This window comes from Netta rufina (assembly GCF_964035555.1).
Source record: "Netta rufina genome assembly, chromosome: W".
In the NCBI taxonomy this organism is placed as follows: domain Eukaryota; kingdom Metazoa; phylum Chordata; class Aves; order Anseriformes; family Anatidae; genus Netta; species Netta rufina.
Window position 1 is genome coordinate 7,773,806 of NC_140139.1, and position 72,089 is coordinate 7,845,894.

A 72,089-nucleotide genomic window follows, 5' to 3' on the forward strand; every position below is an offset into this window, starting at 1 on the left:
TCAAATCCAGCTTTGATTACATGCTTACTTTTCTGCTCATCCCAATTGTAAAGCTAAGCTGTAATTAATACATTAGAGGCTGGTGATTATACAGTATTAGGCTGAACATAAAGAGTGAACATAGAGCATTAGATTGCATTTTAATAGATCAGACACTGTAAAGAAATAAGATCAACTCACAAGGTCTGGTATTAGCAGACCACTAACTTTGAGAGGTGCCTGAAGACTGGAGGACAGTCAATGTCACTCCGGTCTTCAAGAAGGGCAAGAAGGAGGATCCGGGAAACTACAGGCCAGTCAGTCTCACCTCTGTCCATGGAAAGGTGTTGGAACAGCTTGTTCCAGATGCCATCTCCAAGCAATTGGAAGAGAAGAAGGTTATGAGGAGTAGTCAGCATAGATTCACCAAGGGGAAGTCATGCTCGACCAACCTCGTTGCCTTCTATGATGGCATCACCAGCTGGGTAGATGGGGGGGAGAGCAGTGGATGTCATCTACCTTGACTTTAGCAAGGCTTTTGATACTGCCTCCCACGACATCCTGATAGCAAAGCTGAGAAAGTGTGGGATAGAGGAGTGGACAGTAAGGTGGGTTGAGAACTGGCTGACTGGCTGAGCTCAGAGGGTGGTGATCGGTGACGCAGAGTCCGTCAGGAGACCTGTGACTAGCGGTGTTTCCCAGGAGTCGGTGCTGGGTCCAGTCTTGTTCAACAACTTCATTGACGACCTTGATGAGGGAATAGTGTCTGCCCTCAGCAAGTACACTGATGACACAAAGCTGGGAGGAGTGGCTGAGATGACAGAAGGCTGTGCTGCCTTTCAGCGAGACCTGGACAGGCTGGAGAGCTAGGAAGGAAGAAACCAAATGAGGTTTATTAAGAGCAAGTGTAGAGTCCTGCACCTGGGAAGGAACAACCACATGTATCAGTACAGGCTGGGAGATGACCTGCTGGAGAGGAGCTCTGAGGAGAAGGACCTGGGGGTCCAGGTTGACCATGAGCCAGCAGTGTGCCCTCATGGCCAAGAGGGTCAATGGGATCCTGGCGTGCATTAAAAGGAGTGTGGCCAGCAGGTCAAGGGAGGTGATCCTCCCCCTCTACTCTGCCCTGGTCAGGCCTCACCTGGAGTACTGTGTCCAGTTCTGGGCTCCCCAGTCCCAAAAAGACAGAGATCTCCTGGAAAGAGTCCAGCGGAGGGCCACAAAAATGATACGGGGCCTGGAGCATCTTCCCTATGAGGAAAGGCTGAGAGACCTGGGTCTGTTCAGCCTGGAGAAAAGAAGACTGAGAGGGGATCTCATCAATGTGCATAAATACCTAAGGTGTGGGAGACAGAGGGATTTGGCCAACCTCTTTTCAGAGGTTTGCGGGGACAGGACAAGGAGTAATGGTCACAAGATAGAGCACAGGAAGTTCCGCACCAACATGCGAAAGAATTTCTTCACGGTGAGGGTGACGAAGCACTAGAACTGGCTGCCCAGGGAGGTTGTGGAGTCTCCTTCTCTGGAGATATTCAAGACTCGTCTGGACACCTACCTGGGCAGCCTGCTCTAAGGAGCCTGCTTTGGCAAGGGGGTTGGACCCGATGATCTTTAGAGGTCCCTTCCAACCCCTTCGATTCTGTGATTCTGTGATTATCTTGGTGACAATCTTGATCAAAATTGATCTCCTGCTACCAGTAATGTCTCTTACATGTGAATGATTGGGTGCTTATACCCTTATACCTGCGTATGAGGACTAAATAGGTGATCTTTCCCTTTTAATTTTGTGGAAATTGAATTTTAAGCCATGTCACACAGTAAACTATTATTATTTCTTTGGAAATGGGTCTGATAGGTAACTGCCACGGCAGAGATGGTGTGCCTCCAGGAAGTAGAGCTGCAAGCTCCCCTCCCTCCCTGCTTGCCTGTGCAGGGACACCCCACAAGAAGGACAGACCATATAAAAGAATAAGCGTTGCAGTATTAACTGACACCCTACTGCCAGACACTCCATATAAACTAGAGGAATCCCTTCAGATTCCTTGTCAAGGATATGCTAAGGTCTTTTTTTTATACTCCTGCCAGCAAAGAAAAAAAAAAAAAAAGAAAAAAAAAAGCAAGATTTCCATAATCTGAAATTGAAATACTTTGAACTAGAAATGTGACTCCAAGAAAAGTTCTAGCATTAAGCGTTACAGCATAGGAAATCTCACAAATTATAACAAATAGTGAAAAGCTAAGATGAGGAAAAAGTAGCCGCCTAAGATCCTGAACCTCCTTGTGTTTTTTTTTCTGAAATAAAACTGGAGCTATTGTATTAGAAACAACAACAAGAATAACAACAAAAACAACAGAGGTCCAGACCTTCAAAGTCCACTTGGCACCATAAAAAATTCAGTAGTTAATCCTTTGAAAAGTGCTATACCTCAAAACATTTTTTATTAAAAAAAAAAAAAGACAAGGAAAGGAAACGAAGGTTCAGCTCTAAGGAGTTTTATTTTGCATGCAGGAACCAATTGCATTTCACTGCAGAACCACACAAAAGCAATGCTCTTGTTATACATGGAGTGGTAATTCCTGTCAAGAAAATGGTTGATATTAATAAAGAAGGGGGAGATTTGGGAATGTGACCATGGGGGTTGGAAAGCCCCGTGGTTGAGATAACATTAGACTCTTAACGATGAGGCCATCAGGAATAGAAAAGAGTTTAGAGGGAACAAAGAAGGGTGATTCAGGAGACTCCATGCAGTCTCGGGTTTCTTGTTCTCCAGCCATTAAGGCATGGAAGTTTGGGGGTGTTTGCTGTTGCTGTTATTTTCGAAGTTGTTTGACCAATGAAATGTTGTTTTGAAAAGAACTGCTGTGGGGTGAAGGGTATAAGAGGGGAGCCTTCCCTTGAGATAAAAAAAGGCAAAACGATGTGATGAAGTTATGTCATCAATAAAGAAGCAGAAAGAAGGAATGTAAAGGAACAGGCTAGCAGAACGGAGACCAGGATGGGAACAGGGACGTTGATTGCCTCATGAAGATTGGTTCGGCCAGACTCAGCAAACTGCTCAGAGAAGCTCATACAGAAAGTTGCTGGAAATGGGCACACTGGAGCTGGGAAGAAGCTCAAGCTGAGAGAAGCGGACCTGCGCACACAATTGCCTCTCGCTTTTAAGCAGTTGTGCATTATGGGGAATCATACGTCCTTAGGAACAAAGACTGTCCTGGTAACCCTACAGCTTATTGTCCTTCTTAACAATCAGACAGTTTATGATCCTGAAACATGGGACCAAATTGAGGTCAAGGCGTGGGACTCTGCAACTAAAAATGGCAAGGTTGCGGTGGGATTGCTCGGCACCTGGCGAGCAATCTCTGAGGCTGATCCGACTGCTACGCCATGGGCCCCTCTGCTGCTACAGCCATCGAAGGCTTTTGCTGTTTCGCCCCCTGCTGACCTGAACGTGCCTTTTGACCCAGGCCTCATTGGCCTTGAAAAGGAGATGAATATGTTTTTCTTCAGTCTGGGAAGAACGGGATACATAAGGCCTGAAGACCGAGTTGCTTGACAACTTAAAGCAAGACATATTGTTCAAAAGGAATAGAAAATGGAGACTTGTTTGTAATCAAGAAAAGGAATGGAAAATGGAGACTTTTAAGTCATGGAACTTAAAGGATTGTTTGTTACCTTTTCTGATTGTACGTATGTATAGGCATACTTGTGTTTAGTATGTAAAGCAATGTTCTATATATTTAGAATGTTTGATGTTTGTGTGTGCATGTTGGTGGAGCGTAGACTCCCCACACACCCAGCGCTGTTTACTTGCCTTTTATACCTTTTATAGCTTTTATACCTTTTATACCTTTTAGAAATATTTGTTTTATAAGTATTACAAAATTCAGATTGAGTTGAGACCTCATTTATAACAATAGCTTTTATAGCTTTTATACCTTTTATAGCTTTTATACCTTTTATACCTTTAATAAGTATAAATATTACTAAATTCAGATTGAGTTGAGACTTCATTTATAACACTCTCATGTTGAGCTCAACCGTGCTATAGCTGTGGCATTTCCACAGATCATAACAAGATCATATGTGAAAGCCTAAATTATGCAAATGAAAAGGCTCCACTAATACTGTTGAAATATTCCTGGAGTGTACACTTGACAACCTGAAAGTACATTTCACACCACTAATGACATCATCCCTAACACAACTGTCATTAGTCAAGCAGTTTCCATGGCAATGCCCTAGTACAGCTGTTTATTCATATAAAGTACTGCACCTACTTAGTTACATATACAGACAGTTCACTAGATTCCTAGGTACCGAAATTGAAATAATTCAATTTTTAGTGTCTCTCTTTATGAAGTGATTCTGCCAGCTATAGGAATTACCATATCAATGTGACTTTGACAGGGCCTGCTGCAGAAGACATATTTTACAGGCACTTCATGTCAATTAGAGCCCTAACTGTTTCATGGAATAATCAGTCCTGCCAGATTAAGGTCAGGCAGCAAGGTAATTTAATTGGTGCCATTATATCTAGGTGGAAAAAATGCTCTAATAAAGTGCACACGCTGTAGCTGCCAGTGAGGAAGTGCTATGCAACATAAAAGGGATTGCCTTCCTAAAGTGTATGGGCAAACCATTTGAAGAGAAAGAAATAAAATGGAAGCAACTTCAGATGCTTTGTTTCCAAAAAAAATCCAGTGTGTTAGACCAAGGGGGTAATTTTATTTCACTTGAAGTGGTGTTATTCACAGGGGAGGAGTATTGAAGAAAAATAAATAGGAAATGGGAAAAAAAATCCCCTCACTCTATGTACATCTTCTTATCCCCTGTGGAATGATAAACATCTTAAAAAAAAATCTCTAAAAATCAGAACAAAGTCTCTTGTTCCCAGTGTGAGCAGGAACCTCCCCAGCCTTCCCCTGGGGAGTGGGACTGGGAGGCTTACTCCTTCCTTCTGCCAAAACTATGAAGTTCACCAAGGCCCAGGTTTTGCACCTGGGGCACAACAACCCCAAGCAGAGCTACAGGCTGGGAGATGAGTGGTTAGAAAGCTGCCTGGCAGAGAAGGACCTGGGAGTATTGGTTGATAGCTGAATATGAGCCATCAGTGTGCTCAGGTGGCCAAGAAGGCCAACAGCATCCTGGCTAGTATAAGAAGCAGTGTGGCCAGCAGGGCTAGGGAAGTGATTGTCCCCCTGTACCTGGCTCTGGTGAGGCCACACCTCGAGTACTGTGTTCAGTTTTGGACCCCTCGCTACAAGAAGGACATGGAGGTGCTCGAGAGAGTCCAGAGAAGGGCGACCAAGCTGGTGAGGGGTCTGGAGAACAAGTCTTACGAGGAGTGGCAATGGTTGCTGGTTTACCTGAGTAAAACCACCATAGTTCTGTATAATCCAAAGTGTTTACAGTTAGTTGTAAGGACTCTGTAGATGGTAGCTTTTATGTATCACTAGGGGGTTTTGTTGTTGTGCTTTTTTTGTTTGTTTGTTTTGCATAGGAATAAGTGTATTCCTAAAGTACATAAGACTGGTGAAGTCTGCATCCCTATTTATTATCCCTAATAAACTACTTGTTTTTTTTATGACTTCACCATTAAATAAAAAAAAATGTCTGCTTAGAGTCACACTTACTATGTTGTGATGTGAAAACTAGTCATGAACAAATTGAGCCCAAAAAATCAGAACTGAGAAAATTTTCTTATTTTTTGAGTGAAAAAAATGTAATATAGAACAAAATTTTGTGAAATTGTACCAATTTTGCAAAGTTGAAGCAATGGAAAAAGATCAGACTCTGAGCCCTTTGAATTTCCCTATGAGTATTTCAAAAGACTCTATTAATTACTATTTCCTTTTACTATCCACTCAAGCTTACAGTGGAACTATTTAAAAAAAAATAGGAAAGATTTTTTGCAGCTATGAATACTGCATAAACTAACTGAATTAAGGTCAAGCAAAGGTAGATAATAAATGGAAACGAAAGTTTTTTGTCAGTATTATTTTCTTTTAAATATGTATGCTATAACATTTTGGCTCAACATCCCATCTGAACAGCATTTGATCAGCCGTAAATTATCCATTAAAAACTCCATTAATTCCATTATAAATGTAGTTTATCTTGCAGCATTTGATTCAGCGTTGGTCATGAATGCAGGAACAGGACTGAGAATTCAGCAACTGAAAGCATCTCAAAGCTATTAGCTGTATCCTTCCTTCCTTCCTTCCTTCCTTCCTTCCTTCCTTCCTTCCTTCCTTCCTTCCTTCCTTCCTTCCTTCCTTCCTTCCTTCCTTCCTTCCTTCCTTCCTTCCTTCCTTCCTTCCTTCCTTCCTTCCTTCCTTCCTTCTGTTATATATGTTCATCTGATTCGTGTCAGTATGGAACAGTGCTAGGGCCGCATGGTATGATGAATGTGACCTTCTGTCTTACATACCCTTGTATAACCACAAGTCTAAGAAAAACAGAGTGGTTAATGTATATAGTTCTTGTACCTTGCAAAGGAATTCGTGTCACTAGAGAGCAGTTCTGTCTGTCTCTGGGTCCTGCATTGGCAATTTAATTCTTCCACAGATGTGGTTTCTTCCCTTTCCTCCCAGTGTCCCAGTCTCCCCCTCATTATAGTCAATTTATCAAATCTTCAGAAGTATTCCTCAAATCCATGAGCCTATTTGCTTTTGTTTTTCCAAACTCTTATTTCTAGCAGTTACAGCCTTTTTTGTCTTCTTTGTGGTTGATTTAGCACTGCTATAGGTGTGACTGTCCCTGTGAATGGCCTGTGAGGAATGTTTTAACCACTCGTGAAGTGTCAATAGAGAGCTATTTGTGTTTGTATGTTCTTTCTTTGAAGTCTCTGATGTCTGGGGGTTTCAGAACAACTGCTAACAACTAGTAACTGTTATGGCTTCTGAATGGGACACTATGCAAGCCCCTGATATCTGGCCAGGTGGCCAGGAGATTAAGGAGAAGAAAGAAAGAAGCTGAAGGACGACTAGGAGACAAAACTTGCAGGGGACACTGTGTAAGCTTTTGACATGCTGCCAAGGAGTACAAAGGGGAAGGACAAGAAAAAACCTGAGAGGAAGACTACGAGCCTTCAGCATGAAAGACCCCCAGAGACCCCCAGAGGGACCACCGGAGACTGATGCGCATGCTCCAGTAGGAGGGACTGGATCCCGGAAGCTAATTATAATAACTTATTTTTTTAGAAGTAGTAATGAATATGTATTAGTCTAGGAGCATAAAAATCAGCTGCTTGATGTAACTGGTGTGCGTCCTGGTGGAGCGGAGACTCCCGACGCACCCAGTGCTGTTTGCTTACCTCTATTCCTTTAATAAATTGTAAACTTTGATTATAATCCTATTTTGAAGACTGAGCCATTTATAACACTTCCTTCCTTCCTTCCTTCCTTCCTTCCTTCCTTCCTTCCTTCCTTCCTTCCTTCCTTCCTTCCTTCCTTCCTTCCTTCCTTCCTTCCTTCCTTCCTTCCTTCCTTCCTTCCTTCCTTCCTTCCTTCCTTCCTTCCTTCCTTCCTTCCTTCCTTCCTTCCTTCCTTCCTCTTCTGTTATAAATGAAGATACAACTCAATCTGAATTTAGTAATATTTATAAATGGCAAGTAAACAGCGCTGGGTGCGCGGGGAGTCTACACTCTACCAACACGCACACACAACTGTTGAACTTTCTAAATATATATAGACATATTCGCAATATATAGACAATATATAGACAACTTTGCCCAGCAACCAGCAAATCCCCAGCAACTTCCATGCCTTAACTGGTGGAGAACAAGCAACCTGAGACAGCAAGGAGTCTCTTGAATCACCTTTCTTTGTTCCCTCTAAACTCTTTACATTCCTGATGGCCTCATTGTTAAGAGTCTGATGTTATCACCAGCCATGGGGCTTGTTGACCCCCATGGCCACACTCCCACATCTCTCCCTTCTTTATTAACATCAACCATCTTCTTGACACGAATTATTACTCCATATATCACACTTCCTCCCTCCCTCCCTCCCTCCCTTCCTTCCTTCCTTCCTTCCTTCCTTCCTTCTTCAACAAGCATCTCTGCTTTGAAAAGCCTGGCTTGTCATAGCTTTTCCCTGGTCTGGAAGAACGACCAATTCACTGTTGAAGCAATTCACCATCATTTCAATGCTTGTGAAGCCGTGAGCTGAGATGCCTACTGTGGTCTGGTTGATGAGGTCCTGCTCAACCAGTAAGCAACAAGTCCACGTTTATATCACTACTGTTTTCATGAGTGTCTTTGCAGCCACTACTGATTCATGGAAACTTACTCCACAGTCAGCAAGATTGTAAAGTAGGTATGTTTATTCAGCACTGGGCAGCACGGAGGGTAGTCCCACCAAAGTCGTGCGCACCTAACGTGGCAACTTGCTTTGGTTATATGCAGTAAAGAGTTACATATGCATGAAGTTTCCCAATACGCCTATACATATGCATAACCTGTCCCCACTTAGTATTAAAATTAGCTACAAGAAGTCATTTCCATAAATTCCTCTTGTCTGCGCTTGCTTGGTGCCTTGTGGTGGTGGGCTCTGAGGGTCGTGGGGATGAAGTAAGATGTCTTCATCAGGGTTGAACTTTTCACCTCATCTCTTTGTGCATGCTCTCTGAGGCCTTGGTCACAATCTAGGCCATAAGGTTGTTTTGATCTGGTTCTTGGGGTCCGAGGGGCTCCTATTATCTGGAGGCCTAAGCGCATCACAGGCACAGTACATTGCAAATGTAGCACATACTCATTCTTAATCAATCGCTCTCTAATTTCTAATCCCAATGATTCACTACTAGACTATGCTGAGGCCATCAAACTGGGCAACATCCTTTGAATATGGAAAACATCCTGCCCCTTGCTATGGGATCTTCATAAGGAGTTCGCAAGCAAATAAACTGCAGCTTCACTGTGACTTTAGCTATTTCTAATTTTACACTTGATATGCTAGTTACACCTTCCAGCTAGGCCTACACATCTGACTGGGCTGGAGGAGATAAAAAGGGTTTTGATGAGTTACACCTGGGCACACATGCTCTAGTAAGGCCACTTGCATCTTACAGGAGCCCTAAGTGCCAGGGAAGTGGCTGGCTGAAGATATGGGAGGCAGCAATGAGCAAACAGATTGATTTTCTGCTTGTTTTATGAAGTATTACTACCTCTCTCTCTCTTTCCCCCCTCCCCCTTAAACATGGGATTAAAAATTAGAGAGCGATTCAAGATCTCAATACTACATTCCTTACCTTTAAACAATGTAACTGCAAAAACATTTTTATTCCCAAAATCGCAAATGTAGCACTTACTCATTCTTAATCAACCACTCTCTAATTTCTAATGCCATGTTTCACCCCCTCTTTCTTTTCTCTTTCTCCAATAATTCCTTCCTTTTCAGTTCCTTCTGATAGGAAATAACTTGTTGCCTGAATCCATAGAGAGACAGGAAAATTGTTCAATTAAAGTGATCACAAAATCACGGAATCATCTAGGTTGGAAGAGACCTCAAGATCATCAAGTTCCACCTATGACCTAACACTAACAAGTCCTCCACTAAACCATATCACTAAGCTCTACATCTAAACGTCTTTTAAAGAACTCCAGGGATGGTGACTCCACCACTTCCCTGGGCAGCCTGTTCCAATGTCTAACAACCCTTTCGGTAAAGAAGTTCTTCCTAATATCCAGCCTAAAACTCCCCTGGTCCAACTTGAGCCTGTTCTCCCTCATCCTGTCACCAGACACATGGGAGAACAGACCAACCCCCACCTCGCTACAGCCTCCTTTAAGGTATCTGTAGAGAGCAATAAGGTCGCCCCTGAGCCTCCTCTTCTCCAGGCTGAACAAACCCAGCTCTCTCAGCTGCTCCTCGTAAGACTTGTTCTCCAGACCCCTCACCAGCTTGGTCGCCCTTCTCTGGACTCGTTCAAGCACCTCGATGTCCTTCTTGTAGCGAGGGGCCCAAAACTGAACACAGTACTCGAGGTGTGGCCTTACCAGAGCCGAGTACAGGGGGACAATCACTTCCCTAGCCCTGCTGGCCACACTGCTTCTTATACTAGCCAGGATACTGTTGGCCTTCTTGGCCACCTGAGCACACTGCTGGCTCATATTCAGCTGACTATCAACCAATACTCCCAGGTCCTTCTCTGCCAGGCAGCTTTCCACCCACTCATCTCCCAGCCTGTAGCTCTGCTTGGGGTTGTTGTGCCCCAGGTGCAGGATCTGGCACTTGGCCTTGTTGAACTTCATACAGTTGGCCTCAGCCCATCGGTCCAGACTATCCAGATCCTCCTGCAAAGCCTTCCTACCCTCAAGCAGATCGACACACGCACCTAATTTGGTGTCATCTGCAAACTTACTGAGGGTACACTCGATCCCCTCATTCAGATCATTGATGAAGATATTAAAAAGGACTGGCCCCAGTACTAAGCCCTGGGGGACTCCACTAGTGACCTGCCTCCAACTGGATTTGACTCCATTCACCACGACTCTTTGGGCCTGGCTATCCAGCCAGCTTCTATCCCAATGAAGCGTACGCTAGTCCAAGCCACGAGCAGCTAGTTTCTTGAGGAAAAACTGGCCTTTCTATTTTTGTCCCTGCAAAGCCTCACAACATCGTTATAGTCCTTCTGAGTGGCCCGCCCTCTTTTCCAAAGATTATAAACCCTCTTTTTTTTCCAAAGCTCTGGCCACAAATCTCTGTTCAGCCAGGCCAGTCTTCTTCTATGCCAGCTTGTCTTTGGGCACATGAGGACAGACAGCTCCTGAGCCATTAAGATTTCCTTCTTGAAGAATGCCCAGCCTTCCTGGGCTCCTCTGCCCTTTGGAACTGCCTCCCAAGGGACTCTGCCAACCAGTGTCCTGAACAGCTCAAAGTCAGCCCTCCAGAAGTCCAATACAGCGGTTTTACTGATCCCCCTCCTGACTTTGCTAAGAATAGAGAACCCTACCATTTCGTGGTCACTTTACCCAAGACAGCTCCTGACCACATCTCCCACCAGTCCTTCTCTGTTTGGGAACAGAAGGTCTAGCAGGGCACCTCCCCTGGTAGGCTCACTAACCAGCTGCGTCAGGAAGCTATCTTCCACGCTCTCCAGAAACCTCCTATACTGCTTTCTCTGGGCTGTGTTGTGCTTCCAGGATATATCTGGGAAGTTGAAGTCCCCCACGAGAACAAACACTGACGATTTCGCAACTTCTGCCAGCTGCCTGTAGAGCTCCTCATCTGTCTCCTCATCCTGGTTTGGCAGTCTATAACAGACCCCCACCAGGATGCTTGCCTTGTTGGCCTTCCCGCTGATCCTAACCCATAGAGACTCAATCTTATCATTCCCAGCCTCAAGTTCCACGACATCAGAACACTCTCTGATATAGAGAGCCACAGCACCACCCCTTCTGTGCTGCCTGTCCCTTCTGAAGAGCCTATGGCCAGTCAGTGAAGCACTCCAGTCATGGGAGTGGTCCTACCATGTTTCAGTGGTGGCAACCAAGTCATAGCTTGCCTGCTGCACAATGGCTTCCAGATCCTCCTGTTTGTTACCCATGCTGCGTGAATTAGTGTAGATGCACTTCAGTTGGGTCATTGCCTTCTTCCCCAGGAGGAAAACACCACCTGTAGTCCTGCTCCATCTACTATTTGTCCCAGTCCCCTAAAGTCCTGTTTCATAGCCTTCAGGCTTCTCTCAACAATATCATCACTGCCAGCCTGGACTATCAAAAGAGGATAGTAATCAGAGGGGTGAACCAGGTTTTGGAAGCTTTCTGGCAATGTCCCTGACCCAGGCCCCAGGGAGGCATCAGACTTCCCTACGGGTAGGGTCAGGCCGACATATAAGTCCCTCTGTTCCCCTGAGAAGGGAGTCGCCTACAACGATTACCCTTCTTTCTTTCTTAGTGGAGGCAGTCCTGAGGCGTGGAGTCGACTTCCTTCCCCTAGGCATCCTCTTGGGTAGACTTTCCACCTCATCCTCACCCACCAGTCTCTCAAGCTCCAAGGTCTCAAACCTGTTGTGTAAGGGCACCTGAGAAGTTGAGGCTGGTAGGGAAGGGGTTTGCCTTCGTTGCCAAGCAGGGACCTGTTTCCTCTTCATCTCCTAGGTCCCCTCCCTCTGTCCAACAGCGACAGGGCAGAGGGTCCACCACTGTTTGGGGTGTCTCACCCCTGTGCCTTTCCTTCAGGCCTGATTTAAGGAGCAGGACAGCATCTATATCACAGAAGGAATAGCTCTTTTATTTTCCTTCTGAAAGACAAGGAAAAAGCTGGAAAGTTTTCACACTTGTGAAAACACTTTCTTTCAAAGGTTTTGAGAGAACAAATGAACTATACAGATGACGAAAGCTGATGAAAACTGGGAAAATATTGTCATAAACAGACATTTCCAAAATACATTTCCACCTGGCTGAAAGCCACTTGCATTCTTTTTTTTTTCTTTTTTTTTCCTTCTAATCGTGTTTTGAATGAAATCACTTCTAAGAAGGCTCTCAGCAAATCTGGAGTTGCCCCTCTGATTATTAAGACTGACTGTTTAATTGCCAATAGTTTTATCTTTGTCAGGTGAAGCAAATCTGGTGAGTTTGGCTGGGATCACCCTTATTGCCTTGAGAAGACCCTTTATACAGCAGGCAACATTTTTTGTTATGCAGTATTTAAAGTCCAAAGCATCCTTATTTAGCCAGCAAAGAAACCCATTATCAGAAAAAGATACTTCAAGTTTTGAATGCTGCACACAGCTGCTGAGATGCAGAGGAGAGAAAATAGCTGAGAACACCTGCAAGGGAAGAATATATTAAGCTATATTCAATGTAATAAACCTGACAAAGGATTTTATGCCTGATTTTTTTTATAAAAGGAAGAAAACTTGCGAAAAGGAGGCGATAATAAACTAGGACGGTGCATTTCCCGGTAGGTGATAAGTAAGCTGAGGGATAGCTGCAGGATGCCGTGATGTACTCTGCTGTCACAAAGATTTTATACAAAGGCTGGACAACCTGTTCAATAAATCAACATAGATCTATCATTTTTTTTCCCCGGTTATCTGCTTGGAATCTCACAGCCACATTATAATGCCTGCACAGTGTTTGTTAACTTGGCATACCCTTTCCATCATCTCCAATCCTATGCTATCTCTTGGGGGTGAATCATCTTTCTATAACATAGAGCACATGGTACCATGTGATGGTCCTTGTCCTTGCTGGGGAAAAAAAACAAACAAACAAAAAAAAAACACACAGAGGAGGTTTGCACAAAGGTACACTCATATCCTAACAATCATATACAGGTCACACTGGGTACCCAACATTTTCCTCACCTCTCAAACACTCTTATTGATTTCAGTGGGAAATGTTCTTGACAAACTGATGCAGACTATAGTCTCTGGGAATTAATGGGAAAATTTGTTTTGCTATTTTTGAATTAGATTCTGACCTTTTTTGAAAGGAGGAATTCCAGCTAACTATAGTCATCAGAGTAGACCCCTGCACTTGGATCTTATTCAGTCTTCCCTTCCTTTCCTGTGCACTGCACAAGTCTACCACCAGTAAGGTAGTTACTGAGATCAACTGGCTGATGTAAATCTGGAGAAGAGCCACTTGATGGTCAGAGAAATAAATAGAAAGAGTGCAGCTTTCACATAGGAAGTGGTCAGTTAAAACTGACAAGACTTTGAAATGTGGCTAGTACAAACAGCTTGGGCTATTTGCATCCTAGATCACACACTTCCCTGGGTTGGAAGGTATCAAGGAAATGATGAGTGAATTTAGTTGTCAACCTAAATGTATTGAAAATATTGACTGGAAGAAAAGGGGCAGGGTTAGTCTCAGATGCTCAGCAAGGATTGTGTCTATTTATAAGTGAAAGGTTTGTTCACCTGGAAAGACAGATTGATCCAGGCACCATGGACCTCTTCTTATGAACTATGTGGTGAGTTCTTTTTTCAAGAAAAATCATGCAACCTACAATGGAAGCCATGAGGACTTCTGCTGGCACAGATAGCTGCTGCAAATTTAGAATCCTGCCACAGAGCATAGTCCTGCCTGAGACAGAAGCATCCCTGCAAGATGACAGCATTTGCACCACAGATGTGAAATAGCCCTGCATATCATAAAGCTGGCTCCCAAAAGTTTGGGAGGATAAACAAACAAACAAACAAACAAAACCATCAAGTCTTCCAGCTCTTGAAATTCCATTCTTCCTCAAGAACTTCAGGATTTTAATCTTTTCCATAAGCATTTTAGGATCTTTTCAGAAACAGCAACTTGTCTCAGTCTTTGATGTTTTACATCTTGGGAATATGGTAGAAAAGTTCCTTGTTTCTCTAATCTACTGGGACATCATGGGACTACATAGATAATTAGATCTACACTGAATTAGGAGTTATTTGGGGAACCATAAATCTAATTTTTCAGATCTGTAGCTTATCATTACAAATTCTTTCACACAGACTCTATCTCTAAACATTTATATCAAGACAATGGTGTGTATTAACATAAGCCAGAGTCTGATGGAATTTTTATCCGTCAAGAATTTCATCCTCTGAGTCCATGACTCATTATGTATGCAACAATGAAACGGAGAAAAAGTAACTGCCAAGTATTCAGATAGTAACGGTAACACTTTGGCAGCGTCCCCTGCAAGCTTTGTCTTTTAGTTGTTCTTCAGCTTGTTATAAATGAAGTCTCAACTCAATCTGAATTTAGTAATATTTATACTTATAAAAGGTATAAAAGCTATAAAAGGTATAAAAGGCAAGTAAACAGTGCTGGGTATGCGGGGAGTCTATGCTCCACCAACACGCACACACGAACATCAAACATTCTAAATATACAAAACATTGCTTTTACATACTAAACTTGAGTATGCCTATACATATGCACATTCAGAAAAGGTAACAAACAATCCTTTAGCTTACCTTGTTGTCTTTGCCCACAAACTTAAACATGGGAGCCTGGAAATGCTTGGCGAGATGGTCTTTTGACGTGTACTGTTTCACCGAATCATCAGAAACGCAGCCGTCTTGAATCAGGTAGTACTTGAGGATCTCATCGATTTTGGAGGTGGGAGTGGCAAAGCAGCTCTCTATCAGCGTCTGTCGTGGTTTAACCCGGCCGGCAGCTAAACACCACGCAGCCGTTCGCTCACCCTCCCCCCTCCCTCTCTGGGACGGGGGAGAGAAATGGAAAGTGAAGCCTGTGAGTTGAGATAAAGACAGTTTAATAAGAAAAATAATAATAACAATAATAACAATAATAACAACAATAATAATAATAATAATAATAACAATAATAATACAATGATGATAATAGTACTACTACTAATATGTACAAACAAGTGATGCACAATGCGATTGCTCACCACCCGCTGACCGATGCCCAGCCTAACCCCGAGCAGTCCGGCCCCCTCCCCCCAGCTAGCCACCCCTATATATTGTTTAGCATGACGTCAGATGGTATGGAATACCCCTTTGGCTAGTTTGGGTCACCTGTCCTGGGTCTGTCCCCTCCCAGCTCTTGCTGCACCCCCAGCCTGCCCGTTGGCAGGACAGAGCAAGAAGCTGAGATGTCCTTGGCTTAGTATAAGCACTGCTCTGCAACAATTAAAACATCGGGGTGTTATCAGCACTCTTCTCATCCTAAACCAAAACATAGCATTCTACCAGCTACTAGGAAGAAAATTAACTCTGTTCTAACTGAAACCAGGACAGAGTCTCCAGTCCATTGACATGCACGAAGGGTTCAATCCCAAAGTACAGAGAGGCCCGAAGCTTGAGGGTGGGAAGGGCACCCCTGTAGGGTGCATCAAAGTCTTTATCTTTGAAGATCTCAAGAGTGAAGGGGAAGATGCCCTGGTTGCGACTCATTATTTCCAAGGGCGAGTTCTTTAGGTTGAGCACGTAACCTTTGGAGATGGTGTACCGGCGTGGGAACTCACAGGTCACTGGGATCAGCAGCTTGCTAGTGCAGATGATGATGTCCCCGTTGCTCCCTGGAGTCTGCTTTGGCAAGCTGGTCACCAGATTGGTGGCAAAGATTTTATCATTTATCACATCCACAGCGGTGCCACAGGACTTCAAGGAGAAATGGATGTTGACGTGAGTGCCATTGGATACCCCTTTGAAGGAAGTGTTGATAAGGGAAAGGACCAGGCCTCCAACCAGGTCCTTTGGGATGCTCACCTCAATAGAGCTGGACTTGCACAGCACTGGAACTTGGCAAGTGTGGTTGTCTTCTGACAGAACAAGTCCCCTCGGACATTCACATTGGTATGAGTCTTCCACTTCAAAAAAGGTATGGCTGCAGCCTCCATTGTTATTGTGACAGACTTCGATTTAATCAGGAAAGAACAATCCTCTAAGTTCCATGACTTACTAAACTCGAGCACGCCTATACATATGTACAATCAGGAAAGGTAACAAACAATCCTTTAAGATCCATGACTTAACAGTCTCCATTTTCTATTCCTTTTGAACAATATGTCTTGCTTTAAGTTGTCAAGCAACTCAGTCTTCAGGCCTTATGTATCCCGTTCTTCCCAGACTGAAGAAAAACATATCCATCTCCTTTTCAAGGCAAATGAGGCCTGGGTCAAAAGGCACGTTCAGGTCAACAGAGGACATAACAGTGTTATAAATGGCTCAGGATTCAAATTAGGATTAAATAAAAAAATAGGATTTATTGAAAGAATATAAAGGAATAGAGGTAAGCAAACAGCGCTGGGTGCGGGAGTCTCCGCTCCACCAGGACGCACACCAGTTACATCAAGCAGCTGATTTTTATGCTCCTAGACTAATACATATTCATTACTACTTCTAAAAAAAATAGATTATTAAAATTAGCTTCCAGGGTGCAGTCCCTCCTACTGGAGCATGCGCAGTCTCCTCTGGGGTCTCTTCTGGGGGTCTCTAGGGGTCTTTCATGCTGAAGGCTCGTAGTCTTCCTCTCCCCCTTTGTACTTACTGGGCACCATGCCAAGTTTATAGAACATCCTCTTCAAGTCTTGTCTCCCAGCCGCCCTTCAGCTTCTTTCTCCTTCCTCTTTATCTCTCGGCCCCCCCTAACCAGATACCAAAGATCCACATAGTATCCCATAACAGTCACTAGTTGTTATCAGTTGTTCTGAAACTCCCAGACACACGAGTAATTAAAACATTCTTCCCCAGCCATTCACAGACACATCTATAGCAGTGTTAGAAATAGAAGTCCGGAATAACAAAAGCAAACAGGTTCATAAATTTAAGGAGTGATAAATTGACTAGAATGAGGGGGAGACTGGGACACACTGCATCTGTGGTTCAAGAATTAAGTTGCCAGTGCAGGGCCCAGAGGCAGACAGGATTCAAACAGAATTGTTCTTTATGGACACGAATTGTTAAAACATTCCTCACAACAGCAAAAGCCTTCGATGGCTGTAGCAGCAGAGGGGCCGATGGCCTAGCAGTCGGATCAGTAAAGGAGCCCGCAGCTCCCTCACTATCTGGCAAACCACACATTTCTGACTGTGGTCCCACATGGCTCTTTAAGGCCTCAGAGACTTCTTGCCAGGTGCCGAGCAATCCCACTGCAACCTTGTAATTTTTAGTTGCAGAGTCCCACACCTTGACCTCAGTTTGGTCCCATATTTCAGGCTCATAAACTGTCCAATTGTTAATAAGGAGAATAAGCTGTAAGGCTACCAGGACAGTCTTTGTTCCTAAGGACATATGATTCCCCATAACACGCAACTGCTTACCAGCGAGGGGCAGTTGTGTGCGCGGGTCCGCTTCTCTCATCTTGAGCTTCTCTCCAGCTCCAGTGCGCCTATTTCTAGCGACTTTCTGTATGAGCTTCTCTGAGAGGTTTGCTGAGTAAGGCCGAACCTGTGCTCATGAAGCGATCAATGTGCCTGTTCCCGTCCTGGTCTCCGTTCTGCTAGCCTGTTCCTTTACATTCCTTCTTTCTGCTTTATTGATGACATAACTTCATCACATCGTGTTGCCTTTTTTTTATCTCAAGGGAAGGCTCCACTCTTATACCCTTCACCCCACAGCAGTTCTTTTCAAAACAACATTTCATTGGTCAAACAACTTTGAATGTAACAGCAACAGCAAACACCCCCAAACTTCCATGCCTTAATGGCTGGAGAACAAGAAACCGGAGACTGCGTGGAGTCTCCTGAATCACCCTTCTTTGTTCCCTCTAAACTCTTTTATATTCCTGATGGCCTGGTCGTTAAGAGTCTAATGTTATCTCAACCACGGGGCTTTCCAACCCCCATGGTCACATTCCCAAATCTCCCCCTTCTTTATTAATATCAACCATTTTCTCGACACTGGAAAGAAGCTCGAGCTGAGAGCTTCTTTCCTGGATAGAAGCTCGAGCTGAGAGAAGCAGACCCATGCACACAACTGCCCCTCGCGGATAAGCAGCTGTGCATTATGGGGAATCATACATCCTTAGAAACAAAGACTGTCCTGGTAACCTTACAGCTTATTCTCCTTATTAACAATTGGACAGTTTATGATCCTGAAACATGGGACCAAACTGAGGTCAAGGTGTGGGACTCTGCAACTAAAAATGACAAGGTTGCAGTGGGATTGCTCAGCACCTGGCGAGCAATCTCTGAGGCCTTAAAGAGCCATGTGGGACCACAGTCAGAAACGTGTGGTTTACCAAACAGTGAGGGAGCTGTGGGCTACTTTACTGATCTGACTGCTATGCCATGGGCCCCTCTGCTGCTACAGCCATCGAAGGCTTTTGCTGTTACGTTCCCATGTTGACCTGAACATGCCTTTTGACCCAGGCCTCATTGGCCTTGAAAAGGAGATGGATATGTTTTTCTTCAGTCTGGGAAGAACGGGATACATAAGGCCTGAAGACCGAGGTGCTTGACAACTTAAAGCAAGACATATTCTTCAAAAGGAATGGAAAATGGAGACTTGTTTGTAATCAAGAAAAGGAATGGAAAATGGAGACTGTTAAGTCATGGATCTTAAAGGATTGTTTGTTAGCTTTCCTGATTGTACGTATGTATAGGCATACTTGCGTTTAGTATGTAAAGCAATGTTCTGTATATTTAGAATGTTTGATGTTCGTGTGTGCATGTTGGTGGAGCGTAGACTCCCCGCACACCCAGCGCTGTTTACGTGCCTTTGATACCTTTTATAAATACTTGTTTTATAAATATTACGAAATTCAGATTGAGTTGAGACCTCATGTATAACAATCATCAGGGAATGGGTTTTCTCTTTCCCTGGTTCTGGGTCAACAGGTACCGCAGATATTTGCATTCCTTGTATAACTGGGTGTATTAGTCTGGTAATACAAGGTATTAAACATGGAATTATTAACAATCCTCCCCATATCCCCAATACAACCATCCTTATTTTAGCAAACCAATCACCACCCATAAATCCTCTTAGATCGATTCCATTCCAAGTCTGAACTAGGACATGTGCAATTTTCTTCATTTCTTTTACAAGTTCATTTACAGCTTTTCTTTCTGTTGTGGTTTAACCCAGCAGGCAGCTAAAAAACACACAGCCATTCACTCACCTCCCCCCTTCCTTCTCTGGGATGGGATAGAGAAACGTGAAAGTGAAGCCTGTGAGTTGAGATAAAAGACAAGAAAATAATAATAACAATAATAATAATGACAATAATTATGATAATAGTACTACTAGTAATAATGTGTACGAAACAAGTGATGCACAATGCAATTGCTCACCACCTGCTGTCCGACGCCCTGCCTAACCCTGAGCAGTCCGGCCCTCCTCTCAGCTCTTGCACCCCCCGTCTGGCCACTGGCAGGACAGAGTGAGAAGCTGAGAAGTCTGTGGCTTGGTGTAAGCACTGCTCTGCAACAATTAAAACATCAGCATATTATCAGCACTCTTCTCATCCTAAACCAGAACATAGCATTCTACCAGCTACTAGGAAGAAACACCCTCATCATCAATCTTTAAACAGCAATTACTAAAGTTAAATTTTCCACAGACTTCTCCTTCTTGTGCTAGTAAATAATCCAAAGCTAAGCGATTTTGATACAAAGCAGTTCTCATCTTGGTATTTTGCTTTGCAATTAATCCAAGTGCATCTCCGGTTTTATTTACAACTATTTCTATTACAGCTTGTAACCTAATTATTCTATTAAGTATATATACTGGGGTCCTATAGCCCCAGGATCTGTCTTCTGCCCACGTAGCTGGATCATAATAGGCAAATGCCTTCAATCAAAGGGTTGGGACCGCTTTCAGGGTCAATTTGGGCTTTTGATACTGTTCAGCCTGTCAGGGTGATCCAGCTCCTGGAAAATGAATCACAATTTTATATAGGTTTAAAAAAAGATGTTCTTATGATATCTTCTCGGGACAACCTGACCTTAGTGTGGGAGAAGTCCGGTCGAGGCCCTCTCACTCGGCAGTCAATACCCATAGGGGTTGCCTCCCTCGGTAGACCATACGCACCGCAGTGGAGGGCCCTGCCGCAGTCTTGCCTTCTCCCTTTCCTCCCTTCAGGCTTGTCCCCTTTATTTGGCATCCTTAATTCATGCAGACCCTCGTTGCCAGAATATTAGTTCTTCCTTAGCTTGAGTTTCAGTTCCCCAGGAGCGGACTCAGCCCTCCAAGTTTCGGTAGTTACTGGTCCTTTTATTCTGGATGCCTGGCTCCAATCCCTTTCTGTGGTTCTCACAGCTGTTTCAGTAGTCAGTAAAACAAGGTACAGTCCCTCCCATCGGGGGATCAATGATTCTTCCCTCCAGGTTTTTATTAAGACCTTATCTCCTGGTTGTATTGTTATATATGTAGTGGTAATTTGTGTCGATAAAATTATTGATATTAATAAAGGGGGAGATTTGGGAGTGTGGCCATGGAGGTTGACAAGCCCCGTGGTTGTTGACAACATCAGACTCTTAACAATGAGGCCAGGGTTTCTTGTTCTCCAGCCATTAAGGCATGGAAGTTTGGGGGTGTTTGCTGTTGTTGTTACATTCAAAGTTGTTTGACCAATGAAATGTTGTTTTGAAAAGAACTGCTGTGGAGAGAAGGGTATAAGAATGGAGCCTGCCCTTGAGATAAAAAAAGAAGGCAACACGATGTGATGAAGTTATATCACAGAATCACAGAATTTCTAGGTTGGAAGAGACCTCAAGATCATCGAGTCCAACCTCTACCTAACGCTAACAATCCCCACTAAACCATATCCCTAAGCTCTACATCTAAATGTCTTTTAAAGACTTCCAGGGATGGTGACTCCACCACTTCCCTGGGCAGCCTGTTCCAATGTCTAACAACCCTTTCAGTAAAGAAGTTCTTCCTAATATCTAACCTAAAACTCCCCTGGCTCAACTTAAGCCCATTCCCCCTTGTCCTGTCACCAGGCATGTGGGAGAACAGACCAACCCCCACCTCGCTACAGCCTCCCTTGAGGTACCTATAGAGAGCGATAAGGTCGCCCCTGAGCCTCCTTTTCTCCAGGCTGAACAAGCCCAGCTCCCTCAGCCGCTCCTTGTAGGACTTGTTCTCCAGGCCCCTCACCAGCTTCGTCGCCCTTCTCTGCACCCGCTCAAGCACCTCGATGTCCTTCTTGTAGCGAGGGGCCCAAAACTGAACACAGTACTCGAGGTGCGGCCTCACCAGAGCTGAGTACAGGGGGACAATCACCTCCCTAGCCCTGCTGGTCACACTGTTCCTGATACAAGCCAGGATGCTGTTGGCCTTCTTGGCCACCTGAGCACACTGCTGGCTCATATTCAGCTGACTATCAACCATCACTCCCAGGTCCTTCTCTACCTGGTAGCTCTCCAACCACTCATCTCCCAGCCTGTAGCTCTGCTTGGGGTTATTGCGCCCCAGGTGCAGGACCCAGCACTTGGCCTTGTTGAACTTCATGCAGTTGAACTCAGCCCATTGGTCCAGCCTATCCAGATCCTCCTGCAGAGCCTTCCTACCCTCGAGCAGATCGACACACGCACCTAACTTGGTGTCATCTGCAAACTTACTGAGGGTGCACTCAATGCCCTCGTCCAGATCATCGATGAAGATATTAAAGAGGACTGGCCCCAGCACCGAGCCCTGGGGGACGCCACTAGTGACTGGACTCCAACAGGACTTGGCTCCATTCACCACGACTCTTTGGGCCCGGCTATCCAGCCAGTTTCTAACCCAACGAAGCGTGCTCCAGTCCAAGCCAAGAGCAGCCAGTTTCTTGAGGAGAATGCTGTGGGAGACGGTGTCAAAAGCCTTGCTGAAATCAAGGTAGACCACATCCACAGCCTTTCCCTCATCCACCCAGCGCGTCACTTTGTCATAGAAGGAGATCAGGTTTGTCAAGCAGGATCTGCCTTTCATAAACCCATGCTGACTGGGCCTGATCGCCTGCTTACCCTGCAAGTGCTGCGTGATGACTCTCAGGAGGATCTGCTCCATGAGCTTCCCTGGCACTGAGGTCAAACTGACAGGCCTATAGTTTCCCGGGTCTGCCCTCCGGCCCTTCTTGTAGATGGGCGTCACATTTGCTAGCCGCCAGTCAACTGGGACCTCCCCCGATCACCAGGACTGCTGATAAATGATGGATAGTGGCTTGGCCAGCTCCTCTGCCAGTTCTCTCAGTAACCTTGGGTGGATCCCATCCGGCCCCGTCGACTTGTGCACATCCAAGTGCCGTACCAGGTCACCAACCAGTTCTTCGTGGATAGTGAGGGCCACATCCTGCTCCCCATCCCCTTCCACCAGCTCAGGGTACTGAGTATCCAGAGAACAACCGGTACTGCCGCTAAAGACTGAGGCAAAGAAGGCATTGAGCACCTCCGCCTTTTCCTCATCTCTTGTAACTAAGTTTCCCCCCGCATCCAGTAAAGGATGGAGATTCTCCTTAGTCCTCCTTTTTGTGTTGATGTATTTATAGAAACGTTTTTTGTTATCTTTAACAGCAGTAGCCAGATTGAGCTCCAGATGAGCTTTGGCCTTCCTAATTTTGTCCCTGCACAGCCTTGCAACATCCTTAAAGTCCTCCCTAGTGGCCTGCCCACTTTTCCAAAGATTATAAACCCTCTTTTTTCTCCTAAGATCAAGCCACAATTCTCTGTTGAGCCAGGGCGGTCTTCTTCTATGCCAGCTCGTCTTTGGGCACGTGGGGACAGACCGTTCCTACGCCATTAAGATTTCCCTCTTGAAGAGCGCCCAGCCTTCCTGGACCCCTCTGCCCTTCAGAACCGCCTCCCAAGGGACTCCACCAACTAGTGTCCTCAGCAGCTCAAAGTCAGCCCTCCAAAAGTCCAATAGAGCGGTTTTACTGGTCCCCTTCCTGGCCTCGCCAAGAATAGTGAACTCCACCATTTCGTGGTTACTCTGCCCAAGACAGCTCCCGACAATCACTTCCTCCACCAGTCCTTCTCTGTTTGTGAAGAGAAGGTCTAGCGGAGCACCTCCCCTGGTAGGTTCACTAACCAGCTGCGTCAGGAAGCTATCTTCCACGCTCTCCAGAAACCTCCTAGACTGCTTTCTCTGGGCTGTGTTGTGCTTCCAGGATATGTCAGGGAAGTTGAAGTCCCCCACGAGTACAAGAGCTGACGATTTCGCAACTTCTGTCAGCTGCCTATAGAACTCCTCATCAGTCTCCTCATCCTGGTTCGGCGGTCTATAGCAGACCCCGACCAGGACACTAGCCTTGTTGGCCCTGCCGATCCTAACCCAAAGGGACTCAACCTTGTCATTCCCAGCCTCGAGTTCTACAACATCGAAAGACTCTCTAATATAGAGAGCCACACCACCACCCCTTCTGTGCTGCCTGTCCCTTCTGAAGAGCTTATAGCCAGGCATTGCAGCACTCCAGTCATGAGACTGGTCTCACGTCTCCATGATGGCAACCAAGTCGTAGCCTGCCTGCTGCACGATGGCTTCTAGCTCCTCCTCTTTGTTACCCATGCTGCGTGCATTGGTGTAGATGCACTTCAGCTGGGCCATTACCTTATCCTCCGGCCTTGCCATTGTTCCCCCTGGCACAGCCCCAACAATCCTAGCTTCAGCCCCATCCCCCTTCCTACCTAGTTGTAGTGGGTTTATGTGGCAAGGTTTTGGTAGCAGGGAGCCATAGGGGTGGTTTCTGTGAGAAAGATCTAGAAGCTGCCCCATGTTTGGGAAGGGCCCCATTGTTTTCCAGATCTGAGCCAATAAGCGATGTTGTTTTGCGCCTCTGTGAGAGTATATTTAAGACAGGGAAAAAACGCTGCACCAGACAGCAGCCGGGAGAGTCAAGGGAGTGAGAAAACAGCCTTGCAGTTGCCAAGGTCAGTGTAGAGGGAGGGGGAGAGGTGCTCCAGGCGGCAGAGCAGAAGTCCCCTGCGGCCTGTGGTGAGGACCATGGTGAAGCAGGATGTCCCCCTGCAGCCCATGGAGTACCACGGTGGAGCAGGGTTCCACGCTGCAGCCCGTGGAGGAGACCACGGTGGAGCAGGTGGCCCTGCACTGACCGAGGCTGCCGCCTGTGGAAGACCCCTGCCGGAGCAGATTCTGGGCCGGACCTGTAGCCCGTGGAGAGGAGACCATGCAGGAGCAGGTGACCTGGCAGGAGCTGCTGCCCGTAGGGGAGCCAGGTTGGAGCAGTTTTCTCCTGAGGGATGGACCCCGTGGTACGGACCCATATCTGGAGCAGTTCTGAAAGAGCTGCTGCCTGTGGGAAGCCCACGCCGGATCAGTTCATCAAGGACTGCATCCCGTGGGTGGGACCCCACAGCACAGGGGACAAGAGTGACCGAGAAGGAGCGGCAGAGAAGAAGTGCTGTAGACTGACCATAACCCCCATTCCCCCGTTCCTCTGCGCCGCTCTTGGGGAGGAGGTGGAAGAGGGTGGATGGGGGAAAGGTGCTTTTGTTTTTTTTTTTTCCTTTGTTTTCTCACTTCTTTTGCTTGTTAGTAATAGGTAATAAATCTTACTATCTCCTTATGCCGAGTCTGTTTTGCCCGTTACAATAATTATTGCGTGATTTTTCTCGTCCTTATCTCAACCCTTGAGCCCTTTTCACATATTTTCTCCCCATTCCTCTTTGAGGAGGGGGAGTGAGAGAGCGGCTGTGGTGGAGCTTGGCTGCCCACTCGAGCGGAACCACGACACTAGTTTAAAGCCCTCTCAATGAGCCCTGCCAGCTCCTGGCCCAGGATCCTTTTTCCCCTAAAAGATAGGGACCCGTCTGCAGCCATCAGGCCAGGTGCTGAGTAAAGTGCCCCATGATCGAAAAACCCAAGATTTCTGCGTTGGCACCAGCCCCAGAGCCACGTGTTTAACAGGTGGGCTTTCCGTGTACTCTCTGTACCCCTCCCTGCCACCGTAGGGATGGATGAAAACACCACCTGCACTCCCGCTCCATCCACTAACCGACCCAGCCCCCTAAAGTCTCGTTTGATAGCCTTCAGGCTTCTCTCTTCAATGTTGTCACTACCTGCCTGGACTATCAAAAGAGGTAATCATCAATTCAAATATCATCATTTAAGAAGCAGAAAAAAGGAATGAAAAAGAACAGGCTAGCAGAACGGAGACCAGGACGGGAACAGGCACATTGATCGCTTCATGAGCATAGGTTCGGCCTTACTCAGCAAACCTCTCAGAGAAGCTCATATAGAAAGTCGCTAGAAATAGGCGCACTGGAGCTGGATAGAAGCTCGAGCTGAAAGAAGCGGACCAGCGCACACAACTGACCCTCACTGGTAAGCAGCTGTGCATTATGGGGAATCATACATCCTTAGAAACAAAGACTGTCCTGGTAGCCTTACAGCTTATTCTCCTTATTAACAATAGGACAGTTTATGATCCTGAAACATGGGACCAAACTGAGGTCAAGGTGTGGGACTCTGCAACTAAAAATGACAAGGCTGCAGTGGGATTGCTCGGCACCTGGCGAGCAATCTCTGAGGCCTTAAAGAGCCATGTTGGGCCACAGTCAGAAACGTTTGGTTTGCCAGATAGTGAGGGAGCTGCGGGCTCCTTTACAGATCCGACTGCTAGGCCATGGGCCCCTCTGCTGCTACAGCCATCAAAGGCTTTTGCTGTTACGTTCCCTGCTGACCTGGACGTGCCTTTTGACCCAGGCCATATTGGCCTTGAAAAGGAGATGGATATGTTTTTCTTCAGTCTGGGAAGAACGGGATACATAAGGCCTGAAGACCGAGGTGCTTGACAACTTAAAGCAAGACATATTCTTCAAAAGGAATGGAAAATGGAGACTTGTTTGTAATCAAGAAAAGGAATGGAAAATGGAGACTGTTAAGTCATGGATCTTAAAGGATTGTTTGTTAGCTTTCCTGATTGTACGTATGTATAGGCATACTTGTGTTTAGTATGTAAAGCAATGTTCTGTATATTTAGAATGTTTGATGTTCGTGTGTGCATGTTGGTGGAGCGTAGACTCCCCACACACCCAGCGCTGTTTACTTGCCTTTTATACCTTTTATAGCTTTTATACATTTTATAAGGTATAAATATTAATTATAAATATAAATTAATTATTTTTATTTATTTATTTATTTATATTATATATAAATATATATAATATATAAATATAATATATATATTTATATATAATATATAATATTATTACATATTTATTTATATATTTATAATATATGTATTAATTATAAATATAATTAATATTTAAATATTACTAAATTCAGATTGAGTTGAGACTTCATTTATAACAGTAGTAAGCCCGTACAAAACAAGGAATCAGTCCTGTGTATCCATCAATATGGGGGTTTAAAAAGGTATTGAGGCCTAAATAAATTCGCTCTCCCCCTTCTTACCAAATTTCCAGGGCTCAAGCCCGAACTACCAAAGAAATGACTGTCTCTGTTCTACCACTTTGATAATCAGTCAGCCCCCTCCCCCCCAGTACTTGGGAAACTGACCAAACACCACAGCATATACAACACTTCTCAACTGCTAGTTACTTATATAATGCTCCCGCCTTTTTCTTGTCACACTCAAAGCATTTAAGAGCAAAAATAGGATCACAAGATACACCGCCAGGCCCATATATTAGGCACCACCAATCAACACTTGGATAAAACAGCACTTCTTTTCGGTCTGTCACACACTTCATTCATCTCCGCCCAGTCCCCTCGCGGAGAATACGGAACCGTGGATTGGAACTCCGCACTTGCTTTGCAACGACGCTGCGTCTCACTCACACAGCAAAAACATGCAATCACACAAAGAGGCCTTTAGCACATCTCATTCATACCACAAGAATATAATGTAGAATGATAAACAACCAAACAAGTATTGTCACTGACTGTGTTCTTTGTGGAGTGACGCTGGGTGCGTCTTGGTGTAGCAGAGACACCCAGTGCACCCAGCGCTGTTTGCTTACCTCTTTTCCTTTAATAAATTGTAAACTTTGATTATAGCCCTATTTTGAAGACTGAGCCATTTATAACATGTAACACAAAAAATTAGTACCTTAGAATTTTACTATATTTTCAATGGATTGCCATATTTTCTTTCATGGAAACTAAAATGTCCTCCAGAGGGGGTGCAAGAAGTCCTGCATCTCGGCCAGGGAAATCACAGAATCACAGAATTGTAGGGGTTGGAAGGGACCTCAAGAGATCATCAGGTCCAACCACCCTGCCAAAGCAGGTTCCCTAGAGCAGGTTGCCCAGGTAGGCATCCAGATGGGCCTTGAATATCTCCAGAAAAGGAGATTCCACATACTCCCTCGGCAGCCTGTTCCAGTGCTCCGTCACCCTCACTGTGAAGATGTTGGGGCAAAACTTCCTGAGCTCCTTTTTTAGCCACTGCCCCTTGTCCTGTCCCCACAGACCACTGAAAAGAGGTTGGCCAAATCCCTCTGAGTCCCACACTTCAGGTATTTGTAAACATTAATAAGATCCCCTCTCAGCCTACTATTCTCAAGGCTGAACAGACCCAGGTCTCAGACTTTCCTCATAGGGAAGATGCTCCAGGCCTCGTATCACCGTTGTGGTCCTCCACTGGACTCTTTCCAGGAGATCCCTGTCTTTTTTTTGTACCGGGGAGCCCAGAACTGGACACAGTATTCCAGGTGAGGCCTGACCAGGGCAGAATAGAGGGGGAGGATCACCTCCCTTGAATCACAGAATCACAGAATCACAGAATCACAGAATTTCTAGGTTGGAAGAGACCTCAAGATCATCGAGTTCAACCTCTACCTAACGCTAACAATCCCCACTAAACCATATCCCTAAGCTCTACATCTAAATGTCTTTTAAAGACTTCCAGGGATGGTGACTCCACCACTTCCCTGGGCAGCCTGTTCCAATGCCTAACAACCCTCTCAGTGAAGAAGTTCTTCCTGACATCTAACCTAAAACTCCCCTGGCGCAACTTTAGCCCATTCCCCCTCATCCTGTCACCAGGCACGTGGGAGAACAGACCAACCCCCACCTCACTACAGCCTCCTTTAAGGTATCAGTAGAGAGCAATAAGGTCACCCCTGAGCCTCCTCTTCTCCAGGCTGAACAAACCCAGTTCCGTCAGTGGCTCCTCGTAGGACTTGTTCTCCAGGCCCCTCACCAGCTTCGTCGCCCTTCTCTGCACCTGCTCAAGCACCTCGATGTCCTTCTTGTAGCGAGGGGCCCAAAACTGAACACAGTACTCGAGGTGCGGCCTCACCAGAGCTGAGTACAGGGGGACAATCACCTCCCTAGCCCTGCTGGTCACACTGTTCCTGATACAAGCCAGGATGCTGTTGGCCTTCTTGGCCACCTGAGCACACTGCTGGCTCATATTCAGCTGACTATCAACCATCACTCCCAGGTCCTTCTCTACCTGGTAGCTCTCCAACCACTCATCTCCCAGCCTGTAGCTCTGCTTGGGGTTATTGCGCCCCAGGTGCAGGACCCAGCACTTGGCCTTGTTGAACTTCATGCAGTTGAACTCAGCCCATTGGTCCAGCCTATCCAGATCCTCCTGCAGAGCCTTCCTACCCTCGAGCAGATCGACACACGCACCTAACTTGGTGTCATCTGCAAACTTACTGAGGGTGCACTCAATGCCCTCGTCCAGGTCATCGATGAAGATATTAAAGAGGACTGGCCCCAGCACCGAGCCCTGGGGGACGCCACTAGTGACTGGCCTCCAACTGGACTTGGCTCCATTCACCACGACTCTTTGGGCCCGGCTATCCAGCCAGTTTCTAACCCAACGAAGCGTGCTCCAGTCCAAGCCAAGAGCAGCCAGTTTCTTGAGTAGAATGCTGTGGGAGACGGTGTCAAAAGCCTTGCTGAAGTCAAGGTAGACCACATCCACAGCCTTTCCCTCATCCACCCAGCGCGTCACTTTGTCATAGAAGGAGATCAGGTTTCATAGAATCATAGAATCATAGAATATCCTGAGTTGGAAGGGACCCTTAAGGATCATCAAGTCCAACTCTTGACACCGCACAGGTCTGCCCAAAAGTTCAGACCATGTGACTAAGTGCACAGTCCAATCTCTTCTTAAATTCAGACAGGCTCGGTGCAGTGACCACTTCCCTGGGGAGCCTGTTCCAGTGTGCAACCACCCTCTCTGTGAAGAACCCCCTCCTGATGTCAAGCCTAAATTTCCCCTGCCTCAGCTTAACCCCGTTCCCGTGGGTCCTGTCACTGGTGTTAATGGAGAAAAGGTCTCCTGCCTCTCGACACCCCCTTACGAGGAAGTTGTAGACTGTGATGAGGTCTCCCCTCAGCCTCCTCTTCTCCAGGCTGAACAGGCCCAGTGACCTCAGCCGTTCTTCGTACGTCTTCCCCTCCAGGCCTTTCACCATCTTCATAGCCCTCCTCTGGACACTCTCCAACAGTTTCATGTCCTTTTTATACTGTGGTGCCCAGAACTGCACACAGTACTCGAGGTGAGGCCGCACCAGTGCAGAGTAGAGCGGGACAATCACCTCCCTTGACCTACTAGCGATGTCGTGCTTGATGCACCCCAGGACACGGTTGGCCCTCCTGGCTGCCAGGGCACACTGCTGGCTCATATTCAACTTGCTGTCTACCACGACCCCCAGATCCCTCTTTTCTAGGCTGCTCTCCAGCGTCTCATCGCCCAGTCTGTACGTGCAGCCAGGGTTTCCCCATCCCAGGTGCAGGACCCGGCACTTGCTCTTATTGAACTTCATGCGGTTGGTGATCGCCCAGCTCTCCAACCTATCCAGATCCCTCTGCAAGGCCTTTCCACCCTCATTCGAGTCCACAACTCCTCCAAGTTTGGTGTCATCAGCAAACTTGCTCAAAATACCTTCTATTCCTACATCCAGATCGTTTATAAAAATATTGAAAAGTACCGGCCCTAAAATGGAGCCTTGAGGGACCCCACTGGTGACCGCCTGCCAGCCTGACACAGCCCCATTTACCATAACCCTTTGGGCCCTGCCCGTTAGCCAATTGCTCACCCACTGTATGATGTTTTTATTTAGCTGTATGGTGGACATTTTGTCCAGTAGGATCCTTTACTGATTCGACTGCTACGCCATGGGCCCCTCTGCTGCTACAGCCATCAAAGGCTTTTGCTGTTACGCCCCCTGCTGACCTGGATGTGCCTTTTGACCCAGGCCCTATTGGCCTTGAAAAGGAGATGGATATGTTTTTCTTCGATCCGGGAAGATTAGGATACATAAGGCCCGAAGACCGAGTTGCTTGACAACTTAAAGCGAGACATATTGTTCCCATGACTTGCCCTGGAATTCTCCGGTGTTTGTAATCAAGAAAAGGAATGGAAAATGGAGACCGTTATAAGTCATGGAAGATATGGTAGCACTTCAACCAGGCCAGCTATGCTGCCCCAGTCATGGACATTGATAGTAATAGACTTTTCTGATTGTACATATGTATAGGCGTACTCGGGTTTAGTATGTTAAAGCAATGTTCTGTATGTTTAGAAGGTTCGATGTTCATGTGTGCGTGTTGGTAGAGCATAGACTCCCCACGCACCCAGCGCTGTTTACTTGTCCTTTTTTAAATATTACTAAATTCAGACTGAGTTGAGACTTCATTTATAATAGAAAGATACAAATCCTCCTCAGAATCATGTTACGAGTATCTGATGGGCCCAGAGCAGTAGTTATCGCTGTTTCTGTGCTGGGATTACACTTCTCATCTTTAGGATTTTAGCAGTATCCTTTTTCATAATTTACCGATATTCATGGGAATAAGGTGGACACCACTCATTTCCAAAGAGCATTCTTCTCTTCAGTAGTACCATTCCCATTAACACTGGTTTTACTGTACATAGTCCAATAGCACTGTTTGGTTCCTTATTGACAAAGAGAAAATAGAGTTTGTACCCCTAAATTAACAGATCAATACTTTCTTTATGTGTACTGTTATATGTGTTAGCGATAGGGCTTTGCTTCTCTTTTGTGTTAAACATAGAAATCAGTGTGAATGTATAGAATGTTCTCTTTTCTATGTTTTAGAGCCAAAAGGGATCGCTATTCTTCTCTAGTCTGACCTGCAAAATAAGCCTTGAAATTTTGCGTTGTGAGCCCTGAAATGGTAAAATTAAATCAGAGAAGATGAATGAATGCTGCCAGATTTTGTGTTAAAAATAGTTTTTCAAAGACACAGGAAAGAAGACAAATGCTTAAATTAAATATTTCACATGCTAAACAGACTGTTAGATAGAAGACATCTACTTTGGCACTATTATTACTATTTATTGTATATTATGTCACTGCCCCCAGTTGTGCCTTTGTAATAAAACAGATTCCCTTACCCACTCCCTTCCCGACTTTGAGAGATTGCAAACAAAGGCAATGACCATGCCAAGCTTCACACCCATGGAGAATTTCACACACTGCAAGAGTTTCCTCTGAAACCCAGGTCTGTGCATAGATTAATGCAGATGTGGATGATGCTGTAGCTCTATGCTTGTACCCATGCAAACAAGATGGTACAGTTGATGGGTTTAAATACATGCTCATGTCTCTGTATACTATTTTTAAAGTCATAGAACTCACAAAATTTTTATTTTCCTGAAAGTTAAACAAGGGAAAACTTATGGTTAGCAGGGATCAATGCCAGTGCATGCTTCCATGGAGCTGAATACTGGGAGCCTTGTACATGGGTTGGGGTGTCAGATGTTACTTCATGTTTCCCCACCCACAGGGACGGGAGAGGAACACTGTACACACAGAGGAATCCTGGCACAAAGCAGATACATTTATTGCGCCAAATCATCAGCTAGCAGCAGAACAAAAGGAAAAATGCATTCTTCCACCTCCCAGGGTCACACTATTTGCATGGTGGTCTGTCCTGCATGAGTGAACAAATGTGCAAATATGCCATTTTCTCTCGTGTACTGATCTCGCTGTGTTTAGCTTACCTACACAGAAGGTTTTTCAAATGCACTTAATGGGTATTAACTTGCAGTTCCTTACAACTCTCCAGCCAGATTGTTGAGCAATTATATACATACTTTCTGTTTTCAGAAACTCAGACAGAGACTCTAAGGACTAAATCAATGTAAGGTGCAGAAATTTGTTCTGTCATAACTAATTATCCAATGAAAACCCTCAGTTCAGCAATATATCTGAAAGTAGAGTGCTTAGAAAGCCAACCTAGCAATCTATTTATAATATAAACCTTCATTATAGCCAATGTCATTAAGAGGTTTTTATAGTATATAGCAAGAAGTTTTGGTCTTTAATTACACCTTTGCTGGGCTTGTTCCTGAGAACAAGTTACACTTCTGCCCTTTACTGGATAAACAGCTTCCAGGAATGCATCAGACTGCCACAGGGGTCAGAGAGTGCATTTATTGAACACCACCCTATTTCAGCCTAAATCCTGACTGCTCTTTTTTGCTTAGTGGAAGTGTAACTATTATAGCTAATTAACAAATGGCCACCCAACTATTTTTTTTTTTTCCAGAGTAAGAGAATTTACATAAAATTTAATTTCTTCCATATGGCTTCATTTGTGGGGACACTTAGTAATAAAAATGTATCAATGTTGTCCATTTGTGTTGACTGATGAATGGCTGATAGAACTGGTTTCAGCATTTTTCTCTTTTTTGTTACTTTTCCAAAACAGATGCAGGGGATGAGATGGTGCAGTGGCTCCTGTTACAGATTCATAGAAGACCTTCAAAGGCCATGTGTTTTCTTTACTGTCCTGCAGTATGACAAAGCACCACTGGAGATGTTTCTTTCACAAGGATGCACTTTGTTGGTTACTCCTGGAAACACCATGGAGGCATAATGCTACTGTTTTCTGGATACCCTTGAAACTTGTGCTGGTGATGGGAAAATGACCCTTTATTGTAATTATAGGCCTCTCCTGTAAGAACAAAACTTTTATTCACCAGATACCCCCTAATAACCCTTAACAGAAGACAAACACAGAAAATGTTCATAAACTAGTATTGATTTTTAAAAATTGATTTATTCATAAGCATTCACTAAGCAGCTTTCACAAACAGTTTCTGGACTAGGACATATTCATGAATAGCGCCTTCTCACCCTGAACCGTACATTATGCATAATGTGTTCCTTCAGTCATACAGTATTGCTCCTGTTCCTGGACTGCTCAATGATAATGTAACTAGTGACTGGATGCTGGGACGCTGGGGCCAATAGCCAACAACTAGAAGGCAATGAAGCCAAGCAGCTGGGATCCCTCTCTAGAGAAAGGCTCATTGACAGAGTAATTGGGAGAGAGGCACAGGTTCTCAGCCTCTGGAGGCAACTCCTATCAGCTGTGAAAGAAAGGTATCCCCACAAGGAAGATACTGTATATTAAGTAGGCAAGTGGACCACCATGGATAAAGGTCTCCAGCAACTGAGGGAGTTAGCTGTGCTGGAGATGATCTATAGTAATTTGAACCATGCCCAGACACCTAAAAAACCTGATGAAGTCCAATGCATAGCATCCATGTGGCGGAAGTTTGTATGGGCTGCACCCCTATCACATGCCAGAATGCTGGCAGCAATAAATTGGGAGGAGGGGATGAGGACAACAGTGGATGCTGTGTCCAACCAGCTTCATAAATATGAAGAAAATCTCTCTGCCCCCGTACGGGCCTGCATTTCAGCCATGGAGAAACTGTTCCAGTGGTTAGAAGAACACAACTTCCTCCTCACATAGATGGAGGAATCTTTCAGCCATTAAGTGCCAGCATTCTCCGGCTCAAGCAAGGGAGAATCAAGGATGCACATCATGGGGTACCTTGTGGTTTTATTTACGTGACCACAGGGAAGATATGAGGAAGTGGGACGGTGAACTGACCTCGGCCCTAGCTGCTTGGGTACGTGAACTGAAAGGAAAGACACAGCAGTAAGAAAAGAGGCCCCTAGGAGGACTGCTGCCCCAGTTTCTGTTGGGCAGTCCCCCAGAGGCAGTAGAAGGGCTAGTATTACTCCTGACCCTGACGAAGAGACCTCTGCTTCACATTTGGAAGAATTAATTGATAGATGCTCCAACCAGGACTAGTGGGGCCCTGCCTCTGGCCAGGTAGAGGAGAAGGACAACCGGATTTACTGGACTGTGTGGATTCGATGGCCTGGCACACTGGAACTGCAGAAATATAAAGCTTTAGTGGACAGAGGCACACAGTGTACCCTAATGTCGTCAGGCCACCAAAGGGCAGAACTCCTTCTTATCTCTGGAGTGACAGGGGGATCCCAAGATCTAACTATATTGTAAGCTGAAGTGAGTGCAACTGGGAATGAGTGGCAAAAGCATCACATCGTGACTGGCCCAGAGGCTCCGTGCACAGACTACCTCAAGAGAGGGTACTTTGAGGATCCAAAAGGGTACCGGTGGGCTTTTGGCATAGCTGCCTTGAGTACAGAGAAGACTAAGCAGCTGTCTATCCTGCCTGTTCTCTCAGAAGACCCTTTTTCTGTAGGATTGCTGAGGATTGAAAAACAGCAAGTGCCAATTGTGACCAAAACTGTGCACCAGAGGCAATATCGCACCGAGACTCCCTGATCCCCATCCATGAGTTGGTTCATCATCTGGAGAGCCAAGAAGCGATCAGCAAGACTCATTCACCTTTTAATAGTCCTATTTGGTGTAGTGGGTTTACGTGGCAAGGTTTTGGTAGCAGGGGGCTATAGGGGTGGTTTCTGTGAGAAGAATCTAGAAGCTGCCCCATGTTTGGTAAGGGCCCCACTGCTGACCAGAGCTGAGCCAATAAGCGATGTTGTTTTGCGCCTCTGTGAGAGCATATTTAAGACAGGGAAAAAAACGCTGTGCCACACAGTAGCTGGGAGAGTGGAAGGAGTGAGGAACGGCCTTGCAGGTGCCAAGGTCAGTGAAGGAGGAGGGGGAGAGGTGCTCCAGGCACAGGAGCAGAAGTCCCCTGCAGTCTGTGGTGAGGACCATGGTGAAGCAGGATGTCCCCCTGCAGCCCATGGAGTACCACGGTGGAGCAGGGTTCCATGCTGCAGCCCGTGGAGGAGACCACGGTGGAGCAGGTGGCCCTGCACCGACGGAGGCTGCCGCTGTACTGGGTCTGGCTGGAATGTTAACTTTCCCGGCAGCAGCCCATTCAGTGCCGTACTCTGTACTTGTAGCTGGAACAGCAGTGTTATCACACCAGTGTTGTGTCTACTGCTGAGCAGCAGTGGCACAGCACTGGGCCTTTCTCTAACCCTCCTAGGGGGTGGGCAAAAAAGTGAGGAGAGAAACATCACTAGGGCAGCTGACCTAAACCAATCAAAGGGATATTCCATACCATGTGGTGTCACACTCAGCAATAAAAGGTGGAAACAGGAAGAAGAGGGGAGGGGTGGGCTCTCGTTGAGAAGACGTCGGTCCTCCTCTCGAACACCGGCTGCGTGCGTTGAGGCCTTGCTTCAAGGACGTGGTCAATCATCGCTCATTTGTGGGAAGTAGAGAGTAATTTCTTTCCTCTGCACTTCCATATCGCTTTCATTTATTTTGTTTGTTTGTTTTCCTCCCTTTTTCCCCTTTCCCTTTTATTTCCCCTTAGTTAAATTGTTTAGTTCATGGTAGTCTTTATTTAATTATTATAATTATTTCCCTTTAATTAAATTATCCTTATCTCAACCCGTGAGTTGTTCTTTGCTTTACTTCTCCCCCTCCTTATCTAAAGGAGGGGGAGTGAGAGAGCGGTTGTGGGGTTTAGCTGCCCAGCACGGTAAAACCACCACAGTCCTTTTTGGCGCCCAACGTGGGGCTCGAAGGGTTGAGATAACAATAGAATTGATTAAACACATACAACTAACACACTTGCTTGCTAGTAACCATGTTCCTTGCCCTGTTAATAATAATGGCTTTGTTCATATGTCATGCAATTCGTGTCATATTCTCCTTTCTCCTATATATCCGATCCGACAAAGTGCTACAATCTGTGTTCACTTTTTTTAATTCGTTGTGCTGCCAAGCACTGACCTTGGTTTTACTCTGGAATTCAGGCTCTGCGCTGTTATCATTTGGGTCCCATGGAAACTATCTTTCAGAGAATATTCAGAACTACACTGCCTTCCTTTTCTCATCTGGACACCAGTTTATTAATAATATCAGGAATGGTACCTTTCCCTTCTTTCACAGTGGGATAATTACAACAGTTTGGGAGTATTTTGAAGATCCATCTGTAACCCATGTATTGCTATTTCTAATTCTGAATAACAGGTTTCATTTTCTCTCTAAGATTAGTCGATTGTTTAGAAAACTTATTTGGGAATCTGTCCCGAAACAGTCTTGTGGTGAGTGGCACGGTGTGTGGGATGATGTTAGCAGATACCTGTCACGAGTGTCTCCTCCAATAGTTTTGAACTTCACCCCTGAGCAAGTGCTAAATCCTAAAAACTTGGTAGAATGTTTGAGAGTTGTATGTCTTGACCCTGATAATGCCGGAGAACAACAGCTTGCAGCATTGTGCTGGGTCCTGGCTTATTCCTATCAAACACTGTTTAACATCATCCAGCAACTTGAAGAGAGGGAGGAAGTCTCTGAATCTGATGACCAAGTAACACATGCTGTGGCTGACCCAGAGGACCAACCAACTATGGTATCAGTCGCCCCCATAGTCAAGTCAAAACAATGGAAACGGAGGTCAGCTCGTTTAGTAAGGGAAGAAGGCTCTCCTAAGAAGGAGGGAGAAGGGGAATTGGCAGGCACCTCTAAAGCAGAGCCATCACAAAAACAGCAGGAAGACGAGACGGAAATCATAAAGGAATCAGAAATCACTCGATCCTTATCCCTGAGTGAGATGCGAGAAATACGAAAGGATTATGGTCGACGCCCAGGTGAACACATCCTCACTTGGCTGCTCCGATGCTGGGATGCTGGGGCCAGTAGCCTACAATTAGAAGGCAATGAAGCCAAGCAGCTGGGATCCCTCTCTAGAGAAAGGGTAATCGACAAAGTAATCGGGAGAGGAGCACAGGCCCTCAGCCTCTGGAGACGACTCCTGGCAGCTATCAAAGAAAGATATCCCCATAAGGAAGATATTGTATATCACATAGGCAAGTGGACCACTGTGGATAAAGGTCTCCAACATCTGTGGGAATTAGCTGTGCGGGAGATGATTTATAGTGATTTGGACAATGCCCAGACACCTCAAGACCCCGATGAAGTCCAGTGCACAACATCCATGTGGTGTAAATTTGTGCGGAGTGCACCAGCAGCACATGCCAGTACCCTGGCAGCAATTCACTGGGATGAGGGGATGGGACCAACAATGTATGATGTCTCCTGCCAACTTCAAAAATATGAAGACAATCTCTTTGCTCCGCTACAGTCCTGTGTCTCAGCTGTGGAGAAATTGTCTAAAGGACTTGACAAGCTTGTGGAGAAAGTATATTCCCCCTCATCTAGACAGAGTGATACTTCAGCCACTAAGAATCAGCATTCGCCTGCTCAAGAGAGAGAGTACCCAAGACGTACACCACGTGGCACCTTGTGGTTTTATCTGCGTGACCATGGGGAAGATATGAGGAAATGGGATGGTGTACCTACTTCAACCCTAGCTGCTCGGGTACGTGAACTGAAAGGAAATACAGCAGCAAGAAGAGGGGCTCCTAAGAGAAATGCTGCTCCAGTTTCCATTGGGCAGTACCCCAGAGGCAGTAGAAGAGCTGATGTTATTCTTGACCACGATGAAGGGACCTCTACCTCTCATTTGCCAGAATTTGTGCATTTGCAAGAATTAAGTGGCAGACGCTCCAGCCAGGACTAGAGGGGCCCTGCCTCTGGCCAGGTAGAGGAGAGGGATAACCGGATTTATTGGACTGTGTGGATCCGATGGCCTGGAACATCAGAACCACAGGAATACAAAGCTTTAGTGGACACTGGCGCACAATGTACCATAATGCCATCAGGCTACCAAGGGACAGAACTCACCTGTATCTCTGGAGTGACAGGGGGATCCCAACAACTATCTGTACTGGAAGCTGAAGTGAGTCTAACTGGGAATGAGTGGCAAAAGCATCCCATTGTGACTGGCCCAGAGGCTCCGTGCATCCTTGGCATAGACTATCTCAAGAGAGGGTACTTCAAGGATCCAAAAGGATACCGGTGGGCTTTTGGCATAGCTGCTTTGAGCACAGAGAAGATTAGGCAGCTGTCTACCCTGCCTGGCCTTTCAGAAGACCCTTCTGTTGTAGGATTGCTGAAGGTTGAAGAACAACAGGTACCAATTGCTACCACAACGGTGCACCGACGGCAATATCGCACCAACCGAGACTCCCTGATTCCCATCCATGAGTTGGTTCACCGACTGGAGAGTCAGGGAGTAATCAGCAAGACTCGCTCACCCTTTAATAGTCCTATATGGCCAGTGCGAAAGTCTAATGGCGAGTGGAGGCTAACAGTGGACTATCGAGGCCTGAATGAAGTCACGCCACCACTGAGTGCTGCAGTGCCAGACATGCTAGAACTTCAGTACAAACTAGAGTCAAAGGCAGCCAAGTGGTATGCCACAATTGATATTGCTAATGCATTTTTCTCCATCCCTTTAGCAGCAGCATGCAGGCCGCAGTTTGCTTTCACTTGGAGGGGCATCCAATACACCTGGAATCGGCTGCCCCAGGGGTGGAAACACAGCCCTACCATTTGCCATGGACTGATCCAGTCTGCACTGGAGCAAGGGGGAGCTCCTGAGCACCTTCAGTACATTGACGACATCCTTGTGTGGGGCAACACAGCAGAAGAAGTTTTTGAGAAAGGGAAGAAAATAATCCAAATTCTCCTGAAAGCTGGTTTTGCCATTAAAAAGAGCAAGGTCAAGGGGCCTACACAGGAAATCCAGTTCTTGGGGGTAAAATGGCAGGATGGACGTCGCCATATTCCAATGGATGTGATCAATAAAATAACAGCAATGTCTCCGCCAACTAGCAAAAAGGAAACGCAAGCTTTCCTAGGCCTCGTGGGATTCTGGAGAATGCATGTGCCAGGCTATAGTCAGCTTGTGAGTCCTCTATATCGAGTGACTCGAAAGAGAAACTATTTTGAGTGGGGCCCTGAGCAACAACAGGCATTTGAACAAATCAAACAAGAAATAGCTCGTGCAGTAGCCCTTGGGCCTGTCCGTACTGGACCAGCTGTGCAAAATATACTGTACACTGCAGCTGGGGAGCATGGCCTCACCTGGAGCCTTTGGCAGAAAACCCCAGAAGAAACTCGAGGTCGACCTCTGGGCTTCTGGAGTCGGGGCTATCGAGGATCAGAAGCCAATTACACCCCAACTGAAAAGGAAATACTCACAGCATATGAGGGTGTTCGAGCTGCTTCAGAAGTTGTGGGTACAGAGGCACAGCTCCTCTTGGCACCGCGGCTACCTGTGTTACATTGGATGTTCAAAGAGAAAATTCCCACTACACACCATGCAACTGATGCTACATGGAGTAAGTGGATAGCGTTAATTACACAGCGGGCTCGAATGGGAAAACCCAATCGCCCAGGAATCCTGGAAGAGATTATGGACTGGCCAGAAGGCAGAGATTTCGGAGTGCCAACAGAAGAGGTAACCCGTGCTGAAGAGGCACCACCATACAATGAGTTGCCAGAAGACAGAAAGCAGTATGCGTTGTTTACTGACGGATCCTGCCGTGTGATAGGGAGCCATCGGAAATGGAAAGCTGCTGTGTGGAATCCCATACGACAAGTTGTGGAAGCCATGGAAGGGGAAGGTGAGTCGAGTCAGTATGCAGAAGTAAAAGCCATACAACTAGCCCTAGATATCACCGAAAGAGAAAATTGGCCAGTATTGTATCTTTATACTGACTCATGGATGGTGGCAAATGCTCTGTGGGGGTGGCTGCAGCAATGGAAAGAGAGCAACTGGCAGCGCAGAGGTAAACCTATCTGGGCTGCTACCCTGTGGCAAGATATTGCTGCCCGGGTAGAAAACCTGGATGTTAAAGTACGTCATGTAGATGCCCACATGCCCAAGAGTCGCGCTACTGAAGAACATCAGAACAACAAAGAAGTGGATCGAGCTTCGAAAATTGAAGTGGCTCAGGTGGACCTAGACTGGGAACGTAAGGGTGAGCTGTTTGTAGCTCGATGGGCCCATGAAACATCAGGACATCTGGGGAGAGATGCCACTTACAGATGGGCTCGTGATCGAGGGGTGGACTTGACCATTGAGGCCATCACACAGGTTACCCATGAGTGTGAGACCTGTGCTGCAATCAAGAAAGCCATGAAGGTAAAATCTCCCTGGAACAGGGGGAGATGGTTAGGGTTTCAATATGGTGAGGCCTGGCAAATTGACTATATCGGACCACTCCCAAAAACTCGCCAAGGCAAACGGTACATACTCACCATGGTAGAAGCAACTACTGGGTGGCTGGAAACATACCCTGTAAACCATGCCACAGCCCGAAACACTATCTTGGGCCTGGAAAGACAAGTATTGTGGCGTCATGGTACACCAGAGAGAATTGAGTCTGACAATGGGAGTCATTTCCGAAACAATCTTGTTACCTCCTGGGCAAAGAGGCATGGTATTGAGTGGGTGTACCACATCCCTTACCACCCACAAGCCTCTGGGAAGGTTGAGAGGTACAATGGACTGTTAAAGACTATGTTACGAGCATTAGGTGCTGGGACGTGGAAACAATGGGACACAAATCTACCAGAAGCCACTTGGCTAGTTAACAATAGGGGGTCTGACAGCCGTGCTGGTCCTGCCGAAACAAAACCCCTACACACTGTGAAAGGAGCTAAGGTTCCCGAAGTGCATATAGGAAGGTGGATGGGGAAGGCAGTGTGGGTTGCTCCTGCCTCGGGAAAAGGCAAACCCACTCGTGGGATTGTCTTCGCCCAAGGACCAGGGTATACCTGGTGGGTCATGCAAAAGAATGGGGATATCAAGTGTGTGCCTCAAGGAGATTTGACATTGAGAGAAAACTAATCTATAATCTAAGTTATATGTTGTAGGAAGATGCTGTAGGATCAACGACAGGTCAACTTTGCAAGGAGCCGGGCAGTGCAACAAGGACTTGAGCTAAGCTGGTGCTGGTGTCCAGACATCCAACTCCGCCTGCCTTGAGTGGCCACTTTGGCAGATGAAGACCTAATCATCAACAGTTCTTATGAACATTTTCCAAGAAAGACCTATGGAATGAAAAGATACATCTGCCTATTAATCCTGTCCTGTTAAATCCTTGTCCTGCTAAAGGACAAGGGATAATGATGAGAATGCTTGTATGCTAAAGTATGGGGATCTGAGTGTGACACAAATGTTATGGAATAAGGGGTGGAGGTTGTACTGGGTCTGGCTGGAATGTTAACTTTCCCGGCAGCAGCCCATACAGTGCCGTACTCTGTACTTGTAGCTGGAACAGCAGTGTTATCACACCAGTGTTGTGTCTACTGCTGAGCAGCAGTGGCACAGCACTGGGCCTTTCTCTAACCCTCCTAGGGGGTGGGCAAAAAAGTGAGGAGAGAAACATCACTAGGGCAGCTGACCTAAACCAATCAAAGGGATATTCCATACCATGTGGTGTCACACTCAGCAATAAAAGGTGGAAACAGGAAGAAGAGGGGAGGGGTGGGCTCTCGTTGAGAAGACGTCGGTCCTCCTCTCGAACACCGGCTGCGTGCGTTGAGGCCTTGCTTCAAGGACGTGGTCAATCATCGCTCATTTGTGGGAAGTAGAGAGTAATTTCTTTCCTCTGCACTTCCATATCGCTTTCATTTATTTTGTTTGTTTGTTTTCCTCCCTTTTTCCCCTTTCCCTTTTATTTCCCCTTAGTTAAATTGTTTAGTTCATGGTAGTCTTTATTTAATTATTATAATTATTTCCCTTTAATTAAATTATCCTTATCTCAACCCGTGAGTTGTTCTTTGCTTTACTTCTCCCTCTCCTTATCTAAAGGAGGGGGAGTGAGAGAGCGGTTGTGGGGTTTAGCTGCCCAGCACGGTAAAACCACCACAGCCGCCTGTGGAAGACCCCTGCCGGAGCAGATTCCAGACCGGACCTGTAGCCCGTGGAGAGGAGACCATGCAGGAGCAGGTGACCTGGAAGGAGCTGCTGCCCGTGGGGGAGCCAGGTTGGAGCAGTTTTCTCCTGAGGGATGGACCCCGTGGTACGGACCCATATCTGGAGCAGTTCTGGAAGAGCTGCTGCCTGTGGGAAGCCCACGCCGGATCAGTTCATCAAGGACTGTATCCCATGGGTGGGACCCCACAGCACAGGGGACGAGAGTGACTGAGAAGGAGCAGCAGAGAAGAAGCACTATAGACTGACCATAACCCCCATTCCCCCATTCCCCTGCGCCGCTCGGGAGGAGGAGGTGGAAGAGGGTGGATGGGGGGGGAAGGTGCTTTTGGTTTCTTTTCTTTGTTTCTCACTTCTCTAGCTTGTTAGTAATAGGCAATAAATCTTACTGTCTCCCTATGCGGAGTCTGTTTTGCCCGTTACAATAATTACCGTGTGATCTTCTCGTCCTTATCTCAGCCTTTGAGCCCTTTTCATCATATTTTCTCCCCATTCCTCTTTGAGGAGGGGGAGTGAGAGAGCAGCTGTGGTGGAGCTCGGCTGCCCACTCGAGCGGAACCACGACGTATGGTCAGTGCGAAAGTCTAATGGCGAGTAGAGGCTAATGGTGGAGTATTGCGGCCTGAACAAAGTCACACCACCACTGAGTGCTGCAGTGCCGGACATGCCAGAACTCCGGTATGAACTAGAGTCAAAGGCAGCCAAGTGGTATGCCATAATTGTTATTGCTAATGCATTTTTCTCCATCCCTCTGGCAGCAGCATGCAGGCCACAGTTTGCTTCCACTTGGAGGGGCATTCAGTATACTTGGAATCGACTGCCCCAGGGGTGGAAACACAGCCCTACCATTTGACATGGGCTGATCCAGATGACACTGGAACAGGGGGATGCTCCCGAACACCTGCAGGACATCGATGATATCATCGTGTGGGGCAACACAGCAGAGGTTTTTGAGAAAGGGAAGAAAGTAATCCAAATTCCAGTTCTTGTAATCCAAAGTCCAGTAAAAGTAAAAGTAATCTAATATCCAGTTCTTGGGGGTAAAATGACAGGATGGACATCACCACATTCCAGTGGATGTGATCAACAAAATAACCGCTATGTCTCCGCCAACTAGCAAAAAAGAAACACAAGGCCTTGTGTTTCTAGGCTTTGTGAGATTCTGGAGAATGTGTGTTCCAGGCTATAGTCAGCTTGTGAGTCCTCTATATCAAGTGACTCGAAAGAGGAACTATTTTGAGTGGGGCCTTGAGCAACAGCAGGCCTTTGAACAAATCAATCAAGAAATAGCTCGTGCAGTGGCCCTTGGGCCTGTCTGTACCGGGCCTGTCCGTACCAGACCAGCTGTGCAAAATGTACTTTGCACTGCAGCTGGGGAGCATGGCCTCACCTGGAGCCTCTAGCAGAAAACCCCAAGAGAAACTCAAGGTCAACCTCTGGGGTTCTGGAGCAGGAGCAATCAAGGATCAGAAGCCAATTACACCCCAACTGAAAAAGAGATATGGCATATGAGGGCGTTCGAGCCACTTCAGAAGTTGTGGGTACAGAAGCACAGCTCCTCTTGGCACCACGGCTACCTGTGTTACATTGGATGTTCAAAGGGAAAATCCCTGTGAGAAAGAAAGTTGAGTTTTTGCAGTAGAGAACTAATTTTCTGTATTCCAAGGTAGTTATGTAGTCATAATAAGGAGAAATGCTAAGTAGATAAGTGGACAGTAGAAGGCCTCACTGTTCCAGAATAAGGTAGAAGCTCGAGAAAAACAGGATGAGCAGTGTGAGAACATTAAAGCAAAGATTACAAGTTCATTAAAACATAAGAAAGGAGAAATTAAAGGGTTGAAAAAGAAAAACTGTACATATGGTACAGAGGAGTGTCGAGTAGTTTCTGAACCTGTAGTACTCAGCCAATGAGAAAATAGGGGAGGTGATCAGGCATCAGATACTGAGGAATAAAAGGATATGATTTGTTTACTAAAATACACTCCTGATTGACAGGACGCCCACCATTGCAATCATGAATAAAATAGCTTCACAGAAGATCCTGTCTGAAGAAAATTATTTGAGATGTTTCTCACAATTTGGGGGCTTGTCCAGGATCTTCTCACCCGCTGAACATTTCTTGCCACCACAGACAGGAAGGTGCACCCCACATGAAGGTGCGCCCCAAGGGTACTGAGAGAACTGGCAGAGGAGCTGGCCAAGCTGCTTTCCATCATTTACCAGCAGTCCTGGCTATCGGGGGAGGTCCCAGTTGACTTGCGGCTAGCAAACGTGACGCCCATCTACAAGAAGGGCTGGAGGGCAGACCCGGGGAACTATAGGCCTGTCAGTTTGACCTCAGTGACAAGGAAGCTCATGGAGCAGATTATCTTGAGAGTCATCACGTGGCACTTGCAGGGCAAGCAGGCAATCAGGCCCAGTCAGCATGGGTTTATGAAAGGCAGGTCCTGCTTGATGAACCTGATCTCCTTCTATGACGAAGTGATGCGCTGGGTGGATGAGGGAAAGGCTGTGGATGTGGTCTACCTTGACTTCAGCAAGGCTTTTGACACCGTTTCCCACAGCATTTTCCTGAAGAAACTGGCTGCTCTTGGCTTGGACTGGCGCACGCTTCGTTGGGTTAGAAACTGGCTGGGTAGCCGGGCCCAAAGAGTCGTGGTGAATGGAGTCAAATCCAGTTGGAGGCTGGTCACTAGTGATATGGTTTAGTGGAGGACTTGTTAGTGTTAGGTCAGAGGTTGGACTCGATGATCTTGAGGTCTCTTGCAACCTAGAAATTCTGTGATTCTGTGATGTAGACAATAAGGTTCTGTTTTCAGAGGAGGAATATGATCCCTATAATCCTAATATTGTACTGGAGGCAGCGGCAGGTACTCCACGAGGGGAGACAGGGACTGCAATTGACGCTGTCCCTGGAGAAGTCGTGTTGGGGAGCGCGGAGTGGCAGGAGCGTTATGGTCTCACCTTTGGATGGAGAGGAGCTTCTAGGTTTCTATTTAATACATAACAGGATCAGACACAGAGAAAGGTTATCCATAAAGCTACAGCAGCAGTGGTGCTAGACCCCACATATCCTGGCTCCTCTGTTTTTAAGCAGAACCAAGATCTGGCTTTAAAACCCTCTAACCGAAGAAAAGAACAGATACTGCTGTGCAAAGAGGTCTTCACCATTGTAAATGTCAACATTTTAAACAGGCCAGGGGTTTAAACTGCTTCCAGAACAAGAAAAAACACATATTGGGCTAAAAGATCTATAGGGTCTACCTAAAAATCCATTGTCTATAAGATGCATTTCTGTAAGCTGATGGGGTGGTCTATATGTCAAGAGCTGCACATATGCCTGCACACAACTCTCGCTTCATTCTGTTACTGGATAGAATAAAAGATGCTTTTATTCAGTGGAAACATGAGCAGTCTAAAGGAAACTCTTTCCACTGAAGTATTTTTGGGCCTGGGATTACCATACAGGCTTTTGCTCAGATCTCTAAATGGATTCTCCCTGGGAAACAGGAGGTTACAAAAGCAGACGTCTGCTAGACACAATTGCCTATTTCCCCCCAAGTGGCAAAGTCACTCAATTTGCTGAGTGAGGAAACCACTACAGTACAATATATAATATCTCAAGGCATTCGTTTCAGGACACAGCATTCTTTCATTATCCACTCACAGCCTTCAGCATTTCTTCAGACACACATTATTAAACCACAGCTAATTATTAAATATTTAACGAAGACTTTACAGTACATTGACTACAGTTACCAAGGTAGGCAGAGCTACACAGATTGATTTCCCTGTGTCTTGAGCTCAGTATACATCAAACGGCACAGATCCTTTGAAATTTCAAATCACAAGGCTGAGTTGGATTATTGGTAGTGCTCAACAGGAAGTGATTTCTTTATCCCATTAATATTTTTATGTTACTGAAAAATAAAAAATCAAGACAGAGACAAAATCTTGGAATCCTAAAAATTTCTTCAAAGTGAAAAAATATGTATATATGTTTTAATAAAAATAATTCTCTTATAAGGGACTTCAACATTTAGAAGGTAAGATTCTTTCAAATGGAAATGCTTTCTTTTATTTTTTCTTTTTGTTAAATTTAAAACAAAGTGCCTTGAAATTTTCAAGAAAAGAGAAAAAATTTAGCTAAAGTCAGTCTCATTCAGTAGTAAGTTTTGCTAGTGTGACCTTTCAAACTTGGGAGTTGGCAGCTTGGTGTTTACATTTCAGCTTTAAAGACCTTTGTTGGAATCCAATTTACTTGTCACGTAGAATAAATGTTCGGACTTCTAATTAATCCTTTCACAGATATTTCTCCACACAGATTAATGAATTTTAAAACCATTATGATCATCTAGTCTGACCTCCTGCATAACATGAGTCATAAAACATCGCCCAACAATTCTTGCATCAAGCCCAATCATCTGCAGTTGAGCTAAAGCCATCACACCATGTAGCATGACTTTCAGCATCTACAGAGGAGCTGAACAGCAGCATGAATCACAGTTTAGCAAAGCTGAGTTTTATCACAGAGAGGGGTGCTCACTGATTACATTTTCTGAGTTACCATGGACTAGAAAAAGCACAAAATTCACACTTGGATGTCTTCAAAAAAAAAAAAAAAAGAAAAAAGAAAGAAAGAAAAAAAGAAGAAGAATAAAAAAGAGAGGACTGCTGTGTTTATTCCATGTTTTCGAAGTCATCCTTATTTGCTGACCTCAAGATCTCTGACGTGCTGCTAACACTATTAAAAAAAAAATAGAGGAGGCAGGGGGGTCCTGGTGGGACCTCGGGGCCGTGCCACTCCCCCCGTACCAGAAGAGAGGTTATGAGTTTTAAGAAGGAAAAGAAGTCTTTAATTGAGGGCCTAGCAGAACAGTCAAATCCATTTCTAAGGCCTAATTTGCATTCCAGGCCTATTTTTTTTTTTCAACAAGGCAGCCACAAAGGTGGGATTAGATACCCAGGATTATTTATTTATTTATTTATTTATTTATTTGGTATAAAGGTGGTTGAGAATGTTTGCCAGAGTAGCCATTCTGCAGAAAATGGGGAAAAAAAGCAGTATTTTCTCATCTGGAATGTGCTTGCTCCAGTTAAAATTCTGTCAGGGAAGTTTTATCAGGGCCAAACCATTTTTTCTAGTTAAAATGAGAATCTGATTATTTTGAATCAGACTAAGCAGGGACTCAGATATTAGGTAGGTGCTGGTACCACAAGGGGATGGGTCTGTTGATGGAGGTTTATGAAAATTCACCCAGGCCTGATAGGTCTCTCTGAAACACCTGTAATTTTTTAGAGAAATTGTGAATGAATGCATTCCTTAGATTTTGAAAAATCCTTCAGGACAGTAATCTCATTTCTCAGCAAGCTTTGTGTAGGCTCAACAGTCCATTCCTACTTTCAGTGTTTCTCAGAACCACCACATGTTGTGGGCTTCAGCAAAGCAACATTATTTTGCCTCAAAGAAATTCCAGCACTATTTCTCTTAAGATCAATAGGAAGTGTGCCCGTGCATTAAAGGGGTTGCCTCAAACCCATTTTGATCAATGGAAAGCCAACCACTGACCTCGGTGGGGTTAGATCATACCCTGGGTACAGTATAGGGACGTACAGATGGCAAAATCTGTTTGCAATGAAGTTGGTAGGAGCTTTGCTTTAGTATAGCCCAGTATTGATTCACTGGATGTCAAAATCATCAGATCAAATGTCTCTGCTCCCTCTAAATTATCCAAAACAGAGAAAAAAATGACCTCACTGGTAATTATGCAAAATGCACAGCACATTTTCTTAAAATTGTGTTCCCTTGGGATAGACTTTGAGGAGGACTGCATATTAGTTGCCCTTTGAATAAAGAGGGAGATAATTTTTCTATGATGTTCAGCAAGGAAACAAGAAAAAATACAGAAAGAACCCAATAAAAATGTTTATAATTAGGGTGCTTAACAGTGCTTAGAAGAATGGCTTGCTCGGGGAAAAAAACAAAAACAAAAACAAAAAACACTCTTCCTTCTCTTCTTTATTAACTGCATACAGAGCATTTCCTCTTTCCATTTTCTCCTATATTCTGAAAATAATTAGGAAGACAAATTTGTAAATTGGAAGACTTTTTATGGGTAAACTAATCCTAGAAGGAGACTAAATGATTGAAATTTGAGGGGGGACTGTCTAAGTCATCAAGCATGCCTTGTTTCTCTCAATAAGGTAGAGCCAAAAAAGAATGAGCTACATTCAGATCTTGCATTAAATGATATTTCAGAAATGTACTTTTTTTTTCTTTTAATGAAAAATTCTCATTTTACAGCTGCTGATCTGACTGCTGCAGAGAGTTGGAATAATTTCTGCCAACATTCACTGTGTAGTTTGGTTTGGGCGAGTCACACCTATAACAAGTGTTTTGGGGGTTGTATGTAACCTGCTGGCTCTTGTTAAACTGCATTTCAGCCTTTGATGTATGTGAAACAATATTGCCAGTCCCCTTTACCACACAAATCATAAGGCTGACTAATAAAAATACAAAGATTGTGTATATAATAATTAGCTCCCAAAGGGTGGAAAGAAGGTTCTTTCACACTGAGCTGCACACAGGCACATATTAATGCAGTTTGATTTGTCCTAGTTCTAGGACAACACTGACGCCCTGTGGTTTGAGTCTTGGCTCACCCTCTAGTCTAGTTGAACAGCAAGCCATCTTAGAAAATTTGTTTCTCACAGGGCTTCCAGCATCATAACATACTACAGGAAAAGGCCATCATTTTGACTGTGCTTTACAGATGTCAAATCCTTCACAGGACTCAGTTTAAATTTTAGGCTCAGTGTCAAAAATAATACAAAAAACTATCTGTAATTACCTCCTGGAGTCAGCTTGCAATAAATTAAATTAAAACAAAACAACAACAACAACAACAAAAAACACCACACATTTTAAAAGAATTTTGACTTTCTGCCTAGATATATATTTTTTCACTCCTTGCTTGGAAACTTAAAGAAGGGAACAATTAATCAAATTGTCCTTGTCCTAGAACTAGGGTAAGTGGCTAGGGGGAAGCACTGGTGGGTTAAATGTTTCTGTGTGACTGCAAACTAATTTAAGAAACAGCAACAAACTGACTCTCATCTTGAGCATCTGTGTATTTGTGCAGGTTGACACAGCCCAGATTAGACATTCAATAGCACAGGCATCTCCGAAAGAAATACATTCCCGAGATCCGCTCAGTTCAAGCCATAAAAGAGTTCTTTTATGTAATAAAAAAACTTTTTTTAGAATTCTTTTATATAATAGTTCTTTTATCACCATTGTTTGATCGTAAAAAGAACTCAGGAATGTATTTCTGCAGGAGCAGAAGTCCCCTGCAGTGCTCCCATATCTTCCATGATTTATAACGGTCTCCATTTTCCATTCCTTTTCTTGATTACAAACACCGGAGAATTCCAGGGCAAGTCATGAGAACAATATGTCTCGCTTTAAGTTGTCAAGCAACTCGGTCTTCGGGCCTTATGTATCCTAATCTTCCCGGATCGAAGAAAAACATATCCATCTCCTTTTCAAGGCCAATAGGGCCTGGGTCAAAAGGCACATCCAGGTCAGCAGGGGGCGTAACAGCAAAAGCCTTTGATGGCTGTAGCAGCAGAGGGGCCCATGGCGTAGCAGTCGAATCAGTAAAGGATCCTACTGGACAAAATGTCCACCATACAGCTAAATAAAAACATCATACAGTGGGTGAGCAATTGGCTAACGGGCAGGGCCCAAAGGGTTATGGTAAATGGGGCTGCGTCAGGCTGGCGGGCGGTCACCAGTGGGGTCCCTCAAGGCTCCATTTTAGGGCCGGTACTTTTCAATATTTTTATAAACGATCTGGATGTAGGAATAGAAGGTATTTTGAGCAAGTTTGCTGATGACACCAAACTTGGAGGAGTTGTGGACTCGAATGAGGGTGGAAAGGCCTTGCAGAGGGATCTGGATAGGTTGGAGAGCTGGGCGATCACCAACCGCATGAAGTTCAATAAGAGCAAGTGCCGGGTCCTGCACCTGGGATGGGGAAACCCTGGCTGCACGTACAGACTGGGCGATGAGACGCTGGAGAGCAGCCTAGAAAAGAGGGATCTGGGGGTCGTGGTAGACAGCAAGTTGAATATGAGCCAGCAGTGTGCCCTGGCAGCCAGGAGGGCCAACCGTGTCCTGGGGTGCATCAAGCACGACATCGCTAGTAGGTCAAGGGAGGTGATTGTCCCGCTCTACTCTGCACTGGTGCGGCCTCACCTCGAGTACTGTGTGCAGTTCTGGGCACCACAGTATAAAAAGGACATGAAACTGTTGGAGAGTGTCCAGAGGAGGGCTATGAAGATGGTGAAAGGCCTGGAGGGGAAGACGTATGAAGAACGGCTGAGGTCACTGGGCCTGTTCAGCCTGGAGAAGAGGAGGCTGAGGGGAGACCTCATCACAGTCTACAACTTCCTCGTAAGGGGGTGTCGAGAGGCAGGAGACCTTTTCTCCATTAACACCAGTGACAGGACCCACGGGAACGGGGTTAAGCTGAGGCAGGGGAAATTTAGGCTTGACATCAGGAGGGGGTTCTTCACAGAGAGGGTGGTTGCACACTGGAACAGGCTCCCCAGGGAAGTGGTCACTGCACCGAGCCTGTCTGAATTTAAGAAGAGATTGGACTGTGCACTTAGTCACATGGTCTGAACTTTTGGGCAGACCTGTGCGGTGTCAAGAGTTGGACTTGATGATCCTTAAGGGTCCCTTCCAACTCAGGATATTCTATGATTCTATGATTCTATGAAACCTGATCTCCTTCTATGACAAAGTGACGCGCTGGGTGGATGAGGGAAAGGCTGTGGATGTGGTCTACCTTGACTTCAGCAAGGCTTTTGACACCGTCTCCCACAGCATTCTACTCAAGAAACTGGCTGCTCTTGGCTTGGACTGGCGCACGCTTCGTTGGGTTAGAAACTGGCTGGATAGCCGGGCCCAAAGAGTCGTGGTGAATGGAGCCAAGTCCAGTTGGAGGCCAGTCACTAGTGGCGTCCCCCAGGGCTCGGTGCTGGGGCCAGTCCTCTTTAATATCTTCATAGATGATCTGGACGAGGGCATTGAGTGCACCCTCAGTAAGTTTGCAGATGACACCAAGTTAGGTGCGTGTGTCGATCTGCTCGAGGGTAGGAAGGCTCTGCAGGAGGATCTGGATAGGCTGGACCAATGGGCTGAGTTCAACTGCATGAAGTTCAACAAGGCCAAGTGCTGGGTCCTGCACCTGGGGCGCAATAACCCCAAGCAGAGCTACAGGCTGGGAGATGAGTGGTTGGAGAGCTACCAGGTAGAGAAGGACCTGGGAGTGATGGTTGATAGTCAGCTGAATATGAGCCAGCAGTGTGCTCAGGTGGCCAAGAAGGCCAACAGCATCCTGGCTTGTATCAGAAACAGTGTGACCAGCAGGGCTAGGGAGGTGATTGTCCCCCTGTACTCGGCTCTGGTGAGGCCGCACCTCGAGTACTGTGTTCAGTTTTGGGCCCCTCGCTACAAGAAGGACATCGAGGTGCTTGAGCAGGTGCAGAGAAGGGCGACGAAGCTGGTGAGGGGCCTGGAGAACAAGTCCTACGAGGAGCGGCTGAGGGAGCTGGGCTTGTTCAGCCTGGAGAAGAGGAGGCTCAGGGGTGACCTTATTGCTCTCTACTGATACCTTAAAGGAGGCTGTAGTGAGGTGGGGGTTGGCCTGTTCTCCCACGTGCCTGGTGACAGGACGAGGGGGAATGGGCTAAAGTTGCGCCAGGGGAGTTTTAGGTTAGATGTCAGGAAGAACTTCTTCACTGAGAGGGTTGTTAGGCATTGGAACAGGCTGCCCAGGGAAGTGGTGGAGTCACCATCCCTGGAAGTCTTTAAAAGACATTTAGATGTAGAGCTTAGGGATATGGTTTAGTGGGGATTGTTAGCGTTAGGTAGAGGTTGGACTCGATGATCTTGAGGTCTCTTCCAACCTAGAAATTCTGTGATTCTGTGATTCTGTGATTCAAGGGAGGTGATCCTCCCCCTCTACTCTGCCCTGGTCAGGCCTCACCTGGAATACTGTGTCCAGTTCTGGGCTCCCCGGTACAAAAAAAAGACAGGGATCTCCTGGAAAGAGTCCAGTGGAGGACCACAACAGTGATACGAGGCCTGGAGCATCTTCCCTATGAGGAAAGTCTGAGACCTGGGTCTGTTCAGCCTTGAGAATAGTAGGCTGAGAGGGGATCTTATTAATGTTTACAAATACCTGAAGTGTGGGACTCAGAGGGATTTGGCCAACCTCTTTTCAGTGGTCTGTGGGGACAGGACAAGGGGCAGTGACTAAAAAAGGAGCTCAGGAAGTTTTGCCCCAACATCTTCACAGTGAGGGTGACGGAGCACTGGAACAGGCTGCCGAGGGAGTATGTGGAATCTCCTTTTCTGGAGATATTCAAGGCCCATCTGGATGCCTACCTGGGCAACCTGCTCTAGGGAACCTGCTTTGGCAGGGTGGTTGGACCTGATGATCTCTTGAGGTCCCTTCCAACCCCTACAATTCTGTGATTCTGTGATTTCCCTGGCCGAGATGCAGGACTGTAAATGAATGTAAAAGAGTTTAGAGGGAACAAAGAAGGGTGATTCAGGAGACACCATGCAGTCTCCAGTTGCTTACATGTATATATATATAATTATATATATATATATAAAATTAAATATATATATTTAATAATACATAAATATTACTAAATTCAGATTGAGTTGAAACTTCATTTATAACATTTTGAGCACAAAATAGTATAACACAAATATGTGAAAAATTTAAACTGAAATGGTACCTTCAGGAAATAAATGCTTTTCTAAAGAGAAACTATTTACCATGCTGTACTCTAGGCTCAGCCCTGCAATGATTTATGTCTGCACTTAATTTTGCACTGGGGGTAGATATGCTGAAGTCATTGGGACAGCTCAGATTGCAGAAAGTTATGCACATACATAAGATTTTGCAGGACTGAGACTATGAAGAAGGACTCTGCCATTAACAGATATTACAAAGTGATGAGCAGTATGTGAAGGAGCATAACAAATATATACAGTTGTACAGCGTCCCTTAGCCCAGCTATCATATCTTGGCTATTTCTTGCATTGCTTATGAGAGCCATAACAGAAGTATTCCTTAAAGATTTGAAGTCCTTGAGATTCTTGTGGTTTTTGACTGTTATAAATGAAGTCTCAACTCAATCTGAATTTAGTAATATTTATACTTATTAAAGGTATAAAAGGCATAAAAGCTAGAAAAGGTATAAAAGGTATAAAAGGCAAGTAAACAGAGCTGGGTGTGCGGGGAGTCTACGCTCCACCAACACGCACACAACAAAAATCAAACATTATAAGAACATCGCTTTTACATACTAAACGCAAGTATGCCTCTACATACGTATGATCAGAAAAGGTAACAAACAATCCTTTAAGTTCCATGACTTAACAGTCTCCATTTTCCATTCCTTTTGAGCGGTATGTCTTGCTTTAAGTTGTCAAGCAACTCTGTCTTCAGGCCTTATGTATCCCCTTCTTCCCAGATCGAAGAAAAGCATATCCATCTCCTTTTCAAGGCCAATAGGCCTGGGTCAAAAGGCACGTCCAGGCAAAAGCCTTTGATAGCTGTAGCAGCAGAGGGGCCAATGGTGTAGCAGTCGGATTAGTATGGGGCATCCACAGCTTCTCTGGGCAACCTGTGCCAGTGCCTCACCACCCTCAGGGTAAAGAATTTTTTCCTTATATCTAATCTAAATCCACCCTTTCTTAGTTTAAAGCCACTCCCCCTTATCCTATCATTATACACTCTGACAAAGAGTCTTTTGCCAGGTTTTCTGTATCCCCCTTTAGGTACTGGAAGGCTGCTATAAGGTCTCCCCAGAGCCTTCTCTTCTCCAGGCTGAACATCCCCAACTCCTTCAGCCTGTCCTCATAGAAGAGGTGCTCCAGCCCCCTGGCATCTTTGTAGCCCTCCTCTGGGCTCATTCTAATATCTGTGACTATGAGCCTTCAGCATGAGAGACCCCCAGAGGGACCACCGGAGACTGATACGCATACTCCAGTAGGAGGGTTTGTATTCCGGAAACTAACTATAATAATCCTGTTTTGTTTTTTTTTTTTTAGAAGTAGTAATCATATGTATTAGCCTAGGAGCATAAAAATCAGCTGCTTGATGTAACTGGTGTGCGTCTTGGTGGAGCAGAGACACCCGGGGCACCCAGCGCTGTTTGCTTACCTCTATTCCTTTAATAAATTGTAAACTTTGATTATAGTCCTATTTTGAAGACTGAGCCATTTATTACATATTTATTTATCATTCCTTACGTGCTCTTAAAGACTTTCCAGTCTTAAATGCTCTTAAGGTCTTTCATGTTAGATGGACACAGCATTGTACAAAGATCAAGGAAGTCAACATTATGGTCTCACCTTTGGATGGAGAGGAGCTGCTAGGTTTCTATTTAATACATAGCAGGATCATTAATACAGAATCACAGAATCACAGAATCACAGAATTTCTAGGTTGGAAGAGACCTCAAGGTCATCGAGTCCAACCTCCAACCTAACGCTAACAGCCCTCCACTAAACCATATCCCTAAGCTCTACATCTAAACGTCTTTTGAAGACTTCCAGGGATGGTGACTCCACCACTTCCCTGGGCAGCCTGTTCCAATGTCTAACAACCCTTTCAGTGAAGAAGTTCTTCCTAACATCTAACCTAAAACTCCCCTGGCTCAACTTAAGCCCATTCCCCCTCGTCCTGTCACCAGGCACGTGGGAGAACAGGCCAACCCCCACCTCGCTACAGCCTAGTATGCTATGTAGTAATACATAGCATACTTAATTCATGCAGAGCCTCATTGCCAGAATATTAGTTCTTCTTTAGCTTGAGTTTCAGTTCCCCAGGAGCGGACTCAACCCTCCAAGTTTCGGTAGTTACTGGTCCTTTTATTCTGGCAGAATATTAGTTCTGCCAGAATATTAGTTCTTCTTTAGCTTGAGTTTCAGTTCCCCAGGAGCGGACTCAACCCTCCAAGTTTCGGTAGTTACTGGTCCTTTTATTCTGGATGCGTGGGTCCAACCCCTTTCTGCTGTTCTCACAGCTGTTTCAGTAGTCAGTAAAACAAGGTACAGTCCCTCCCATTGGGGGTTCAGTGATTCTTCCCTCCAGGTTTATTTATTAAGACCTTGTCTCCTGGTTGTGTCTTATGAATAGAAAATCCTAAAGGTGGTGTTTGAGCCATCATTCCAATTTCTCTTAGCTCTTGTAATCTCCTTCCAATAGTAATTATATTTCTAGATGCTACGATCCTCAACTACGTTGTTTCCCAGAGGCATCCCCTGTGAATAAGGCATACCATATAACATTTCATATGGTGATAATCCAGTCTCACTGTGTGCTTTAGTTCTTATCTTTAAAAGTGCCAATGGTAAACATTTCGTTCAGGGCATTTGTGTCTCGATCATTAATTTAGCCAATTGTTGTTTTATTGTTTGATTCAGTCTTTCTACTTTCCCTGAGCTTTGTGGGTGCCACGGAGTATGGTATTCCCACTGAATACCTAATGATTGACATAATAATTTTATTATTTTAGAAGTAAGGTGTGTGCCCTGATCAGAATCAATGTACTGGATTATCCCATATTTAGGTATCAGGTGTTCTAATAGAATTTTTACCACCATTTGTGCTGTAGCTCGTGCTACGGGATAAGCTTCTACCCATTGTGTTAAATGATCGACTATTACCAATAGATATTTTATCCTCTCTACTTTGGGCAATTCAGTGAAACCAACTTGTACTTTCTCAAAAGGCCTATAAGCTGTTTGTTTTTGTATCTCCCTCCCGTGGCTGCTTGTTGAAACTCTTTCTTATTTATCTTCTGACAAGATAAGCAACGGTTATGTAATTTGCTTTGCTATTTCAAAAAAAAAAAACCACAAAAAAACAACAATGCAACCAAATTGTTTTAGTAAATGTTAACTTAACACCTTTGTACCCCAATGTGTTTGTGCATGCAAACGTCCCAATATTTGCTTCGCATAAACTTTTGGCAATATCTGTCGCCTGTCTGGCAGTGCCCATTTTCCTTGTTCTAATTTAGCCCCTATTTTCTCCAGTTTTGTTAGTTTGTTTTGTTTTTTTTTTTTTCCATTGCATTTCATAGTCGGTCCAAAAATTCCATAGGGGTTTCTTTTGGATTTTGTTGGAACAGATTCTCCATTCCCAATTTAACCAGATTTTGGTATTTACCGTTCATTATTTTCAGGGTGCCTATACTCTCAGTGTGGGGCCGGTCAGGGGAATGCAATTGTCAACAGTTCCCTGAGCGGTCCCATTGGCAATCTGAGCTCACTCATAAACTCAGGTTGTTTTAAGGGTTAACTGCTTTTCTGTTTCCATGACAACTCAATCGGACCCATCATGGTCCCTCTGCCCCAAAGGGCTCACACCGGTGATTTTGGGATCACAGCCTCCTGTTGAGGCAGAACTATTAACATTCCTACATCCTCTTCCTCTGCTCATTCAACTCGCTCTGTTAAATACTACATTTCACACCTTTAACACCTTCAACAACTCTTAACCCTTCCTTTATTTTTCTCTAGCCAGTACTTTTCTCATGCCAACACCAAAGGCTCAGTCAGGGGCCAACTTAATTCCACTCCTTTTCCCTCTAAGATGCTGAAACAACATACCAGTATAATACATTTCATCCTATTTTCCTTCTATCCTCAAAAACATTAATTGCAAGATTGTGTTATAGTCGATTGATCCATAAAGTGGCCTTTTAGCTTATATAGTGGCCACCACTGACTGCAATACTTAGTGAAAGTCCTCTTGCTTTCTGTGCCCCCAGTTCTAACAATATCTAACAATATCTAACAATATTCAGGCTACAACTTGGTTGCCATCAGGGAGACGTGGTGGGACCAGTCTCATGACTGGAGTGTTGCAATGCCTGGCTATAAGCTCTTCAGAAGGGACAGGCAGCACAGAAGGGGTGGTGGTGTGGCTCTCTATATTAGAGAGTCTTTCGATGTTGTAGAACTCGAGGCTGGGAACGACAAGGTCGAGTCCCTTTGGGTTAGGATCGGCAGGGACAACAAGGCTAGTGTCCTGGTCGGGGTCTGCTATAGACCGGCAAACCAGGATGAGGAGACGGATGAGGAGTTCTAGAGGCAACTGACAGAAGTTGCGAAATCTTCAGCGTTTGTACTCGTGGGGGACTTCAACTTCCCTGACATATCCTGGAGGCACAACACAGCCCAGAGAAAGCAGTCTAGGAGGTTTCTGGAGAGCGTGGAAGATAGCTTCCTGACGCAGCTGGTTAGCGAACCTACCAGGGGTGGCGCCCCGCTAGACCTTCTCTTCACAAACAGAGAAGGACTGGTGGAGGATGTGATTGTCGGGAGCTGTCTTGGGCAGAGTAACCACGAAATGGTGGAGTTCTCTATTCTTGGCGAGGCCAGGAAGGGGACCAGTAAAACCGCTCTATTGGACTTCCGGAGGGATGACTTTGAGCTGCTGAGGACACTAGTTGGTGGAGTCCCTTGGGAGGCAGTTCTGAAGGGCAGAGGGGTCCAGGAAGGCTGGGCGCTCTTCAAGAGGGAAATCTTAATGGCGCAGGAATGGTCTGTCCCCACGTGCCCAAAGACAAGCTGGCATAGAAGAAGACCGCCCTGGCTCAACAGAGAATTGTGGCTTGATCTTAGGAGAAAAAAGAGGGTTTATAATCTTTGGAAAAGTGGGCAGGCCACTAGGGAGGACTATAAGGATGTTGCAAGGCTGTGCAGGGACAAAATTAGGAAGGCCAAAGCTCATCTGGAGCTCAATCTGGCTACTGCCGTTAAAGATAACAAAAAACATTTTTATAAATACATCAACACAAAAAGGAGGACTAAGGAGAATCTCCATCCTTTATTGGATGCGGGGGGAAACTTAGTTACAAGAGATGAGGAAAAGGCGGAGGTGCTCAATGCCTTCTTTGCCTCAGTCTTTAGCGGCAGTACCGGTTGTTCTCTGGATACCCAGTACCCTGAGCTGGTGGAAGGGGATTGGGAGCAGGATGTGGCCCTCACTATCCACGAAGAACTGGTTGGTGACCTGGTACGGCACTTGGATGTGTACAAGTCGATGGGGCCGGATGGGATCCACCCAAGGTTACTGAGAGAACTGGCAGAGGAGCTGGCCAAGCCACTATCCATCATCTATCAGCAGTCCTGGTGATCGGGGGAGGTCCCAGTTGACTGGCGGCTAGCAAATGTGATGCCCATCTACAAGAAGGGCCGGAGGGCAGACCCGGGAAACTATAGGCCTGTCAGTTTAACTTCAGTGCCAGGGAAGATCATGGAGCAGATCCTCTTGAGAGTCATCACACAGCACTTGCAGGGTAAGCAGGCGATCAGGCCCAGTCAGCATGGGTTTATGAAAGGCTTGATGAACCTGATCTCCTTCTATGACAAAGTGACGCGCTGGGTGGATGAGTGTCCTGGTTTTAGTTAGAACAGAATTAATTTTCTTCCTAGTAGCTGGTGGAATGCTGTGTTTTGGCTTAGGATGAGAAGAGTGCTGATAACACCCCGATGTTTTAATTGTTGCAGAGCAGTGCTTATACCAAGCCAAGGACATCTCAGCTTCTTGCTCTGTCCTGCCAACAGGCAGGCTGGGGGTGCAGTAAGAGCTGGGAGGGGACAGACCCAGGACAGGTGACCCAAACTAGCCAAAGGGGTATTCCATACCATCTGACGTCATGCTAAACAATATATAGGGGTGGCTAGCCGGGGGGAGGGGGCCGGACTGCTCGGGGGTTAGGCTGGGCATCGGTCAGCGGGTGGTGAGCAATTGCATTGTGCATCACTTGTTTGTACATATTATTATTACTTTCCTATTATCATAATTGTAACATTATTTTTATTATTGTTATTATTATTTTGTTATTATTATTTTCCTGTCTTATTAAACGGTCTTTATCTCAACTCACGGGCTTCACTTTCCATTTCTCTCCCCCGTCCCAGAGAGGGAGGGGGGAGGGTGAGCGAACGGCTGCGTGGTGTTTAGCTGCCAGCCGGGTTAAACCACGACAATGAGGGAAAGCTGTGGATGTGGTCTACCTTGACTTCAGCAAGGCTTTTGACACCGTCTCCCACAGCATTCTCCTGAAGAAACTGGCTGCTCTTGGCTTGGACTGGCGCACGCTTCGTTGGGTTAGAAACTGGCTGGATAGCCGGGCCCAAAGAGTCATGGTAAATGGAGTCAAATACAGCTGGAGGCCGGTCACTAGAAGCATTCCCCAGGGCTCGGTGCTGGGGCCGGTCCTCTTTAATATCTTCATAGATGATCTGGAAAAGGGCATCGAGTGCACCCTCAGTAAGTTTGCAGATGACACCAAGTTAGGTGCGTGTGTCGATCTGCTCGAGGGTAGGAAGGCTCTGCAGGAGGATCTGGATAGGCTGGACCAATGGGCTGAGGTCAACTGCATGAAGTTCAACAAGGCCAAGTGCTGGGTCCTGCACCTGGGGCGCAATAACCCCAAGCAGAGCTACAGGCTGGGAGATGAGTGGTTGGAGAGCTACCAGGTAGAGAAGGACCTGGGAGTGATGGTGGATAGTCAGCTGAATATGAGCCAGCAGTGTGCTCAGGTGGCCAAGAAGGCCAACGGCATCCTGGCTTGTATAAGAAGCAGTGTGGCCAGCAGGGCTAGGGAAGTGATCATCCCCCTGTACTCGGCCCTAGTGAGGCTGCACCTTGAGTACTGTGTTCAGTTTTGGGCCCCTCACTACAAGAAGGACATCGAGGTGCTCAAAAGAGTCCAGAGAAGGGCGACGAAGCTGGTGAGGGGCCTGGAGAACAAGTCCTACGAGGAGCGGCTAAGGGAGCTGGGCTTGTTCAGCCTGGAGAAGAGGAGGCTCAGGGGTGACCTTATTGCTCTCTACTGATACCTTAAAGGAGGCTGTAGCGAGGTGGGGGTTGGTCTATTCTCTCACATGCCTAGTGGCAGGATGAGGGGGAATGGGCTTAAGTTGCGCCAGGGGAGTTTTAGGTTGGATCTTAGGAAGAACTTCTTTACTGAGAGGGTTGTTAGGCATTGGAACAGGCTGCCCAGGGAAGTGGTGGAGTCACCATCCCTGGAGGTCTTTAAAAGACGTTTAGATGTAGAGCTTAGGGATATGGTTCAGTGGAGGACTGTTGCTGTTAGGACAGAGGTTAAACTTGATCATGTTGAGGTCTCTTCCAACCTAGAAATTGTGTGATTCGTGTACATAATGCTCAGTATGTCAAAAAGATAGAAGGATGAACAACAGAAGATGCATCTGTTCGAGGTCAGCTGCACATTAGACTTTTGCATTTCATTATACTGTTCTTAGTTTCTGGAAGAAGTGAATTAACTGTGAGAGCTTTTTCTTTGCCTCTTTATTGCCCTTTGGTTTTAACAACATGCAAAAAAAAGGTCTTTGAACACAGAACCACTTGCAGGAAATACACTGCAATTAAGTCCTTGTTCACACATACCAGAGCTGAAGGAGTGTTCCTAGAGCTGTAGTCCCTGTTCACATACCTTTTTTCCCCCCTCAGAAATCATGCCTAGAGGACTAAGGTATCTATGGCTTAAACAGAAGAATCACTGGGAAAGGATTTCTGCTGTGTAGAGTACTAGAGAACAAACTACAATTTAGGTGATTTTTAGATCATCCAAAACTTCAGTCTTTACTATATAGAATGACATCAGAATACAGGCAGGAAATGAACAACTAAGTACACAGTAGTTACTGCAATTCAACAAGCTTAAGTTACAGTTATACAATACTCTCTTTGAAGATATATTTTAATATTAGGAAACAATCTCAACAATCCTGGGAAGAGAATTCATACCTATCCTCTCCAGTCAAGTAGATCTCAGAAAAGAGTAAGAAGAGTACCTTTAATACACTTCTGGTCATTTGCCTGGCCATTTATGCCATTTCATCCCCTATTCAACTGTGACCTTTTTGATTAGAGTAGCAATTAAGATAATAGTGATGGTATTTTTCTGATAGCAATCGGTAGCATCTGGATATGAAAGCAATCCACTTCCTAGGCCCAGTAAAAATGGAGAAACACCATGACTTCAGGGAGCTACTCCTTATGGGGAAAGGCTCATCAGGTAGTGTAGCAATAGGCAAGGGATAGTGGTTTTAAACTAAAAGCAAGCAGATTCAGATTAGAAATTAGAGAAAAAATAAAAATCTTCACTATGAGGGTTGTGAGGTACTGGAACAGATTGCCCAGAGGAGTTGTAGATGCCCCATTACTGGAAGTGCTCAAGGACAGACTGCATGGGGCTTTGGACAACCTCATCCACTGGGAGGTGTCCCTGCCCATGGCAGGGGTTGGATTTAGGAGGTCTTTAAGGTCCCTTCCAACCCAAGCACATCTGTGATTCTTTGATTTAGTACTTCGCTGATATTACTGAGGTCATTTTCACATAGTAACAAGATTCTTGTGTTAACTACAGCATTATATTGTTTTAATGACTGAATGATTGATGCAAAGTACAGGTCATTCTCTGATACTTTCTGAAGTGTTTGAAACTTCCTGAGCATTATGCACCACATCTGAGCTCTGTAGGTCAACCTACAGAAGGATATTCTTTATAGCTCCTACAAAAGCACGGCCAACCTCCAACCTACAAGTTTATCAAGAAATCAGCCTTCAGAGACCTGAATTTTGGATACAGAAGAATTCCCAGAATTTAAGGCTATGGTTGTCACTGCCAAGATTATTATAAGTGCAGAAATGCAAATTGAGATGAAGTGACATATGTTTTCTGCTGTCATGAGAAGTGCATTGCTATTTTTCCAGGAAAATTTATGCTGGAATTCTGAGACAGATTTAAAAATTGGAGTTTTTAGAATCTGTTTTCTGGGTTGCTTTACTGTCCATGTGCTGCATTGTCACATCCTTCCTGAAAACTGCAAGTTTGCATTGGTGACTGAAGCTCTAAAGAAACTGGATGAAAGATACTTCTGTCAGTTTTTGGCAATTCCTCTTAAGAAAATGGGTTTGAATAGATGGTATGTCTGGAAGAAAGATTAAAAATGCATAGTTAAAACTGTACAGAATACACAACATCGTGAAAGGCTAACAAGCAGAATGCATCATAAGAACTATCAAGTTGAAGTGCTTAGACAACGGCCTGATTTTAAAGAAAAGTTTTATACCAAGAAAAAAAAAAAAACAAAAAAAACAGAACTCCAGAATAGGAGCAAGAAGAATTTATTTTAAGTCATTTCTCTGCAATGAAGTATTTCAGCCTATGATTTATTTTCTAGAATTTCTATTTCTAGTGAGATTTATCAATAACTACATTTCTAGTTAGATTAATAAGTTATAAAAACATTACTTTCCAATCTGAGATAATAGCTGGACCTATATCCCTTCTCCAGTGATCCCAAAACCTCAGAAAACAGACACTTTCTAGTTACTATACTTCAAAGATTATTTTTCTATCTACTCTAGTAAAGGCATAGCTATGTCCAGATTGGAAAGATGCCACATTGAATAGAAGTGAGATGTTGAAGAAGAAAGCATGCCTTTGACATGAGCCTAGACTGAGCTTGGGAGAGAACATTATGGTCACCTTGGAATACTAGGTATGCTGGTATAAACTTGGTGTCATCTCACAGACTTCCAAAGAACTTCATCAGTATGAACTAGAAGAGAACTTGACCCTTTCATGACTAAGCAAGGAGTACTGCAGAAACTGTGAGACTTACCTAGAAGAACACAAGAGACTAAGAGAGGAAGGCAGAGAGGAAAAAAATAGGGCTGGAGAAAGAGAGCAAAGATGCTGAACCTGAGCTGGTAATTTTATCTTCAGAGTTCAGCTACTCAATGGAAAGCTGGTTTTATAAGAGGTCACACTGTGCATATTCTCAATTTAAGCACGGAAAAGAATCATTAGTTCTGCTAAAATTATCAAATAATTTATATAGAGTATTAGCATTTTCTGTGTGTTAAACAAGAGACAGGGCTTTTAGTAAAGAGGACATAGATGGAAGAAAAGCCTCTGGGAAAGTATGTACTAGAGCCTGAACTGACAAAATATCTATCTGGAAAGTCATCACCAAGGTCAAAGCACAGCTGATAAGTTGCTCTTCTGCTGATCAGCAGAAGAGTGAGAGCCTTGCAGCTCATCTTCCTAGCCATAGACAAGTCAGCACTGCAAATGCCTGTTTGGATGCATTACATTGGATAAGCTTGGTTGTTTTTCTTCCATCCAATCATTTAGTATAAAGGTGTGTAAGTAGCACACATTCAGTCCCTTAAGACCCTCAATCTGAGGGCCAAAGTTCCATTCCCTGTTGTGTCTTCGTGACAGCTGTCACTAAGAAAGAAAGCAACTAACCCAAAATGCATAGTGTTATGATACTGGAAACCACCAGTTCTTGAACTGTAACTGTGCTTCTGCACAGAAGGAAGATGTAGGACTAGCTGAGAGCGTAAGGGGTCATGGAATTGTTATTCTATCTTTCACTGTATTCCATTGCTCCAGGTTCCATAATTTGTTGGTGCACTCTAAAAATTCCTTTTTATATTTCACTTCAATATCTGAGGGTGTCACCTGTTAATTCCTGCAACACATAACACGTATAATGCATAGAAACATACAGGCTACAACCTAAGCAATCCCTGTCATCACTTTACTATCTTCAATTCTTTTACATTCTTATCCTCTTCTATGAATCAACTTCCCCCTCATAAACAGGGAAGAATAATTATGCCCACAAGAATCTCAAGGACTTGAAAGACTTTCAAATGGATGAATAAGAACACAAAAAGCCTTTCTAACTTACATCAAATTTCAGTAGAAGTCTCTCAATTCACTGTGGTTACACCTTTGAGAAAGTCTGTAATAATTTCTAGGGTACAACTCATTTGTCTTCACCATTGTTAACTATGTTACTGAGACAGGGCCTGTCTCATCCTGTATCTTGTGCTATGCAATGTATTCACATAGAACAACCTGACTTTATGGTGGTCTTTATGGAGGATAACAGACTAATGGATACGTCCACTATGCAAGTTTCACTTATTTCTGTTCATCCTTATAGATGCCTCTTGGGTGATAATGGACATTGAGTTGCCATTGCTAGCAGCTACTGATGTGTTGCATAAAAAAAGCAAAAAAAAAAAAACACTCAGGCAGGTGTTTACTTCATAGGGGTTTTGATTTCAGCAGACGGAAGAACAACTAAAAGGCAAAAATAGGCATCCAGAAATATCTCAGTGGAAGGGGAAATACTTTAACAGAAAGCAAGTTTTCAAATTGTGACCTTTGCCAGATCTTGTTAGAACTAGTTGGGAACTTATCAAGTAACCAATTTATTCCCCATTGGGAATACTGATTTATCAAGAGTGAATCATATGGACTAGAATATCAGTTTTCTTAAGAGATTGCAGAAGAAGGGGTCAGAAAAATATCATTTTTTTTAATCTGTTGAGATGTCTGACTTGATCTTCTTAAATAACTCCAGGCTTCAGTTCAGAACAATACTTAACATGATATTCTAGCAAATTTATGATTAAAAAGATAGCTTGAATTGAAATGAAGCATTATAGAATCTTTTAGGTTGAATTATTTATATTTCCCGCCTTTCACATTTGTTAGCTGCAGCAGCAAGGAGGGTTAGCTACTATTTGAAGTTTGAAGTATTTGGTTGTTAAACCATTCAAAAGCCAGCCACAACATACAGATGCACTCAGCACTTCGCAAGGACTATTTTCCCTGAAGACTTAACAATTCAAGCAAGCAGAAAAAAAAATATAGACAAATGAGAAGGGAAAGCAGGATCATAGTAACATCTTTGCTCAACCATCCAAACTGAAAGCTGAAGCATGACTTACGCCTTCTACATACTTTTTATGGCCAGTAGAGAAAAATAAGCACCCACACAGCTCAGTATTGGTCCAGGATATGAAAGATATCTATCTACAGGTGAAAAAACAAGTGATAAGTTTTTAGTAAGTGATAAAAAACACAGTCTTTTGTTTTAAAAATATTCTCCAAGGAGATGTACCATAGCAACTCAAAATAAAAAAAAGACAATTAAAGAGAGCAAACAGTAGCATTACCATAAAGCTTCAAACTGTAGGTTTGTTTCACTGCTGGATAAAGAGACCTATTCTTAGCTGAGGAAGGTTTAAAGCTATGCTCATCTCTCCTATTACTCTTACCAAAGGCAGCAGTTAAGACTTACCACAGCTTAGACCTGGATAATGCTTCCAGAATCCATAGATCAACCTCAGCTCTGCTCAACTGTAATTTTGTGATTGATAGTGAGTTACTTAATTTATACTAATTATCTTCTTAGTAAAAGCAGGTGTGGTTTGTTTACTTTTAGTTTCCCAACAGGAATCAAGAATTTACCACAGCTTTCTATAAGACCTCATAGTAATAGTTTTTCATAAATTAAGTAAAAAAGTTGATTTTGCCCCAGCTGCACTGATAAACTGACTTTGGGGTACTGAGTCATCTAGCCACAGAAGCCCTAAATGGCTTGCTAAATGTTGTTTCTGTGGTGTTGGGGTTCTGTCTGTTCCAAACAAAAGTTCAACCCACTGCAGGAGATCTAAACCACAACAAAGCTGAAAAGCTCAGAAACAAGGATTTGCAAAGCTGCTGGGGTGGGGGGATGGGGGTGGGAGGTCTCTATATTGTTTTACAGACCAAACTACCTAAAGCAACATCCTAATAAAGAGTAAATTATATACTCCATGAGTCTGATGGCACCAGATAGTTTCCACAGTGGTGTAGGAAGTTCTCCTAGATCATTCTCTTTATGAAAAACAAACTTTATAAGTGTATTTCACCTCTGAAAGAAAATAATGCAAACTACATATCAGCATTCCTTCCATCATCATTAACTGTGTTTGCTTCTCATCCCAGATTTTAAATGGTCACAATTAAAGCACACATGTTGACTTTGAGATATTGCTGATCCCAATAGCTTTACTTCACTTTAGTATAGGGAATCTAAAGCTTTCAAAAGTCTTGACATTTGTGTATACAGTCTCTTTCATTTTCTAAAAACACAGCATTTGACTCTATTTCAAAAATCTTTGATCAATCCAAAGAATTTCAGCAGGTTTGAAAGCAGCCTGTGTCAACTTACTTTTTCACACTAACTTCCACATTAATTTAGCCTGCTTTTAGAAGCCATCAAGTTTCCTCTAGCTCCACAAGCATTTCTCTGTAACGAATCACCTGACAGAAAACAGTGAAAACATGTGGCTCTTTTGTGTGACTGCTGCAAATTCTCTCTCTTTAGGGGTCATGAGACCACTGTATTTGCTCATTGTGTCTGTCTTTGTCCACCTCTTATCTCTTCTTTTCCAATTAGAGTAATTTCTTGGAGCAGGGGCTATATTTCTAACCTGCTTCTGTATAACACCCAGTGCAGCTGGACTGTAACCAGGTCTCCAGTGAACTACCGTCATACCGTACCCTTCCATGGATGCTCTCAACTAAATCCTCTCTTGGAAAGAGCCTGGCCTGGTGGGACGCACTGCAGTGGAATAGGTTTGATGAACTCATATTCTAATCCTACATCATCTAATGTTTAGTTTAGTTTCTTCAGAGTAGCTGCATTGTCTCTGCTTCAGATCTCCTCAGAGCAGCTATCTTCTCCAGGCATCTCTGTGGAAGCACACATTGCATAGTGCTGTAATTCACATGATTGTTAAGATTTAATCCCTCTACTTGCCTTTCCTCCTGCAGAAATTGCACAGTGACTTTACATCCAGGCTGGACCCTTCCAAAGCAAATTCTGTCATAGACAGAGTAAAACAATGAGGTACCTAAAAACATCAGAAATATATACAGCTGTTCCTCAGAGTCCATTATCCAGCATGGAAAAACCTACATGAGTACTGGATGCTCTGAAGTTAGCACAGATCTGGTGTTGGGTTGAAGTGATATCAAGTGATATATTCTTTGGTGTAGGGAACAATAAATTCATGGTCTTTTTCATACTCTGACTCACTACAGTATCACTTCAATGACAGCAGATTTCTCAAGCTGTTGAGAGTGTGAATAATTACTTTAGTGACTACTGGTTTGTATGTCAGAAGTACAAGCCCCTGCCTCTAGTTACTTCTGCTGACTTCAGTGGCTCATTGTGACCTGCCAGATCCTAATGGAGGATAAGCATTTTTGTCACTGATGAATGTGCATTGATCTGTGATTTGGGTTTCCTCAATTCTGTACAACTACAGCAGTGATGCAGAGCTCAAATACAAAACCTTTGTTTCTTCCCCATATCACTCATGGTCTGGCAATAGCATGGTTTTTAGTTTTTAATCTCTCCTATAACCAAGTGAGGTTACTATTAACAAATTTTATAGATCAAGTGACTATCATTCTTATGGATAATTTGGCATGGAAAATGGCAATTCGTTATTTCTCTACATTACTCAAGAAGTTGTTTAAAAGGCTGGAAAGAAAAAGGCAAGGCAAGGCAACGAAGTAGAGCACGTCTAATTCTCTTGCCTTACTTTCTGACAACCCTTTTGTCCCCTCATATCAGAAGGGATTGGGGTTTGACTCCAGAGCACAGCAAATGAAGAGACAAATGGTTTCCCACACAGTAGTTTCTGAAGATGATGTTCTTTAGTAAGATTGGATGGTTGATGAATGCTAAAAACTATGAAGATGAATCTGCAAACATTGACAATTCAGGGTAGAAATTGCAAGCCCTGACAACTGCAGTGTTTTATTTCTTAAAGTTTTTAAAAATTTATAGCTCATTTATGTTCCAATATAATTAAATATGTGATAATGTGGTGTTCATAATTGCAGTCTTCAGAGCAAATCCTGCCCTTTCTAAAGAAGTATTGCTTTGATACAGAAATAATTAACAAAGAATTATAATTTAGAAGAGACCATCTAATCTGATGTGCATAACACCAGACCACAAAACCTTGCTATCCGTATCTATACCGAGCACTTAACTGAGTTTAAATAATAGTTTTTCTTGACCTCCTTTTGAGCTCAGTGGTGGAGGGTCCTCCATTGTCGCGTTAAGGGGTGTAGCCGATTAACCATGATGGGTCTGGTCGGATTCAGAGCACTGAACCACCACGGTCACGGAATCACCAATAATGTATAACCACGCTTACTCTAGTCGCGTTATATGAGAACTATCACGGCTAGGAACAATGCAATCAAGTTCAATTTATTACAGCAACGGGTACACAGGTTCTTTGGATTGCCAGCGATAGTGACTGTCTGCAAAAGCAAGTTAGCATGCATGAAATACACAGGTGACACAGGTGTGCAGCCTAGAAATTAACGCATTAAGAGAATCAAAGACTCAAATCTCACACAAAGGCGTCACAATGGGGGGGGGGGGGAGGGGGAAGAGAGGCTCAGCCCATCGACTGATCCCAGGAGTCAGGAGGTCCTCAGGATGGTGTATTCCCACATGGTGGTATCTTTCCTGACATCCCCTCTCTCTTAGGCCACTTTATATTATTTCCTTCTTTTAGGTGGAGCTTGAGTGACTCTAGTCAAGCATATCTTAGTTATGATTGGTGAAAAGTTTTCCCGTCTCCATTTAAAAGAATAGGCTCCGAGAAATTCAGAGCGCATGCTTGGTGAGGGGTGGTCGCACCTTGGAGGCAGGTAGCTTTTGGGATGGAGGTGTGTTTTTTTATTATAATGATATTATAATGAGAAAAAGTACACTAGGGTACAGCATTTGTCAAAACATGACAGGTCCTTGGCTCAGGGTAGCAAAAAGTGCAGCTTATCGGTCTCGGTGTGCACAAAAACAGTAGAGTCCCCACCTGGTTACAGAGCCTAGCCATGGTGTCTCCACTCCATTCTACACTCCGTACTGTTTCTTAGAGCTAGCACACCAAGTTTCCCCAGTGCGATAGCATCTAAGGTTGGAAGCCCAGGGAACGCTCAGGTAATGCAGCTACGCCCTACCCGGAAAGCCTCTTCAATGCTGTACATTTTCTTTAAAATGTGAATGTAACTTTTATTTTCCTAGTTACTTTAGGCAATTGCACCACATCCATACATCCAATTAAGCTGCTTCAATAGTTAATTATTTTCAGAGTCAAAAAATGTATGCCACATTCCTACACGGTAGCTTTGTTTTAAACTACCAAATATCATTAAGCTTCTCTCTGCTAATTTAAAGAATTGTCTGCTTTCTAAAATCCTTTCTCAAATAGATATTTTTAGACTATAATCAATTAACCTCTTAATCTACTCCTGGATAAGCTAAATTGATTGAACTTAAATCTTTCACATTGAGACGTGTGTTTCAGACTCTGTCATGCTTGAAATTGTTTCTGAATGCTTTCTGATTCACCCACATCCACTTTTGAACTGTGGAAACCCGCACTGGGATACCACCTTCCAGTAACAGTTGCCAGCATGACAAGAAACATTGCCTCCCTACTATATTTGTTAACTCCTCTGCTAAGATGTTCAGGACTGCATTTGCCTTCTTAGTAACAACATTAGGTACCTTTATGGACATGACTACCTACTTGACCACAAAGTTTATTCAGGACACCTGTTTCTTTTGTATTGTCCCTATATCTTTAAGAACCAGTATATGATTACAGAATCACAGAATCATCCAATCCAATGCCTAACAACCCTCTCAGTAAAGAAGTTCTTCCTAATATCCAACCTAGAACACCCCTGGCACAACTTTAGCCTGTTCCCCCTCATCCTGTCACCAGGCACGTGGGAGAATAGACCAACCCCCACCTCGCTACAGCCTCCTTTAAGGTACCTGTAGAGAGCAATAAGGTCACCCCTGAGCCTCCTTTTCTCCAGGCTGAACAAACCCAGTTCCGTCAGTGGCTCCTCGTAGGATTTGTTCTCCAGACCCCTCACCAGCTTCGTTGCCCTTCTCTGGACTCTTTCGAGCACCTCGATGTCCTTCTTGTAGTGAGGGGCCCAAAACTGAACACAGTACTCAAGGTGCGGCCTCACCAGAGTCGAGTACAGGGGGACAATCACTTCCCCAGACCTGCTGGCCACACTGCTTCTTATACAAGCCAGGATGCCGTTGGCCTTCTTGGCCACCTGAGCACACTGCTGTCTCATATTCAGCCAACTATCAACCAATACTCCCAGGTCCTTCTCTGCCAGGCAGCTTTCTAACCACTCATCTCCCAGCCTGTAGCTCTGCTTGGGGTTGTTGTGCCCCAGGTACAGGACCCGGCACTTGGCCTTGTTGAACTTCATGCAGTTGACCTCAGCCCATCGGTCCAGCCTATCCAGATCCTCCTGCAGAGCCTTCCTACCCTCGAGCAGATCGACACACGCACCTAACTTGGTGTCATCTGCGAACTTACTGAGGGTGCACTCAATGCCCTCATCCAGATCATCTATGAAGATATTAAAGAGGACTGGCCCCAGTACCGAGCCCTGGGGAATGCCACTAGTGACCGGACTCCCCCCCTTTTCTCAGAAGACCAAAGAAGTTTTTCTCAACCTGTCTAAATCATTGAGTATTGCTTTTTTCAACAGAAACTGGATCTTGTGCTCTGTGAGCATTTCTGTACTTAATGAATATTAATTACCTAATTATTAAGCTAAACTATATAAGCAGTTAACACAAACATAACCAAACAGACCTCTATGAACGCAGAAGATCACAGCAACAAAGATTTTGCAGCTATGCTAAGAAATTTCCTTCATTTCCCCAAGGAAGGATATTGAAAGAAATCAACATTTTGGAAAAAAAAAAAAAAAGGCTACTAAAGCCAAAATGTCTCAGATGGGAATAGTGAACTTGTGCTGCCTAGGCTTAATCCTGTTCCCCACATGGGAGCAGGCCAACCGGGTCACTGTGCAGAAGTGATTTCTTCATCAGCCTGTGCTTGCACCCACTTTGGCAGCACAGGGCTGCCGGTGTTTCTCCCAGAGCAGCTCTCCAAAACAGTCCTCGTGCAGCCAGATTTCATCAAAACAAAGCCAACATTAATGCTAGGCTAGGCCCCTCTAATGGTGTTTTATTATGAGTAAACAAAAGCACAGCCTTATTAAGTGGATTCGGGATTCTTTAGTTGGGAAGGAGCCACTGGGAGCTTTTGTCCTTACATCAGCATCCCAGCGAGCATGAGGCTTCACCCCATAATTCCTGCAGCAAGCCAATAATTTCTGCTGGAAGCTGGAGGATCTCAGGAAATCTTTGAGGGTTTTTCTTGCAACATTCCTGAAATTATCTGTTATCTTGGGATCTGATCTCTGCCTTGAAATGACCCCAGCCTGCTTCCACAGCACTGTGTGCACTAGGCACCCTCTCCACCATCCCCAGGGACCCAGGAGGGGAACCAACACGGAAGAGCAACTGGAGTCTCTGTTCATGGTCTGTCTGCTGGGCTTCAGTCTTCTCTCAGGGACATCTCAGGTGCATCTCAGAAATGCACTATTTGTATTTCTTTTCTCATAGAAGGACTAAGAGTTGGCCAACAGATACACAAATGGGTCCCCATTGTAGCATTCACAAGGCACAGAAAAGACAAGGAAAGTATTACTGTTAATAGTGTCATGCACACATTTTCTCTGGAAATTGCTTTATATTAGAAATTTGGATTATTTTTAGTGCAACTTATTTTCTAATTAACAGTAGTTGCTTTTCCACTGAGATTGTTTATTACTTATTATATTACCATCTCAGAAAGA

At 44.8% G+C, this 72,089-nt stretch overlaps 1 protein-coding gene across 1 annotated transcript; it reads right to left on the minus strand.

Moving 5' to 3' along the window:
• Nucleotides 1-13,745: 13,745 nt before the first annotated feature.
• On the minus strand, nt 13,746-43,127 carry LOC311220848 (oncoprotein-induced transcript 3 protein-like; the record flags this gene model as incomplete). The annotated part of the gene is made up of 4 exons (XM_084304491.1): nt 13,746-13,772; nt 14,891-15,067; nt 15,686-16,299; nt 42,929-43,127. 4 exons carry the CDS (start codon nt 43,125-43,127, stop codon nt 13,746-13,748), a joined length of 1,017 nt encoding a protein of 338 aa, XP_084160617.1.
• Between the last annotated feature and the right edge of the window lie 28,962 nt (nt 43,128-72,089).